At 38.4% G+C, this 72,089-nt stretch overlaps 2 protein-coding genes across 8 annotated transcripts; both read right to left on the bottom strand.

The window, feature by feature from the left end:
- Window positions 1-25,320: 25,320 nt before the first annotated feature.
- On the bottom strand, window positions 25,321-29,038 carry LOC103931124. Of its 7 annotated transcripts, none has more exons than XR_007255481.1 (5): window positions 28,898-29,027; window positions 28,063-28,202; window positions 27,639-27,971; window positions 26,966-27,145; window positions 25,321-26,099 (listed from the first exon to the last, which is right to left on the bottom strand). XR_007255481.1 is itself a non-coding variant. In XM_048576842.1 (5 exons), the coding sequence occupies exons 1-4, from the start codon at window positions 29,025-29,027 to the stop codon at window positions 26,761-26,763; spliced, it is 570 nt and encodes a 189-aa protein (XP_048432799.1). In that variant the 5' UTR covers window positions 29,028-29,038; the 3' UTR covers window positions 25,321-26,099; window positions 26,741-26,760. The 7 variants fall into 7 exon arrangements, 5 of the variants coding, with proteins under 5 accessions (XP_048432799.1, XP_048432801.1, XP_048432803.1 ...); XM_048576842.1 differs by lacking the exon at window positions 28,063-28,202 and adding an exon at window positions 26,741-26,838 and having other exon boundaries at window positions 27,639-27,820; window positions 28,898-29,038; XM_048576844.1 differs by adding an exon at window positions 26,741-26,838 and having other exon boundaries at window positions 27,639-28,202; window positions 28,898-29,028.
- Window positions 29,039-40,985: 11,947 nt separating this feature from the next.
- LOC103931133 lies at window positions 40,986-42,029 on the bottom strand. Its single transcript, XM_009340543.2, has one exon. The coding sequence runs from the start codon at window positions 41,717-41,719 to the stop codon at window positions 41,123-41,125; it is 597 nt and encodes a 198-aa protein (XP_009338818.2). The 5' UTR covers window positions 41,720-42,029; the 3' UTR covers window positions 40,986-41,122.
- Between the last annotated feature and the right edge of the window lie 30,060 nt (window positions 42,030-72,089).

The raw sequence follows: 72,089 nt of genomic DNA, 5'->3' as shown, positions 1-72,089 counted from the left end.
TGAATGGTCTCAATTATAGGAAAATTTCAAGCAAAATAAAGGCTTAATGTTGCAATTATAAGTAATTTAAAAGGAAATAAAGGCTGAGTGAAGTAGTTATAGGTATTTAAAATGATATAAAGCAATAATTATGGGAATTTGAGGAAAATAAAGGGTTGAGTGGAGTATTTATAGGGTATTTAAAATGAAATAAATGGGTGGAGTATTTATAAGGTATTTAAAATGAAATAAATGACGAAAATAAAGAGTTGGGTGGAGTATTTATAGGGTATTTAAAGACAAAAATTAAAAAACAAACCCACATTTCACAAAAATTAAAGTTTTATTCTTCCATAGGAGCAGATGCCCTCTGCAAATCTGATATCTACATGGTGGTGCTGGTATCTTCGAGATTTTTCACTTGTGCAAAGTTAGTCTCTGCTTTTGCACGACGCGAATGATACTTGACAATCGCCTTAATGGAAGCTCACAAGATGTGTGACCAATGTTCTCTTGATACATAATGATAATACATATGATATTCAGTAGAATCTGGATTAATGGTAGCTTTGACATTATTCTTGAAGTTAGAAGCCTTAAGAGCGAGGGAATTACACGTTGGTGCCGAAATTCTTTCCTTGGTTGGGCCTCTGCTCTATTGACCTTGCACACATGGCTGAAGGATTTGTTCTTAACTGCATTCATGACAAAGTCCTCATCTTTTGTGGGTTCGAGAAGTGGTTGCTTGCGATTTAGGCGTAGTGTTCGAGCCAGTGGGTCGAGCTTGGTAATTTTTTTATCAACAGTTGGTTCTACTTTTCAGGGAGAAGTAAACAAAGATCAAATCTAAAACTTTGGTAAACATCTATGCCCGATATTGTTGTTGCAGGATAATATTGGTGGAAGGTCGAATAGGTCTTCTCCAGAAGATTCTGTTCGGTCAAGTCCTTGTTACAGAACTTGAGAAGTGATTGGATTCGACAAACTTCAGAGTTGTATTCATTCACATATGTAAAGTCTCGAAAGCATAAGTGCTGCCAGTTGTGTCTTGCTTTAGGCAAGAATATATCTTTCTGGTGATCGAAGTGCTCTGCCAGAGCGAGCCAAAGTGTATGTGGATCCTCTTCAGCGAGGTACTTGATTTTTAGTACATCATGCATATATCTTCAAATGACATGGCAGAGGTTTTTTCAGCTTCACCAACCAGAATGTCCTTAGCCTCCTTAATGGTGGCTGTGAGACTTTTGGCTGTAAGATGAAGTTTCATGTCTTGAGCCCACTTCAGGTAATTTCTTTCTAATACTTCCAAAGCAGTAAAGTTAAATTTATTCAAGTTCGACATGTTGGTGCAATGGAGGGAATAAAATCATGGTTAGTCTTATGGAAAATCAAAGATCCATAGATATACAATTAGAACATTCGGGTCCTATGGACATGTATTGGTATAATTTAACATGAAAACTTTTAAGTGTCATGGTGTATCTTTTGACTAAAAATTTCGGGTTTTAAAGGCGCTAAATTTGAAACTACAGGTTAGAGTTTAGTGTGAACTTTGAGTTCATAAACAGGGGTACTTGCAAGAACATATGATACAATATACAATCAAAGTACAGTGAATTTGGGGTTGCTTCAAGAACTCAAGTGTTAGTAGCTTTGGGACTACAATAGGATGTCAATGGTTTAAAGAAAAGAAATAAAATATGGAATTGTTAATTCCAAAAAGTGAAATTTGGGCCAATAATTCTGAATTTTTGTCGATTGAATTGATAGCTGAGGACTTAAATTAATTCAATAGCTCAGGACCTTACAGGGTCGATCGTGGAAACAAAAATAATGACACTAATGTCATATTAGTTTTGATTGGCTTTTGCAAAAAATTAAGAAAATATAGCCTAATAGGGCTTGAGTTGAGCACACCGCAAAATAATTGGGTGTGGCTAAGAAGAAACATTGGATCTAAAAGAAGGCCCTACAGCAAAGCTGCCAGTTGGGTTCAGGTCAGGGCTACATAAGCAGTCCATCAGCATACAAGTAAGTTACAGGCTTGCTGTAAGTAAGCGGGCCGAGGAAAAGAAAGGCCCAGCAACAAGGAAAGCTTTTAGTGGGCTCGGGAAATGATGCAGGTGCAGCCCAGCATGAATAGAAAACTGCAGGCTTGCAGCTGGAACACGGGCCGAGAGGAAACGTAGCAAAGCGAAGGCTTAGGGTTGGTTTGGTATTGCTGTGCTTTGAAAAAAAGCAGCTTCTGCTGTGCTGTGAGAATAAGCAGTTGTGAAATAAAGCAGCAAAGTGTTTGGTAAACTTTTTTGTAAAAGTGCTTTTGAAAAAAAAAAAACAGTATTATAGTGTTTGGTAAACTATTATGTAAAACAGATGTAAAAAAAACCAGTTTTTCAAAGCTAAGTTTTGCAGTTTCTTGTTTTTGGCTTTTTCCACCCAAAACTGTGAAAAAAAGCTGAAGCTGAATGCTTACCAAACACAAAAACAACTCCTAGCTTTTTTTTATAGCAGCTTTTTTAGAATCATCTCAGTACCAAACCAAGCCTTAATGGTATGAGGGTTGAGGGTTACTTGCCCATTAAAAAGAAACCCAGGTGGATGCTTGGCCTTCACGCGGATACAGCAAAGCCAAGAGGGCTGTTACCTTTGTCTAACGTGAAAACGACGTCGTCCAAGGCTCAGGCCTGAGTTCCAGGCTCAGCTTGGTTTAGCGGTTTGACTGTAATTTTTTCCATTTTTTGGTTTTAAGTTTTCAGAACAAAAAATTTCATGCTTTTATTTTATTTCTGTTTCTTTGACTCATAAAATTCCACATAAAAACTATCAATTGTGTATGCATGAATATATATATATATATATATATATATATATATATATATATATTATAAAAAATAGTTTGAGGTTCATGCATCATAGTAAATTTATAGAAGAACCTCACCCACGAACCTTCAATTCCTTAGCAGCAAGAGCTTGCTAATAACATCTTGTTGGCTTATTTAACTGAAGAATTATAATGAGAGAGGTGCGGCAAGGAAGAGAGAGAATTTGGTGAATTTCAAGGTGTGTATTATCTCACCCTATTGTGCCCTTAAATCCTTACCCAATAGAGAATTTGGTGAACTTCAATTCCTAACAAGTCTCTTGCCATACTAAACATAAATAAAAATTACAAATAAATAATAAAGAATAAAGTGTAAAAGAGCAAATTGAGAGTGTGGCAAGAGGCTCGTTATTATTAAGGGGAGGGAAAAATGCTTGAAACTATTACAATAATTTAGGGGGAAATGAAAGTTTCAAATTTAGAAAGTATAGGTTGAAACTCAACACTCTATCCACTAGAATATTGGAGTGACTAGTCAATTTTAAGTCGTTGGTTTAATTAGTATATGTAAAGCTTGCAAATTAATGCTTCTTCTACCAAGTCCTAAGATGAGCGTGTATTCTGCGAGAGGAGAGGCCACTATATATACACACATATAATATTTGCCAATCAGATTAAAATCCCCATAGGAAACTAAACCTATAGCCGGTCCCTAAAGCTTCTCTATCTGATAGTTATAACAAGTAATGCTAGGGAGATCAAATTTTTTAAACCAAATTTGCAAACTAAATGATGTGGTTGTAGATGATTGGATTATTAATTAAGTGTCGATTAACATGCTTGTTTCTTATTGATGACACATAATTTGGTATCCATAACATTACTCAATGTTCCCACATTCTCCCACTTAAGTTTGAGAACAGTTTTAAGCACACAACCTATTCAACTCCAAACAGGTTTTTTTTTTTTTTCCGAATTTGAAGTGATTAAATGCATAATTAGTAATTAAACCAGTGGAGAATCGGAGATGATTCACGGCATATAGTTTATAAATGTGTATCCACCAGCTCAAAATTAAATTAAATTGAAACTGAAATTAATATTATTATATGTAAAGAAGCATGCTCAACATTCACGCGATGATAGTAAAGGCTACATGGAGGAGGATACTCATCCCTCCTAATCTCTCTCTTCTTTCCTCTCTTCCTATGAACGGTTATGATTAAGTTACGTCAACATTATATATTGATTTTTTATAGAGACAAATAGATAAAAAAAAAAATGTGAAAAGAGGGAAGAAAAGGAATGGGAATAGGAGGTAACCTAAGCTAGGTGGTTTGTACATACGTGGTCTTCACAAATCTACATATTGACTGCTATGCATGTCCTTGTTCGGGCACTTGAAGGAACATATGCATGATAAATTTATAAATGACATTCCAAATAAGAGTTTACAAGTTTTTTTACATATTTTTGTAATGCTCATAGAGAGCATTTATGACACACTCCGACCGAGATCGGAGCGTGCTGGCCGTCACACGAAAGTGACGTAGCCATGTGCACGTGCGGAAGCTAATAAAGTAGTAATAAAAGTACGAATAAATAAAAACTAGCATACAAAGTCCTAGAACAAGTGCTAGCGAAGTGACACAATTTAGAGCAGGTCTACAGCAGACCAAAAGAAAAGTTGCGACATAAGTACACCCGAAGGTGACCCTACAATGGTGAGTGTCTGTCAGAAACGACGGAAAAGCCCTCTGGGGAAACCACCAAGACTGCTAAGCAACTAGAACCTGGAGGGGCGCAAAACAAAAGCGTGAGTGGGCAAAAACAAAGCTCTTTGAAAACCATTTAGCAAAATACATTCTAACCCCTCGCCGTAAAACCTGTATACTTCCCAGAAAATAAACATATATACGTATGTATAAATATGCCAAACATGCTCAAGGGTATGCCAATCATGCTCAAGATATGCCATGTCGAAACCTCATGATGAAATGCAAGTGCTCAGGTATATCTCATAACGATAACATAAAATCTGGCAGCCGGAGTCACCTAACGTGACCTATACGGCTGCATATAGAGCTCAAATCTCACAATCAATAACTGAACCTGCCCACGAGTCGGAACCACCTAAAGTGGTCTGTACGACAGGCTTGGGTGTAATACATATATACGCTCTAGTGCTACGATCACATGAAGACTGTGCGAATAATCGCGGGTCACCTACGAGTCGGAACCACCTAAAGTGGTCTGTACGACAGGACTGTGCACCTAACTTGGATCCAAGCTGAGCATGTGGTGCGGGAGGTGAACATCACGTGAAGGACTGTGCCCTACTCTGGGCGGGAGCACTAACACCGGGGGTGCAGGTTATGAGCTCTCTAAGCATCTCAAACCACTACTGAAATGTAAACATGTATACTACTTACCTGGCACTTACCTGTGCGTCCACAGCACCAAATATGCATATGTATATGTGTACCACTACTAATGTATGCAATGATGCATAAACGATAATATTATGGTGCATGGCATAAAACACTTAACCCTTTTTAACAATTTCTGGGAAAATAAATGTATATAGGTATATACGGAAAACAAAAGCCCACTCACTGGTAAGTGGAAGGGTCGTAGCCCCCCTACCTCGAGTGCGCACGCTTGTCCTCGGGGTACGTGTCACCTATATGCGAAATAACTATAAAAACGTTAACTTTAAAACACATAACCAACTTCTCGTAATAACTTCTCATACATTGCTCAAAATGGACAAATGGATATACTAACGTGCTCTACACAACCTCAGGATCACAACCATAATTTTAGAAAAATTTTCCTCCGCCACACGCGCCCCCACGCGCCGGCCAAGGCACGGCCACGCGCAGGCACGTGCGGCGCACACGGACGGCGTCAACTGACGCCGTGAGGAATATTCCGTTAGTTCTAACAGATTCCGTCAACGGCGTCAGGAATATTCCGTCTCTTTCTCCGGCGAGCCTCTGGCGCCGTCGCCGGCGCCGGAAAACTGGGAAATTTTCTAACTTCGTTTTCTCACTCGTTTCTCAACCGTTTTCCATGATTCAAACGCCAAAATGAAGCTTAGACCTAGGAGAATCACGATAGACTACTTTTAAAGCCTAAAAATCACGGAATCATACTTGTCACCAAACCCAAAAACCGGCCAAGTTAGAACAGGGCGATCCCGACGTCCAAATTCGTCCAACGAAGCACTCCTAGGATCCCTGGGACCTCACCAAGTCAACTATGAACTTCAAAATCCCAAAAACGTAGTGAAATAAGTTTGCATGAACAGTACTCAAATCGGAGCTTAAGAAATCGACGTGAAAACAACTGGTTTCTCACCTGAAAATGGTACGGCTGCACTCCCACGAGCTTCACGAGCTCGAATATGGCCTTAGTTTCTTCGATCAGTGATGATTTGGTATAGTTGTGTGTGTGTCCGTACGTTGAAGGAAGAAGAAGAAGAATAGAGGACTCGGGGGAGAGAGAGAGAGACAGGGAAAATGACAGAGGGAGAGGGAGAGTGAGACAGTGTGTGTGTGTGTGGCCCAGCACCTGCCAACACCACACCCAGCAACCAAAAACATATCAAAAACAAACTAGGGGTAGAATTGTAATTTCACACGTACGTTTTAATAATCCCGGGACGGGATGTCACAATTTAACTTTTTTATCCTTGAACACTTAATCTTATAAAACTTGAAAATCCCTTTAACATTTATGGAAACCAAAACTACATGTCAAGCTCGCTCCACCACTCAATATTTATAAGGAGAGTAATGTTAGAGAGACCAAAAATTTTAAACCAAAATTGTAAACCAAATGATGTGCTGATTGATTATTAGATTATTACTTAAATATTGATTAATGTGCTTATTTCCTATTAGTGACACATCATTTTGTTTGTAAGTTTGGTTTAAAATTTTGATCTTCCTAGTATTATCTTTATCAGAAAAATCATTAGTACCTGATATTTTGTAGGCCCTAAATACTATTGCAGACTAAGCTGCTACTGTGCTTATATTTGGACTTATGCCATTTTCTCGTCTCTAACGAATCACAGTTTGATTTGCCTCTTTAATGATCTTTGTTATCATGTAGGCACTCAAAATAATAAAAAAAGGCTAAATTAAACTCATGTGTGAGAGAGGGAGAAAGAGATTCCATGCGTGCTATTACTTCGATACGCATTTTTTTTATGAGAGGAGTACCTTTTTGGCCATAGGGTTTGGTCATTTGAAAACTGCAGTTGAAGGAAAAAGAAGCATTAAGAATTTGAGAGGCATTAGAAAACACTTGGGTGGTGGTCATCAACCCTAATATATGTTAGAATTTGTAGCTAGATGCTCTGTGATGTGTGTATAAAAGAAGAACAAATTGAAATGCACAAAATTGGAAGAACCAAATCTGGAAAATTCTTCACTCAGAGATTGTTACTTTGGTGATGCTTCATTGATGATTCACACAATGAGCTTGTAAGCTTACAATAGTCCAAGCATGTTATCGTTAGAGGAGAGAGAGAGAGCAACACATCTCAATCAATCTCAGCCCTCTATTCAATCTAGTTTATGAGCTAATTACATATGTCATTCCTCTAGCTTATAAGCTACTTAACCAACACTCTCCAATAACAATATTACATCTGGAAATTCAACATAAATCAGTGAACACATTTACATTTTAACAATCCCCTTTAAATTGTGCATTGATTTCACTCCAAGCATACTTCTCAGATAGTTGAACCTTTCCCCTGATAGAGACTTTGTAAAGATGTCAGCTACTTGTTCATTTGTAGGACAATACTTCAAATCAAATTTTCCTTGTTGCAGTGCATCCTTGATAAAATCGTACCCTTTATCAATGTGCTTTGTTCTTTGGTGGAAAATAGGGTTCTTAGTGATTGCAATAGCAAAAATATTGTCACACCACAATGGTGTTGTTTCTATTTGCATTTCACCAAAATCTTCCAAAACAAAACGAAGCCAAATAGCTTGAGTGGTTGCCTTTGAAGCACTGATATATTCAGCTTCTGCTGTAGATAGTGCAACACAGCTTTGCTTCACTGAGGCCCAAGAAAACATTCCTTTCCAAATGAGAAAGCATAGTCTGATGTGCTTCTCATGTCATCTTTTGAACCACTCCAATCACTATCACATTACCTTATTACGACTGCCCCTTTTCCCTTTTCATACTCTAGACCATACTCCAAAGTTCCTTGCACATATCTTAAGACTCTTCTTACTGCACTAAGATGTTTGTTGGAAGGAGAATGCATGAATCTTGCTAATAAACTAGTTGCATACATCAAATCCGGCCTAGTTGTTGTGAGATACAATAAGCTTCCAACAATTTGCCTGTATTTTGACTCATCTGCAAGTCCACTCCCATCCTCATTTTCAACTTCTCATTTGGAACCAATGGTGTACTCACAGTTTTGCAATCCTGCAACCCAAACTTACTGAGCAAGGAAGCATCATACTTCTTTTGGTGAATGAATATGCTAGTATTTGATACCCCACATCAATTAAATACGTTGATACCGCACTTCTAAGGTAACTGTATTCCGATCCGCCTTACTCCGACCCTAGAAAATCATGGATCCACAATTGCCCCTAACTATGTATATGAAAGGAATTTGTTCCCCTTGAGGATGGATAGTTATCCAAAGACCGTGACTTTTGGAGTAAGTTGGAATATGTATCGTTTATTCTTCTTTCTTCACATGACGATTTGGGTTTGTGGAGTAGTCAAGATGCTCCGGATTCAAATGTGTTGTCTCGAGTATTGTGCCGTAAAAGTTGTAATGATGAAGAGCGATTTGCACGCACATTTTGCAATAGGTGGCCATTTGTGTCTTTGAGTAGCTTCATTCTTAGTAAACACAAAACTCAAGAAGAAACACTTCAAATTCAACAGTGAGATTTATTGGTATCTCGCCTTTAAATAGATCATTCACAATAGTGTTTTTCAGATCAACCCCCCTTCTAGCCGTCAGCCTATACTATGAAATCTCTTTTCTTGCATCATGACCTTCCTTTCAAACCCAATTCTCTCTTTAAGCCTTCGATGATTAGGATTTTTCAATCAAGAAACCTATTTTAACCATTTGTCTTTGTCAAGGAAGATTAGGCAAGACAAATGTATAATCCACCTCAAAGAAACCTAGTGATTTGAGCAGTTCACTTGCTTTGGCACAACCATTTAGGACACTTAGGTCAAACAATGATGCAACGATGCATCTCCTTACCCATAGTACATGACCCTTTTTTATATCAGTGGATTGAAGGGAATAATTTTGGACTTATATAACCAAAAAGTGGACCATATAAATACTTCTGGTTTTGGTTGATGTATCGACAAATTGGTCACACGTTTGTCTACACACATTGTTGCTAAACCTCATGGCTGATTTTAAGGGATCACCACCCTAATTAGACCTGGCAATTTCTTACATGACCCGTTAACACGACACATAAATGACAAGAAAATAACAGGTTTTGGGTCAACACGATAACTAATCGAGTCATTATCGAGTCACACAATAAGAACTCATTAATAACATGTCCTTAACAGGTTTACACAAAGGTGACACGCAAGTAACTTGTTTCGACACGTTAAGAAAAAAAGTTATTTTGTTGATTTTAACTTTTTAAACTACTAAAAACCTACTATAAAATACAATAGTCATAGTGTATATGTATATTGTATATTAAATATGTATTATTGTATTATTATTCTATATAAATTTAAAAAAAAAAATTTATTAATTTATTTTTATAGTATACTATAGGCAAACAAGTGAGATTGAAAAATTATAAAACACATTAACAATAAAAGTATCAAGTAATTTAAAAATACTAAACACATTAAAAAAATTATAATAATTAATTTACAAGTGCAAAAAATGTGAAGAAATATGCAAAGGCACGTGATCGCAACCTCTACGCTTGTAGTACATCGTCGTTTGAATTTTTAAAACCATACAAACCCTCATGAATAGTATTTTTAAGGGAGTTCAAAATAAATCAAATTCATAATCATTAATGTACAAGTTTAAAAAATGTGAAAGCATATATAAACGTGCAAGGTTCCTCAACCTTGAAACACAACTCTCTTCATTTTGCATATCCTTGAACATTTGGTATTTTATAGTAATATACTAATGTTTTTTCCTTATGCTCTTATTTTGGAGTATGTAATACTTGAAAGACAAATGTTTCTTTTTTTATGTTTTGAAGTAATATTTATGTGACAATGTGATATAATATAGTAATTTAGTATTATGTTTTGTATTCTTTTTTTAGTCAAATTATGTTTTTCATTTTCATTATTCATTGATTTAAAATATTTTTTCTTTAACCGGTAACGGGTCGGGTCATATTACTCGATAATATTAACGGGTCGATTTCGGGTTGGGTTATATTACCCATTTACTTTAAGGGGTGTTACATGACACAACCTGTTAAGATATTAGGTATGACACGAACACGAAAAACACGACACAAATGTCAAGTTTGACCCTGATTATCCCATAAAATCTGGAAGATTGGATCATGCCGGGAAGTTTATATTGAAGTTTTTTTTATATATATAATTATTGCATGTCTTTTGGGTTTGTAATTGAACATCGAATTCCCCATGTTCACCCCAAAACAACCTCGTAAAGCGATCATAAACCACAATTTAATTGATCACATGAGCCTTGTGAACACACCAAGCTTTCTGTTTATGCCTAGGGCTATGCAATCTTATATGCAGTTATGTTGGTCTGCCTTGAGGTCCATTGCCACCCAACCTATTTTTGGTGTTACAGTTGGTTACTGGGTACGAACCTGATGTTTTCGTACTTACGCGTTTTGGGTGTGCATTCTCTATGCCATTGCGTCGCCACAACGTAGCAATATGGGTCCTTAGAGAAAGTTGTGAATCTTTGTCAATTACAATTCTCCTTTGAACTAGCTCTTTACAACTCTTGTAAGCGATCTCTTTATCGCTCATTTTGCAGATTGTCAATTTAACGAGACAGTCTTTTTCGCTGTTAGGGGGAGTTAAGAACGTCAATGTTCTTGTAGAATGTCGCTAATTTGCGTGGACGTTTGTCACTATATCTCATTTTGATCCTCATACCGCACAAATGTGATAAGCAAGTGTCATGTATTCTAGCTTTCAAAATGTTTTTCCAAACGTATTCCTCTGATCTAGCTAAAGTGACAAGACCATAAACTAGCTGCAAACATGCCTACGAGGATAAACGTAGTTAACGAACGTCGAGTTAACATCCCCGATGGATGTGCTACCCCTAAAGGACGGTTTGGCTGCCCCAATTAGATGGTCTGATACACCGATGAATAGCCAATCAATCTGTCTTGGCTTGAAGCACAACAGATTATTCGGTTCATATGATTCACTTCCCTAGAAGAAGAATAAGGCACAAAATGAATCCATGCTCAATCACTGGCTCAATCATTTCCATCTCATGAGATTAATCTGGATTACTCCTGAGACTTGAAGTTCTTGATACATCATCCTACTTTAGATGAGATATAGATTTGGAATGATTCTTGATGATGTTTTCACTTATATGGTAGTTGCCGACATAAATGAAAAACGACGATATTGAACTGTGTTCTGTTGATTAGTGACAACGTAGAGCTGATTGGACAACCGAAATCACAATCCAAATTAAATTCCTTACCAAAGTGTGTTTGGATCTGGCGTTCCTACACTGTCCAAAGTAATGCATGGTTTACGGCACAAGGTTTTTCTCAAATGCCTTGTCATTTATTGCAACATTATGAATGCGATTAGTGTTTCTCCATGGGAATATTAATACGGAGATTTGCATGTAAGTTCCTGAAGAATTACAAGGATTAGTTTAAAAAATTCCAAACCACGGAACATCCTATCAACTTGTTAAGGCGTTCACCTTACATATTGAAGTAATCCGACGGATGTGGCATACCTATTTAAGTGATTATTTGATCAATCAATGATATGAATTATGCCTTTGAGTGTTAAACTATAAAGTCATATTCTAAATCGCTAGAGTTGTAGTTTATGTTCATGACATCAATCTCACTAAGACTCAGGAAGAGCTTGCGAAAACTGTCTCGCACTTGAAGACGAATTTGAGATGAATAATCTTAGGAAACTAGTTTATGCCTTAACCTGAAGTTCAAACGTTGTTCTGACAGTATTTTGGTCCACCAATCGAACTACCCTCCGACGGTATCATCATTGAGTATATCTATGATCTTCCATATGCTATATTCAAATAAGACCCCTTGAAGAGGTTATGAAATCTGAAGTTCCATATATAAGTTCAACTTTGCACTTTGTTATACTTAGCTCATTGCATTAGATAAGACATCTTCTTCGTTGTTGATCTTTTAGTAAAGATGCAACATCAGGCCTACATGCAATCATTGAATTGATATTAAAGACAATTTTCCGCTATCTTGAAGGTACTACGAAATTAGGCTTATCCCAACGCATCCCAAGTGGATCTAACCTCTATGATCCTTTGAATGATGCTTGCCTTGTTTGTTATGCTGACGCTAGTTACTTATCAAACCCGCACAAGGCATTTTCCCAAAATGGTTATGTCTTTACCCTTAGGGATATCACAATATTTTGGAGGTCCATGATATAACCTTAGTTGCAAAATATTCAAATCATTCCATGACACGGTTGAGAGCTCATGTTGAGCATATTTGAAGTACATGTTGTTTTCATCCATTATTGAGTCTCGACAACGATCTATGAAGACTATGCCGCGTGTATCAACTAGACCAAAGCATGATACATCAATGAAGTCAACGGCAAGACATATCGTGTCTATATCTACATCAGCAAAGCTACAAGAGATTAAAGTCATGCAACTTGATCCTAAACAACCTTGCTGACCTCTTTATGATGTCACTGCAAGAGTTTACCTTCCAAGAGCTTGTTCGAAGAATTGATATGCGTAATTATTCATAATGCAATGCTTGTAGTTCTTATTTGGAAGTTTTGTCAAACTCAAGGGAAGTATCTAGAAGTATATTCACTTGATCTTAATGTATTTTTTTTCCTACGATTAGAAGCACTTTTCCCACTGGATTTTTACTACCTAACTAGGTTTTAACGAGCCACTCATCCTGAGCTGGTCATACCCTTGTAAGATTGCTATTTGCGTCCAAAAGAAGTATAGTTTTAACTTAATGCAACTTGTCCCGTTTCTCCTTAGTCCACCTTGAGTTTTAGCATAGCGAAGTTTTGTGATTTTTACCTTTTATGCATTCTGCTGTTAATTTGAGATTCACATTCGCTTATTGTGCCTACGAGTTCTTCAACTGAACTTACATCGTCGCTGGAGACCTGATGCGATATTTACCTGAGTATTTACACACTCAAAGAGAAATGTTGCAGTCCTAGTTTAGGAGTGTGATCGTATAAATCCTATATTACCTTGGATATCCTTGTGGGATTCTATCATATCTTATCTTTAGATATTATTCTATTAGAGTTGTAATCTTATTGGGGTAAGAAATGAACCTTCCATACTACTATAAATAAAGACATAGTAGAGGTGAGAAAACATACCTAAGAATTCACCCAATTCTCTCTATGATTGCCACATCCTCTCTCTCAATCTCTCTATAATTCTTCAGTCAAATATATATATTTTTTAAATATGGCTTAAATAGACAATCTCCCTAATATTACCTTCTTTTTTTTTTAATACAATGATATATTATTACACTAAGGGGAGGAAGAGTTCGGCTAAACCACAAACTGGACAACCTAATTTGGTATCGAATCCGTCATCCACGAGATTCGAACTTAAGACCTCTCAAATAAATACCACTAGACCGTAGTACTGAGTGACCCCTAACATTACCTTGTAAATAAAAATCAAACACTGTCTGAACACGATATGCTTCTCAATGTTTTGAAAGATTCTGTTCTTTTCTCAAATTTCCCCAAGACAGTAACACACACACACTCTCTCTCTCTGTATGTGTAAATGCAAACAGAAATAGCAGTCATTTACTTAAATAATTAACCTCTATAATCTGCATATTCACCCAAACAAAACCGTTTCCCTCAACAGAATTTGGAAATTAAGGCAGAATGTTATACCCTTTAAGGGTAGGAATTATATTTCCAATTGGACACCAAATGCAATTTGTCTAACTTAATCGGATGTTTTCATAAAAAATATTTAATGGAAATATTCACGTGAGTAAAAATAAAAATAAATAAAAAAAAGGTGAAATTATAATGTGATGGTGGGAATTGGGATATTTAATAACTTATTTACAACGTATAAAATCCAAAAAAAAAAAAAAAAGAAAGTATAAAATCCAAAAAACGTATTTAGAATTCCCATCATATCAAAGAAAACAATATATATCTGGAATCCAAATTAACAAGGGAAAAAAAACTATTGTAGATCAGACAACAACGCGATAAAGCAATAGAAATTACCGTTGTTTGTATACCGATAGAATTAAATGGGCAAAGATCTATCAATATTCCGTACATATATTTATTAACTTTTTGGTTTCAACAAACAAACTCCGATATTACATTTTTTTCAAACGATAGGATAATCTACTCTGTATAGAAATTCACTGCCATTAGCGATAAGAGGATGAATTAATTAAAAGCAACAAGTATTCAGTGGAAGTGGCCAACCTGTGACGAGATCTGATGAAAGTGCAAGATCCACGAAACCGCCTTCACCGCGGTCTCGGATTCAGTTGATGCAAGGCGGGACCCGTTTTGCCCCGTGGCCGATTACATCGAGCCACCTAGCTCATAGGCCCAGACACGGCAAAGCAGGGTAAAGCGGTTCCCGACCTGCACCAAGCGAATTAGAGACCGCCAGTAACTGAATCAACGCCCAAACACACAGGCCTACGCCTCTATGCCTCCCACGGCAAAAGCACGTCCGTCTGTTGGTTTTGATAGATAGAGGGGCTTTTAATGTAACCCTATGAAACCTGTGACGGCAGCTCGGACGTGAGGTACTTATACCCGACACAAACGAACAAGATTGCGCCACGTGGTCTGGCACCGGCTCGGATGGGCTCACGCTACAGGCAACCTTTATTTCGAAACAGCGGGCCCTCGCTCACGAGGAAATTGAGTTTGAGTTTGTGCGTATGGTGTGATCGGTGTGGGAATGGACCACGGTGTTTGGGTTATTTACGTATGTACCATCCGGTTTGAGCTCAGCCAAACAGCCTAACAGTGCATGCACGTGCGCGTGTGGTGCCACAGCAACGTGTTGCGGGAGGTGCTGCCACTGCCAGTCTCGCCGATTTCGGATTTAGTGGCAGATTTTTCTCCACTGTGGTTTCTGGTCGCGTAGCCACATCGACAAAACCTTGTGGAAATTCAGATGTGTATTTTTTGTTCAATACGCCCTTGTACTTTCCATTGTAATAGTTTTTAGGTTACTTTTCGATACGTATAGAATCAAAATGTTTAAGATTTGTTATGTTAAACATTATATAAACGGAAGGATACAAATATATATGGAATAATTGAAGATGTTCGATTAGCTTCTTACTCGTAATAGAATCCAAAATAAAACTTTGGATTTATAAATTGTATTAGGATGAAAACAAAAAATCAATACATTGATTGTTATAATGGTTACATATCCAGTTTTTTTTTTATCATTTATGTATCAAGATGTGTGAGGGCTTATACATTATGCACTCTGCTTTTATCAGTGAGGTTGGGAGATGGGCTTCTAATTTTACTACTTCTATTGGCTACTCTAGTTCATTTCTTGACTGATTGCATAATATGGTTTCTAAGCCTCGTCCAACATTTGACACATCAATATGACTTTCAAAACCAAATAAGTCACGAGTTTATTTATACATTGCAACTTTACATGTTAGGTTTAGAGGTGTGTTCATAACTTTCCAATGCACATTGACTACTTAGACTCCTTCCTCAAATGGTGGTGTAGTTTGACTTGTGCACACCTTTCATCATCTAACAAGTGGATAGTAACATTTGTGAATAATATTGTCCAATTGGGGATGAATCTCAAGATCACTGGTGGTTATATGACATTTACATATCTATATACTTATCCTTTTCAATCATAATCAAGAAGTGTGAGTGGATTATACATTACATAATATTCATTTACCAGTGAGGTATGGAGGTGTACTTCTAGTTGTCCTGCTTCTATTGGCTACTCTAGTTCATTTATTGATTGGTTGCATATTATGATTTGTGAACATCATCCAGCATCTGGCACGTGGATAGGACTTTCAGAACACAATGAATATTATTGTCTGGTTGCATATTATGATTTGTGAACCTCATCCAGCATCAGTTTAGAGGTGTGTTCCTAACCTTCCAATGACCATTGGTCAGTCAACACCTTCCTTAATTGACGGTATAGTTTGACTTGTTCACATCTTCCATCACCGGACCAGTGGATAGTAACGTTTGTAAATATTACATCTAAATGGGGATGAATCTCAAAATCACTGATGGTTATGACAGTTACATATCTATGTTTCTTGTCTTTTTCAGTAATTATCAAGATGTGTGAGCAAACTATACGTTATGTAATGTGCTTTTATCCATGAAGTTTTGAGGTGCTCTTCTAATTGTCATGCTTTTATTGGCTTATTTTGTTCATTTATTGTCTGGTTGCATATTATAGTTTGTTAACCTCGTCCAATATCTAGCACATGGATAGGACTTTCAGAACATGGTGAATCATGAGTTTATTTATGCATTGCAGCTTTAACTGTTAAGTTTAGAGGTGTGTTCATTACTTTCCAATGCACATTGGCTACTCGGGCACCTTCCTTAATTGGTGGTATAGTTTGACTTGTTCACATCTTTCATCATTAGACAAATGGATAGTAACATTTGAGAATATATTGTCCAAATGGGATGAATCTCAAGATTATTCATGGTTACAACAATTACGTATCTAGGTTTCTTGTCTTTTTCAGTCATAATCAAGATGTGTAAGCGGATTATACATTATGCAATCCGCTTTTATCTGTGAGATTTGGAGTGTGCTTTTATTGGCTACATTAGTTCATTGTTTGACTGGTTGCATAATATGGTTTGTGAACCTCATCTAACATATGACTCGTGAATAGAACTTTTAGAACGGGATGAATCTCGAGTTTATGCATAGCATTTTTATCTGTTAGGTTTAGAGGTGTTTCATAACTTTCGAATGCCCATTGGCTACTCAAGCATCATCCTTAATAGGCGGTATAGTTTGGCTTGTGCGCATCTTTCATCATAACAAGTGGATGGTAACATTTATGATTAGTGTTGTCCAAATGGGATGAATCTGAAGATCGCCTATTTGATGTAAAGCACCTTTTTCCCATGAGTTTGGAGATGCACTTTTACTCTTAACTCTTTCCCTGATTGGTCATTGTTGGAACTAAATTCGCACATACCGCACAAGGTGGACATGCACAAATCCAAGTTAGATGCAAAAGAATAAATAATCGTAAACAAGTCAAAGTCCCAAAGTGTTGAAAGAGTCTTCAGTGGTCAAGGTTCTAGTTGCATCTGCAGCATCAGTTATATCCAACATCAGTCATATGCAGTATCAGTTTCAGGGTACAAGTTGTATATGCAACTTCATCTACTCACATGTGAGTTGCAGCTGCCACTGTGCATTCCTGTGTCATTTGGTTAATGAGATAAAGCTGCATCTGTAGCTCCATACCTCTCATACTGTGTTGCAGTTGTTCCATGCATCTTTCTCCATAGTTTTGGTTTTCATATTTTACCTAGAAACTTGTATCTAGTTTAGTTGGTTTAACTAGTGGCTCATCTCAGTGGCTTGCAGTTGTCTTTTGTCTTTAGCTGCTAGTCTTGCTTAATCTCTCTATATAGGGGCTTCTCTTGTAATTGTTACAATATGAATGAATACAAACAATCACTTTGAACTAGAAATCAACATGGTATCAGAGCAGGAACCATAATTGGCATGCCTCTGATTTATTCTCTACTGTTTTTTTTTTCCTCTCTTCTGTTCATCCCACGAAAAATGGCATAAGACAACCCTTTGGTTTTAGAGGCTACGAGTTCCTCTACTTCAACTTCCAGCATCATTCATGGAGAGTTCAATCCTAATAAAAGGTCGTGCTCCGTGTTGTTAAATGAATTCAACTATCTACCTTGGTCTCATGCTATCACGCTCGCCCTAGGAGGAAGATCCAAGATAGGGTACATTAATGGCAACATTAAACCTCCTGAAACTACCTCTACGTCTTATGATACATGGTTGTGTAATGACCAACTGGTTATGTCATGGATGCTCAACTCCATGGAGCCTAAGCTGTCTGAGCTTTTTAGTTACTCAGAATCCTCATTTATTCTTTGGGAAGTAGTTAAGGAGATGTACGGGAGTCAAAACAACGCTGCTTGTGTGTTCTAACTCAAAAAGAACCTTGCTAGTTTAAAGCAAGGTGATCAAGCGTTTGTTCAACACCTTGAAAGCTTGAAGAACATATGGAACAAACTAGATTTGTATCGCCTACACACCACTGATTCCGCTGTGCTTCTGAAAAGGGTTGATGAAGACAAGGTTTTCCAAATCTTGGCTAGTTTAGGATCAGAGTATGAAGATCTCAGGAGCCACCTTTTGATGACTCTTGAGCTTCCATCTTTTGCAAGTGTGTGTGTCAAGCTGTGCAAAGAGAAGAAACCTACAGGAAAGTGATGAGTGTCGAAATCAAGACTAACCTTGAAGCTAGAGCATTCAATGTCAATTACAAATCAGCTGGGGACAGGCAGTTCAAAGGAAGGAGGTCAGATTAGAAGTGCACTTACTACAATGATGGTGGTCATTTGAGGGAGAAGTGTTGGATCTTACATCCTGAATAGGTTTGAAAACAGGTCTTTCAGAGATGTAAGAAGTTCACTCAACCACTCACAAATTCATGCTCCAAAGGCCTATCATGCAGCAAACACATCTACTGATGAACTAGTAAATTTCACCTTCAATCCGGTTAATTTAATAAATGAGTTTGCTGCCTATATACAAAGGAAGAATGGAAGCACTAAGAGTGAGGATCAAGCCACTGGAAATCCCATTCCCTTACTTGGGAAATTTGCTGGATTCTTGGCTGATTCAGAATATGTACCACAAAGAGACATCTCAGGTATAACAAGTGCACTTTCCACTGCTTTAAAAATAGGTATTTCACATGATGTTTGGATTATAGACTCAGGCGCCACTGACCATAAGACAAACAAAGTATCCAGTTTACATAAGTATACTCAGTTACATAAACCTAGCCATGTATCTGTGGCAAGTGGTAAAGGAAAACTTATTCGAGGTAAAGGGAAGATAAACTTGCTGAGTGATAGGGACGAGTCACCTGCACTTTATGTTCCTTCTTTTCCTTTCCAACTGTTGTCTGTTGGAAAGATTACAAAAACCTTAGATTGTCTTGCCATGTTCTCCCCTCACAATGTTTTTTTTCAAGACCGAGTCACCAAGAGGAAGATTGGTGAATAAGTCAATCTAAATGGTCTGTACTACCTGTCAAGGGATATCAACATTGTCCAAAAAAATTTTGCCTGTTTAAGTCTTGATCAAGAACACCAGCTTTGGCACCAAAGATTAGCTCACCCTTCTGAACAAGTGATGTCTGTTGTGTTTCCTAAGTTTTGTAAAGATTCACATGAATGTGAGACATGTCAACTCTCAAAAGCTACTAGACTTCCTTTTTGTTTCATCCAAGTCTAGAACCAATAGTCTTTTTTAAATTGTTCACTCCGATGTTTGGGGTCCCTCGAGGGTAGAATCATTTGATGGGTATATATACTATGTTACCTTTGTAGATGATTACTCTAGAACTACTTGGTTGTACCTATTGAAGTTCAAAAGTGAAGTGTTTGATGCCTTTAAAGCGTTTCACAATCTTGTTAAAACTTATTTTTCCTCCAAGATACATATACTTAGGTCTGACAATGGCACTGAGTATACATCTAACATCATGTCAACCTATTTAAGCACTCATGGAATTATGCATCAAACAAGTTGTGTGGGTACACCACAACAAAATGGTGTTGCCGAGAGAAAAAATAGGGATTTGTTGGAAAAAAACCAAGTCCTTGATGTTTCAAATGAATGTTCCCAAGATGTTTTGGTCCCAAGGCATTCTTACTGCCATTTACATCATTAACAGGTTGCCTAGTCTAATACTTAGTTCTAAATCACCCTATGAAATCCTTAAAGGAAGAACCATGGATGTATCTCACCTTAGAACTTTTGGGTGCATTTGCTTTGTCCACATTCAAGCTGCTCAACGTGACAAATTGGGACCAAGAGCTACTAAATGTGTATTCATGGGTTATTCAAGTTCTCAGAGGGTTACAAGTGCTATAATCCAAGCACTCAAAAAATTATAGTGTCCAGAGATGTGAGATTTGATGAATTCACTCCCTATTTTTCAAAAAAACTCTGAGTCTATTTCACAAGGAAAGAGTTTCTTGGATTCCTTTCCACTTCCCACTCCAGCTAAAGTGCCTGAATGTAGCTCCCAATTGCTCTCTATTAATCATACCGATGTTCATGAGAGTTGTGAAAATTTCACTGATCTTTCTCAAACTCAAGATTAACTCCAAGAAGCTGTGATTGCTCCAAGGAGAAACCCTACCATAGATAGGCAACCACCTGCAAGGTTTCAAGAGTATGTGGCTTATATTGCAAGGCATCCTATCTCTCAAGCTGTTACTTATAAAAATTTGTCTTCATCTCATGCATCTTTCCTTAGTCTATTGTCTAATGAAACTAAACCTAAAAGTTTTCAAGAAGCTAGTGTCAATCCAGTCTGGCAAGAAGCAATGCACAAAGAACTCAAGGCCTTGAATGATAATCATACATGGAGTGTTGTCAAGCTTCCCAAAGGGAAGAAAGCTGTGGAAAGTAGGTGGATTTACAAGACTAAATTTCACTCTGATGGTGAAATTGAAAGGCACAAAGCCAGACTAGCAGCTAGAGGATTTACTCAAACATATGGTATTGATTACAAGGAGACATTTGCTCCAGTTGCCAAGATGAACACTGTGAGAGTACTACTATCTGCGGCTGTTAATCATGAATGGCCCTTGTTCCAAATGGATGTGAAGAATGCCTTTCTTCATGGTGACCTCGAAGAAGAAGTATACATGAGATTACCACCCAGACATCCTCAAGAAAATGGAACTGATATGGTATGCAAACTTCACAAAGCCATATATGGACTCAAGCAATCTCCTCGTGCATGGTACTCCAAACTGAGCTCAATTTTGGAAGCTGCAAGATTCAAAAGAAGCCATGTTGATTCTTCCTTATTTGTTCGAATTGGTTCAACTGGTAAACTCATAGTACTTATATATGTTAATGATTTAATCATTACAGGAAACAATATTGATGAACTTAATGCTCTCAAGCAATCCCTTCACCACAAATTTGCAATCAAAGATTTGGGAGTTCTTAAATATTTTCTTGGGATTGAGATGGCTACTTCTAATAAGGGTCTGTTCTTAAATCAAAGAAAATATGTGTTGGATCTTCTTGATGAGGCAAAAATGATGGACTCCAAACCTGCTCGTACTCCTTTGGTTAGCAAGCTCAAGTTAGATGTTGAAGGAGAACCTTTAACTGATCTCAGCACCTATCAAAGATTAGTTGGGAAACTCATTTATCTTACTATTATAAGACCAAACTTTGCTTATATAGGGAGTCTTATTAGTTAGTTCATGCATTCTCCTACCTCAATTCACTGGGAAATGGTCAAAAGACTTCTCAGGTACCTCAAAGGCTCAGTGGGAAGGGGTATTCTCATGAAGAAAAATGGTTCAACTCACATTATGGGCTACACCGATGCTGACTGGGCAGGTAATGCCCTTGATCGTAAATCTAGCACAGGTTTTTGTACCTTTGTTGGAGGCAACCTTGTTACATGGAAGTGCAAGAAGCAAGCTGTGATAGCTAGGTCAAGTGCTGAAGCTGCGTACCGTGCGATGACATCCACTGCTTGTGAGCTTATTTGGTTAAAAAGTCTCCTTACAGACTTAGGTTTTTCAAGCTCTCAACCGATGTATTTGCACTGTGATAACCAAGCTGCCATGCACATCGCATCGAATCCGGTGTTTCACGAAAAAACAAAACACATTGAAGTGGATTGTCACTACATCTGTGCCCAAGTTCAAGCCAAAGTGATCGAAACCGTCTTCACTTGAAGTCATGATCAACTGGCAGACATTTTCACAAAAACCCTAGACTCTACTCGGTTTCAAAGGTTGCTTTGCAAGCTTGGATCAATCAACCCCTTTGATCCAGCTTGAGGGGGCGTGTTGAAAGAAGTCTTCAGTGGTCAAGGTTCTAGTTGCATTTGCACCATCAGTTATATGTAGCTCAGTCATATGCAGCATCAGTTTCAGGGTACAAGTTGCATCTGCAACTTCATCTACTCATGTGAGTTGCAGTCGCCACTGTGCATTCCTATGTCATTTGGTGAATGAGATAAAGCTGCATCTGTAGCTCCATACTTCCCATACTGTGCTGCAGCAGTTCCATGCATCTTTCTCCATAATTTTGGTTTTCATATTTTACCTAGAAACTTGTATCTAGTTTAGTTGGTTTAACTAGTGGCCAATCTCAATGGCTTGCGGCTGTCTTTTGTCTTTAGCTGCTAATCTTGCTCGGTCTCTCTATATAGAGCCCTCTCTTGTAATTGTTACAATATGAATGAATACAAACAATCACTTTGAACTAGAAATCAACACAGAGGGGTGGGATGGGTATGCTGGTGAAAGGCTCTCCGACAGCCAAGTTAGTAAGAATATCAAGACTCAAGTAGTGAGTAAGAGGATAAGTGTGTAGAGATTGCGTTACCAGAGATGAACCTTAGAATGGTGTATTTATACCAGTTGAGGAGAGGAACTTTTATGATAGTAGAATCATTGTTAAACCGAAAGAATCCCAGAGATCTAGGAAATAAATATAGCATCCCTTGAGGAGTGTGATTACTTACGGCCACGCCAATCCTTAGATGGTAAGGACTTCAACTTCCATATCTCCATCGACTAAATTCGGTTGTCCGTTGTCGAACTAGAATTCAGGATGAAGAAGAATCACCATGCTAATCTCCATATTGTCCATAATTGAAGGGCCCATGGTGTCCCTTTGATCCTCATTGGCCGATATTTCCTCCTCACTGGGCTCCACGTTTTCATCCTCGTCGTCTGGAGCTTGAGGTTGGAGACCGAGTGTGGATACATCTGAGATATCTCCTAGAACTGAAGATCCAGTACCTGATTCCTTCATGGCCGATTCTGACACAATCTTTTAGTAACTTTTAATAAGATAAACTATTCAAACATATGCGATGGAACTGAGTTGTATTTTGTGATACCGTAAGGAAAATATGATATATATGAATTTTTACTCTTCAACTTAATGCATAGATTAATTATTTAATCTGTTCTCTTACTCCATTATTTGGTTCCTTACTGTATTTCTTCTTTTATTCTTTTGTAACCTCTTTGAACATGGTTCGCGCATGCAAGGATCTTTTCTTTCAGCATTTTACATGCAACTTAATTATGTATTATTTTCTTTTATTTGCAATTGTACGTTGAATTTTAATTTTAGAATGCAGTATGAGGAAAAAAATAATTAACACAACACATCTTTAAGGATGCAAGTGCCAATGACTAAAACAAGAAGTTTCGCATGCGCATGAGCGCATGCCGAGAGATTAGTATCCACAACATGCAGAAACTAAGGTTTTATTGGTGTGGTGCCAACATATATAAAAATACAAAAAGGTCCAATCTTTTTTTTTTCAATCAACCTTAAATATGTACGGCAAAAAAAAAGGTATAAAACAGTTATATTTAATCAAGTACTAAAATGAATGAGGGTTCTCTTTTGATCCTCTTTGTGAGGATTCTGAAGATTCTCAAATCGTGTCCGTTTATCGTACATCGTGCGGCCGGTTTTCATTAAGTACTGTTCATGTTTAATACTTTTATTTAAAATTAAACATTTTAAATACTTTTATTTAAAATTAAACATGAACAATATTTGACGAAAACTGATCGCACGATGTATGATAAACAAACACAATTTGAGAATTCCCGAGATCCTCACAAAAAGGATCTAGAGAGGATTCTCATTCTACTAAAATGAGAATTCAACCTCAAACCACACATAATTTTTTAGTGAAAATAAAAAAAATTCATAGACAATTTAATTTGAAAAATGCTAAAGAGACTCTTTAGAAAATGGAAACTCTTCATGGATTCTCTAGCACCTCATGTTTTGGCACAATATTTAATAATATAAGCATGAAATTAATATTAAACTGTGAGGTGATAGAAAATTCATGAAAATTCTCATTTTGAAAAAGTCTCCTTAGCATTTCTTATTTAATTTGATTCTAGCATTTTATGTTGTTATTTATATTGGTTGGGCCAACAAACCCATTTATTTTGAAAATATCTCGTAAAAGATTAGTGTCATTTTTAACACTACAATTAACTACAGATGACGCTTTACCATAATGGTGAAAAGCAAGTATGCATTTGCATCTTAGTGCATTTTCGATTCTTTTTTTTTTACCAACTAACAATTTAACTTACTTGTATTATCATTGTCAAAAATAAAAAAATAAAAAAAAACATAAGAAAATAAAAAAATAAAAACTACGATCTAGTGATATTCATATCCACTTATAAGTGAGAAGTTTTATGTTCAAGTCTCTTTGATTATTATAGTTTTACTATTGTGTGGTTTCACTCAAATCTCACACCTCTTCTTGTACATATATAATTCAAAGAGGCCTTAATTTGGATATAATTTGGAAGCTAGAAATGGTTTGTGACCTTTTACTTTCAAGAGTAAAATGCGCTTTGCCATTGCCAATTCTGTGAAACCAAGGAATAACTAAGTACTGACAAGTCGACGAGTCCTCTTCCTAGATTTAATAGCACAGATTGATGTGGGGAGTTGCAAGGTAAAATACCATCTCCTCTGCTCCTTTTCAGACGCCAATTATACAGTTAACTGACTGAGATTGGGAGTCAAAGCCAGACACGTCACTAGCTGAAGGAGAACGAATACAAACTCATCATCAAAACATAATGTTGAAATATCCCACTTGACCGTATCTCTAAAAAAAGAGAAGTTTAAATATCCTAACTCTATCCAAACTAATACTGAGATCTTTTGTGATAAAACCCCACACACGACGGATTATACAAGTGGTAATTACCGAGTTGGGTATAATATCGATGTTGTTGGAAGTAAACTTTTGACCCGTTTCTCTGATAATTTCATACACAACACAAAGACTTTAATCCAATCACTTAATCGTGTGCATCATTCCTTTAATTGCGTTACTTATCAACTGCATTTGGCCCCCCGCGTTGTTATCTAGATCACTATCTGGTTTCATTGCTTCTGTTTCGAGGGAACTTAACAAAACAATGCATGCTCAAGATAAAATCAAATAGTGTAGGGCACCTTTACCATACAAGCTCTCTAAACGATGTATATACAAAGAACCGTTTCGTATTCCAGGGTCTATATATAGTACACGTCCGTATATGAAAATGAAGAGACAGACTTAAGCTAGGAAAAATGAGAAACCAAGCCAGCTCAACGCTCGGTCGACAAAATTTAATGCCACAGGAACCACCGTATGCACTACCTTCGGTAATGTCGGGTACGTAAGTGTTCCCAGTATGAACCAGTTGAAGCTTAAGAGAGCAACCGCATCGGAAGCAGGTTTATTCTTTATGGTAGAGAAAAACTGAACCACACTCTTCAATGACATACCAACCACAGAGAAGAGAGCCACGATAAGGGGGCATGCAAGGGTCTTCAGCTTGCCAAACAATCATTCCAACCACATGTGATAACGCTGCACTGAAAAGAGTCTGTTTGACTGCAATACCCCTTCGATGGTCGATAACTTCACTCATATCTAAACTTCTGAGGCTGATTTCAGGCATAACAGGATGTATAGGTCCAGTGGATATTGGTTCATTTCTCAAGATTTTGAGCAACTCCATTTTAGTTTTGCATTCATCCCCCGAGTATCTTTGTGCATCGGAAGGTCTTGAAGGATGAATCCACTTCCATCATAACAGGATTTCAGTGATGGGATCCCAATGGCTGTACTCTGGGCATTGCCTGTTTGATCTCGACCTTTGTTGTTCCAGTATCCTACCCCTGAATTTCTTTTAGCCGCAGATTTTCAGTTCTCAGATCGTGTAACTGCCGAATCACATACAAGGGTCAAGTATTCAGTTAAGTATAATTGAAATGGGACATAATAATGCAAATGTATAGAAAGACAGATCTAAATTTGCATTGCAAGCAACTTGAGTGAACACGCCTCTTGTTGTGTCTCGTTTAAGAACTGAGGGATAATACACTTATCTGTTTGATGGTCTCACTAAACTCAGAAGCAACATTTTTTTAACCCTAGTGCAGTGTACTTAGCATTACTTGTTTTACATTTTCAAAAGTAATAGCGCACTAAGTTTTTTAATCTGTATGTGGTTAATCATTGAACTTACAAGTATAAGAAGAAAAGCGACCCAACTTTTCAAAAGTTAACACCGCATAATATTTGACAATGTTTATGGCAAACAGTGAGATACTCGCGATAATAATCAAAGGATCAAACAGTTTTCGACTTTTTCTGATTTTTTCACGGATAACTGTTAAATGGGATCTAAGAATTAGATGGTCCAGGGTAACCACAAGAATAATAATTCTTTTGGTTCTAATCAAAATGAACTTTCTTAAGAAGGGGGATCTTAGTATCAATTTTTAAATTTAATCATTACAAGAAATAGACATTCAAATCAACAATGATGTTACCGTTTCATCATAAAAGGGCACAGGCTCACTCATTCATATTGGCATGTCCTTATTCTGGATTGCTAGATATTGGCATGCCAAACACCAGAGCCAGAGGACACAAGAAACTCTTGTTCCGCAAACCATACTAGAGAAGTTATAAATTAGAAGTATTTAGCATAGTAAGAAATACATACATAAAGTGCAGCCAGAGTAGTGGAATGCAGTTTTGGCCACTAGCTCAAGGCATGCATGGGGATGATAAAAGTCATTACCTCGCTCACTAGTAGTTCAACTTTGGCAATGGCCTTGTCATGTTCCCCTTCAAGTTCTGCTAATATCAACTCCATCATTCTTCGTTCGTTAATGGCTGTATGTAGATGCTCCTGAAGCTCTTTTCTATCCAATGCTAGATTCTCCACCTCAATTTGCATATCGAGTAAATGTTTTTCCAGCTGTTTACATAACAACATTTTTCTAGCCAAGACATTCTCAGAGAATATGAAATTTAGGAGCTATAATACAATGAGGAAAACAACCATCCAGCAGATGAAGCGTAAACAGATGAAAAAGAACTAACAGCCCAACAGCTGGAAATAAACATCATCAAAAGCTAGATCAGACGTAGTAAACAAACAAAAGCTATTATCCTAGTCTCCAGCTAGAACACAAATCATAACCACCCATCATCCTTGACATCCTTAATTCAAATAGCAGGACCTTACCAAACACACGAGCAACAAAACAACATACAAATAAACAAACAAAAATATATAGTAAACCGTTCATAAACTAAACCAAAACAAAAACACAATGGGGGAGAATGGGATGTTACTACATATAATTACACGTCAACATGCCAGTCTACTTTCCTTTGTAAATGACATGCTCAATATATGTGTTTCCTTAATAGGAGAGTAAAATTCACTGAAAGCAGATAAAGTCAACCTGCCTCTCCCTCTGTAAGGTAGTCAAAACTCGCCCCGGCAGAGATATAAGTGCCAATGTCCATATCATGATTCTCAAGAAAATGTTCACTTGGAAGCAGACTGCTGCCCTCACCAACTCCATCCATGCATGAATGACAATAAAAGCAGTCTTTATGCCAAACAAGCATAAGAGCTTCAAAACTGAGAAAGGCCAAGTCACCAAGATCATTGTGTTAGTTATTAACTCAGAAATTAATGCCATCACATCCACCGGTATTAGTGCCTTTTCTAATCAACTAGTTTGTCACAAGTTGCAAGACATGCTGTATCTTATTCTCGAGTTCCTGATATCCTGCATAATCAATGGATCCTTCAAAAGGCCAAAACAAAAGAAAAAGCAGAAAACAAAACTAAATAAATTATCAAAAGGCCCTCAGAAATACAGAATTTGGATACCACGCGTTATCCGAATTTCAGTTCCATTGATGAGAGAGACTCAAGCATTTATCGACTACACGTCTCATGAAATTTGCGAACTTTAAATGACCACGGTTCTCAACAGTGCCAACTTCCATTGTAACTCCTAAAAAATGAGACTTTTAGTCATTACTCCCCCACCCCAAAAAAAAAAAAAAAAAAAAAACTCCACTCTCTAATACAAAATAATGGTGAAACAAAGAAGATGGGTGAACAAAATATTCTCAACCATCACAACAAATATTAACAGTGCATGTGGTGGATTGCCGCTTTCTATTCAACCCACTGCATTCCGAGTTCAAACCCTCCCACTCCCCTTCGTGTAATTTAGAGTTAGAGTAACAATATCACTTGTAATCAAAACAAATATTATCAATACAACTAACGCAATACAATAGAAAACTGAGCCAAGCTAAAGAATGCTTCAACCTCGATCGATTCGAATCAAACTACTTCGGATTATATTAACTAAAATGAATGCAGAAAACAAACCCAAAAATTTAAAAATAAAATAAAACGCGTTAAATCATACCCAAAACTGTAAACCAAAAAAGTGGCAACAGACCACAAAAAATTCCCTCTGTGGAACAAACATGCGAGAAAACCCAGCCATCTGTGCTCCCTTAAACCCTAAAATGCCACAAAAGCAGGCCGAGGAACCAGCAAAAGCAAATTTAATTCGAAATTCTTACGAGAAAAAACCAATAAGAAACTCCAACCGATCATACGGAGGTAAAACGCCCCACAAAGCAGAAAAAGATAGCAACATTATTAGTTACAGAAGAGAAAAAGAACACTTACGCAGCAGGAGGACACAGAGACTACGAGTTGAGCTTGAAGAGACAGAGTGGATATGTGCAGCGCTTGTGCACATCAAAAGCAGTTGCGGAAGTGCACAGGTGGCAGCAGGACCATGGCCAATGATAGACATTTAATACGGTGTACTGCTATTCATTTTTAGGTTTTGGGTTCGATTTTAGCAAGAGTCAAATTTGAATCACACTAAGCCCACCCCTTCCCCCTTAGGCCAACTCCAACCCATGGCCTAAAACCTATTTTTCCCCTTCTATTCCCCCCAATCCATATCCATTCCAACCCGAATTCTAATTTGGATCTAAAACCTAAAACCTTAAAAAAAGCCAGAAACCGGCCCAGATTTAGCCCAGAAAATGGTGTGAGCCCACCATTACGAGTGAAACCCGACGCTTGAGCGCCAACTCCCCTAGGAGACGGGCCCCATGCGGGCGACGCGCCAAGACTGAGACCGGCATGGCCCCACCCACGCGGGCATGTTGCCCATTTGCACCAGAGAGCCAACAACTCTTTTTAATCCAACGGCATACATAAACAGGCCGTTGATTAATCCAGGCCTACATTCAAATTTTTTTTTTTATATTTATATATTTATTGAATCCAACTGCTGAGATCGAATATAATCAAATCTAATGGTATTTATATTTATATATTTATTGAATCCAACTGCTGAGATCGAATATAATCAAATCTAATGGTAAATATATATATATATATATATATATATATAATTGCCCAAATTTAAATCCAACGGCTAAAATAATTATAAAAAAAAGTTATTTAACTCAAAATTCACCCAAAAACTCTATAAATACCTATGTACTTGTTCAAACATCTACACAAAACTCACTTTTCTCCTACAATTCTTCCAATTTTTCTTTCTACCATTTCTTCCCATTTCCTAATTTTTCAAGATGGCAAAAGAGCATATTAGAGGTCGTAATTGGACCTTTGAGGAAGATATTGTTTTATGCTTGGAATGGGTTTCTATTAGTGAAGATGGTGTCGTTGGCACGAATCAAAATAAAAAGGTTGTGGGGTAAAATCGTTGATAAGTTCAATGAAAACTCCAATGCCGACTGAAGGGAAGTAGTGGTGTTTACGATCGGTGGAAGGTTACGAACAAAGTGTGCACTTAATGGAAAAAAGCTTGCAGAGAGTCGTGGTTGACATGGCTAGTGAAAGGAGCGCCACAGAAGTTGTGAGTTTGTTTGTTGATATTTTATTTGTCATGTACATAATATTATTTTGCAACTAATTATGTTTCTGTATTTCTTGCATAGGGTGACAAAGCAATGGAAATTTACAAGACCAGAACTACACCAAAAAATCAAGCTTTTAAGTTGCATCAACGTCCTCAAGGATTGTTCGAGGTGGGGAACCGATGCGGACCAACAATAGGGAAGATTATTTCATAATGAAGCCACACATACAAATGATGTCAATGAAGGTGTTGATGAATTGACCCCAACTTCTTCTTTTGCAAGGCCCTTGGGAAGAGATAAGCAAAAGGAAGCAAAGAGAAAAGGGAAGTCCCAAGATCTGATTAGTGCACAAATTGCTACCGTTTTTGCAAGATTGACTGAAAGCCATAGCTCTCAGGAGGAAGAAGCGACCCAAATGTGTTTGGCCATTACGCACGAAGGGGATAAGGAGCAAGAAATGTTCAAATGTAATTTCATGATGGAGGACCTCAACAAATACACTCCAGAGAGGAAGCAGTTCTTACATGATAAGCAAAAGGAAATTTTGCGAAGGCATGCCACAAGAAGTATATTTCAAGATGATGATTCATCTCAAGGCTATATCCCAAGTCCACCACCAAGTCCAAATGGTGGATATCATTATTAAGTTTATGTAGTTTATGAATTATCAATTGTATTAAGTTTATGTGGTTTATTAATTGTCATTTGTATTAAGTTTATGACTTATTAATTATCGTGTGTATTAAATTTATGGCTTATTAATTATTGTTTCTATTAATCTAGATGCCTTCAATAATTATTGTACTTGTTGTTGCACACTTTGATGTACAATAGATGCCTTCAATTTAACACAAGAATACATTAATACACCAACACATTAATACACTTAAGATTATCCATCATCAACGTTCTTCTTCTCGATGCCATATATGCTCAACCAAATTCTTGCGGAGTGTGTCATGACCTTGAGGAGCTTGAATTCTATTTAAACGTCTCATATACTCACTCAGTGTGACCCTATCATTTCGGGTCTCGTATGTAATTGCAACAAGATATTCAACATCTCTTGCCATAGCTCTCGCATATGTTGGTTGGTCATCATCCACATCTTCGTTAGTTACTTCTTCAATTTCTACATACTCATCTTCCACAATCATGTTATGCAAAATTATGCACGTCATCATGATTGAATGGAGGTCTTGACACCCTCAACCCCAATATTCTCCAAACATCGGGGTATGCACGTGCTAGCTGACATCCAAAGGTGACGAAGCCATATTAGGATGCATGAGAACTAAAACAATTAGTCGACATAAATAAAACTTGTAAATTTGACTATAGTGAATATGCAATTGAGGAACGTGTTCAGAGCATACAACTAAACCGAGACACTAGAAAGGAAATAATATAAAATCGAATGAACAAAGGAATGGGTCTTACACTGAGAGGACTCGAAGATGCCAATGTGGAAGTGCCTTGACGCCTGGATTGTATGCCTCGATTCTAAGTCTTGAGGGGGCACAAAACAAAACATGAGTGGACCAAGTTGATATATAAGTAATACTAAAACAATTATTCATCAACGTACTAACCCCTAAAGTTTTAGAAAACTCGTATAGCATAATAAGTAATAGGTTTTCTGAAAACCCTAGCATGCCATAAAACCTTTAATAAAACATACATCGTATATAAAGTGATAAATAATTGTATCAGTATTGCCCGAAGGCAGGTCATTCGCCCATAGGCAAATCATACGCTCATAGGCAGATCATTCGCCCATAGGCAGAACATACGCTCGCAGGCATAGTATACGCTCGTAAGCAGAACATAGTTGCGACTAGATAAGCACAAAAATCATTGAACATAATCTTTCAAGAATATAAGTATATATACATCTCAACGAAGCTCAGCAGCTCAAACATCATATCTTAAATCATCTTCATAGTATATAGTCATTCATCATATATACTACAAAGAAAGTAAATTCGATAAAGCATGAAATATCATAAGGCATAAAACCAATTTACTCATAAATGTTTCATAAAACATAGCCATTAAATCATGCTTTCATGTATGCATTTTTAATAGTAAAATATGCATTTTGGAAGGGGTCCACTCACAGATACTCTGTCGTTGAAGAGCCATGCGAAATAGGAAGAATGGAAAAGCCGCTAACAAACTCACCTAAGCACATAAAGGGTCCAATTAACAAAACTCTAACTTAACAATTGAATTTTGAGAAATGGACGTCATAAACGGATTCAGGACATCGAAAAAGTCACCTAAGCACATAAAGGGTCTAATTAATAAAACTCTCCCACACAAAGCCACACGCGCCTTCACGAGCCGTCATGAGGTGGCGGCCCCAGCTGCCATGCGCCGCCACTCGCCATTTAGGTCACCAGAAAGGTTGGGCCTGGGCAACTAGACCTGGGCCTGGTTCTCAGTTAGGCTTGGGTTTAGTTTTGGGTTGGCCCAAGGGTTTTTGGGCTAGGTTTAGCAAATAGGTTTGGACCTGGGTTCATTGAGCCGAAGGCCTGGGTTTGCACTACCCAAAGGCTTGGGTTTATTTGGTTACCAGGTCTGGTCGACCTGGTTTTAAACTGGTATCGACGAAAAAGGAGGTCGGAGCCTCCCAAGCTCCGTACAACTCTGATTCTCCACCCTAGCATGCTATCTGCCTACCAAAATGAAGACCACTAAAAGTAGATTAGGATTTTACCAATTTCAGGTCCAGCCGTGGCTGGGAATAAGCTCGAAGCCGTCGAACCTCATCGGAAAGGTGGGTGTACTGGGTTCCAAATATGTTTCTGTGCTTCACAGAGGATGAGGGAGAGGGAGGAAACCCATCATAGTGGTGGTGGTGTCGTCGTTCGTCGTGGTCCTTTGGGTGGGTGTGTGTGTGTGTGTGTGTGTTGGTCCTCAGGGAATGGAGGATGCAGCGAGGGGGGAGAGAAAGAGAAGAGAGAAAGTGAAGGAAAGAAGGAGAGTGAAGCACGGGGAGGGAAAAGGAGAAATGAAAGTGGGCCAGAGGACAACCCAAAAGTAAGTGGCCCTACAGGGCACACAAAATAAGGCCCAAAAGAAATCCTATTTCAAAATATCCCATTTTTTGTGAAATTACAAAAATGTCGTTTTGTTTCGAAAAGCTCCGGGATGGGTTGTTACATGTCTTCCACATTTCATAATCCTCCAGCCCCTCTAACAATGGCCCATCGAGCATGTAGGATCCCGAACGCTCTCTCCACATCCTTCCTGTAAGACTCTTGTTTCTGCAAAAATAATTTCTTTTTCACACTACCGAGATGAGAATAACTTTTCACAAAGGTAAACCAACTAGGATAAATACCATCACTTAAGTAGTAACCTAGCTCATGCCCATTACCATTTACCTTGTACCTCTATTTCGATGCCCATCCATTTACAACATCATTGAACAAAGGAGAAGACCAAAGAATATTGATATCTTTGTTTAATACGGGAGCACTGAATAATGCATGCCAAATCCATATGTCGTAAGACGCCACAGCCTCGAGCATGATGGTTGGCTTGTTGTGACGGTCCTTGAATTGGCCAACCCAAGCAGTAGGACAATTCTTCCACTCTTAATGCATACAATCGAGACAGATTTCTCATCGAGTTCAGATCCTGAATGTTATACCTTGCTGAAGGCGATTCATGAGAGAACAACGCATAGTTCTGCTTGACCGAGATGTGGAAAAGATACTCAATCTTTCTAGAGTCATGATTACGTTGCCTAATCCCCAAATATTCTAACATGACTTTAATTAGGGTTTCTTTACTTAGGAAACAAGTAATACTTTTAATATGCTTTAAGCCTAGGATGCCGGATTATGCTTAATAGGTTGTGTATATTCCAATTATTTTTACCACAAATCATGAACCAAAAAAATCATGATCCCATAGTCTAAGTCATAGTTAAAATGGTTAAAGGCACATCTTGGCCTTGGTCATTAGTATGAGCTCAAAGAAACTCCAACAGACCTCCAAACAAAAAGCCAAGAAAAGACAATCACAAAAAGAAAAATAAAACTAGAAAATGTGCCTTCTTTAGGACAATTCTTCCACTCCCGATGCATAAAATCGAGACTTCCTATCATGCTAGGGAAGCCTCTTTTGTTTGCCTTGCGTAGAAGCCTCTTCAAGTCTTCATGATTTGGCTTACGGAGGTATGTGGCTCCATATATGGCTTCAATTGCTTTACAAAAGTGCTTGAGGTTCTCAATAGCAATACTCTCCGCAAGTCAACAATATTCGTTAGTTGAGTCTGTAGAGCACCCATTAGCTGGAATCCAAAATCAGTTGTGAGCTTCTGATAAGGTGATAGACTTTGTCGGCCTACGACATCTATCTTCCTTGCAAAGTAATGATCATGATGGACAACTGCGTTTAATATGCTTTCAATGTGTAGCTTTGATACCTTATGAGGAGGGAGCATACATTTGGCACTTGGCTTAAAAGGTGTGCCAAAAGAAAGTCGCTAGCCCCAAAGAATTTTGGCCCTGCTGCTTTTGGAGGAAATTTAAGGGACATATATGATGAGTTTCTTGGTGATTTTTGTCAAGGTATTGGTCAGAACAAATTCTTTATTTTTTCTAGAATTATTAGTAATTATTATTGCTGTTAATTTTGCTTATGCGAGATTGATGTACACTTTGGTTGGAAATTGATTATTCTAGTGTTCTTGCTTCTCTATGACGGATGACTTTATCCCTTCTTCGCTTTGTCTACAATGATTTAATTGTTTCACTCGCATCCAAAAGGTGACTTTTACTGCCCTCACATTTATCAAGAAGTGAACGTTGTTACTGTGGAGGAAAAAATAATCACAAAAATCTTGGAGGCGACATGTGGATTTTATCCCGAAGAAGACAAGTTTGTCCTCATTAAATGGACAAGGCATACAAATACTCCCACAGGCAGCTCAACATCCCTCGAAGTTTAAACAATTGTTTATGACTGCTCAAAGTTCTCCTGCTTGTGGCATGGAAAAGTCATAGGTATTAAAGATAAGGATTAATAACTAAATCTTATCTTTAATACATCCCCAATTAAAGATCAACTTCATCAAGTAATCCATATCACAATCAATCAAGGATACTTCCACCATTATCCACATATATTTTCTCCTAATTAATATCTTGGAAATATCCTTTCCTTATTCATCTAACGGATGACACACATTAGCCAATAGGATGCTGGCACGTGTTAGGCGACTACTTAACACTATGTCTGACCACCTCTTCCTATAAACCTTCATCTCCACCAAATTTTGGTAAGCTTTTGCTATGCATACGTCCCTAAACACTTACTGTTTCGAGAGATACTGACTTAGGCATCGAAGATTCACTGGCCAAACCACCCCCTTGTGGCCGTATGAGGCTTTGATCTTTGATCAAATGTGTTGATTGTTTTGTAAGTACAAATTCATCAAGACTAAAGACGGCAAATTTTTACTACCATAGCTACAAATAACTTCGCTAAAATGGGCTTGCCTTCCGAAATCTTGGTGGCATGACTCACTAGTTGGATTTTGAATACAAATAAAAGAGCCACAATACCACATCGATCAAAACTGGTTTTGTTAGACTTTATAAGCTCTTACTAGAATAAGGATTGGAGTGGTGGCATGGACCTTGGGCTTATTTATATAGTCAAGGATCCGAGCACCTGGGTGGATGTGATATTAGGCTGACGTCAGCCATGTTCTACCACGTTCTAAAAAAATTTGCATCAGGCACGTGGGGGCGCATCTCCGATAGCAATTCAGATGGTGGGGCCTGCATGGCAGCCCACTCAGTTACCGTTGCTAGGAGCAACATGACTTTTTCCAGGCCGTTAGATCTTCAATGTTACAGTTAGGCTATGCATCAAAATCTAGACTGTTGGATTTCAATCTTTTTGTAATCCAATAGTCCAGATTAATTAAGTTAATAAAAAACTTAAAAATTAATTTAAAATCAGAAAAAATTCAAAATTATAATTTTGTTTTCTATAAATATGTAATTTCTATCTTCTTCTATGAATATATAATTTTAAAATTTTAAGTTAATAACACCATTGGGTACTTTATGTAATTTGTATTTATTTAATATAGTACTTTATATAATTTCGTATTTATTTAATTTGTACTTTATGTAATTTCATATTTATTTAATTTGGTATTTTATTTAAATTAAAATCCTATCTGAATTAAAAAAAAATATTATTTTATAAAATAAAAAATATTAATATTTTAATGCGAATTTGTGACATCCCGTCCCGACATTATCGAACGTACGTGCGAAATTACGTTTTTGCCCCTAGTTTGTTTCGTCATGTTCTTGGTCATTTGGTGTGGTGTTGGCATGTGTTGGGCCACACACACACACATACACTGTCCCTATCTCTCTCTCTCTGTCTTTCTCCCTGTCTCCTCCCCGTGCTCCCTTCCTTTCCCTTAAACCTGTACGGACACACACATAACCACACCAAAGCTTGCAGATCGAGGGAACCAATCATACCTTTGAACTCGTGAGGTTGAGAGGAGCACGATCGTACCATTTTCAGGTAAGGTTACCACTGTTTTCACGTCGGTTCGAGGTATTCCGATTTGTGCACTATTCATGCAAACTTATTGTAGCATGTTTTTGGTATTTCTAAGTTCATAGGTAGCTTGGTGGTGTCCCAAGGAACCTCGGAGTACTTAGTTGGATGGAAGTGGACGTCGGGATCGCCCTGTTCTAACTTGGCCGGTTTTTGAGTTTGGGGACAGGTATGATTCTGTTATTTTTAGGCTTTAAAAGTAGTCTATCGTGATTCTCCTAGGTCTAAGCTTCATTTTGGCGTTTGAATCATGGAAAATGGTTGAGAAATGAGTGAGAAAACGAAGTTAGAAAATTTCCCAGTTTTCCGGCGCCGGCGACGACGCCGGAGCCTCACCGGAGGTTCGCCGGAGAAGGTGACGGAATATTCCGTCAAGTCTGACGGAATATTCCTGACGCCGTTAACGGAATCTGTCAAAACTGACGGAATATTCCTAACGGCGTCAGTTGACGCCGTCCGTGTGCACCGCACGTGCCTGCGCGTGGCCGGCGCGTGTGGCCGTGCCTTGGCCGGCGCGTGGGGGCGCGTGCGGCGGAGGAAAATTATTCTAAAAATATGGTTGTGATCCTGAGGTTGTGTAGAGCACGTTGGTATATTCATTTGTCCATTTTGAGCAATGTATGAGAAGTTATTACGAGAAGTTGGTTATGTGCTTTAAAGTTAACGTTTTTATAGCTATATACTATATTTTCCCAGAACTTGAATAAATGTATTCATTATGCCATGCATTACATTATCGTTTTTCGTGCATCGTTGGGTATGATAGGATTTTTACCACCTGCGTAAAAGGGTTAAAAACACCTAAAATACTTGCAAGAGAAACAAGGTTATTGTAGTATAATTGACTCAAGCAAGGTCGTTCTCCACAAGGATTAATTTAAAGAGATCAAAGCAAAATCAATTCTCAACTAATTAATTAAAACAAAGTTTTTCTTTTGAAAGAGGTGATTTAATGACCTAAACTAAGAAAAACGAATTTAATTAAAAAGATTACTTAAAAATCACAACTTTAAAGAAAGATAAGGGGAACAATTTTTAGGATTCAAAGAGAGAAAGTACTAGGGTTCCGCCGTCACACTAACAATCCTATGTAGCTTTTCTAAATTACTTATGAACCATACATGTATGTTTTGAAAGTTAGGTTTTCCTAGAGTATATCTTACTTGGAACCTCCAACATAGAACGTATATCTAACATGCAACCCGTCCGTGGTGTTCAGATCGAATGTGAACATGCAAGACTCATTAAGTTTTATGAAAACCTTTTTAAAAAAACTATATAACCCTTAAAACGTGTCGTCCATCCTAAGAGGTTACACATATTAACCACAAGAAGCTTTAGTCAATTTTAGGGACAATCCTCCGCCAAAATTGCATCAAGTAACTTTTCCAAATATCCTGATGGTCGCGAATCACTAAGACAAATAGATAGTTTAAAGCACAGTGATTAACATTCCAAAACCTGCATGCATAAATTCATAAGCAAAGTAAAAAGAGACTACATATTCTTGCTAAGGATCATGGCCTCGCCCTAGCAAAAAGAATTAGTTACGCATATTCATACTAAAAATCATAGTCTTTATTGAAAATAGAAAAAGAATGAAAACACCTTGTAGAATAAAATCTGAAAATCTCTAAACTTTGCCCAAAATCTTCTCTCCAAAAGTTGCATAAAAGAAAAAGCCTCTTCAATGAGAACGGCCAAACCCTTTTTATATCTCCCTCAAAGCTAAAACACAAACCCTAACCCTAAAGTATTTTATTCCCACTAAGAAATAAAATAATAATAAAATAAAATAGAAAGTAAATTCCTAATTAACCCAGGAAAAACTGTACAGAAACTGTTCAGCCACGTTTTAGACTCAAATCTCCTCCAAATCCGGCCCAAGATAGCTTGTTTTAAAGATAAGAACATTCGGAACACATCTCCAGAAGGTCACAAACCCATCTGAGGTCATCTTGGGCTCCAAAAACGCAATTCAAGCCCAACACGTCACTATTCCAGCACTGCGCATGGCTCCTTTATTTTATTACCAGAAAATCATCGCTTGGTAGAAAAAACTGATATTTTGATACGATCAAGCTAAGTGACTCACGAAAGTCCTCCAATTGGAATTACTCCAAAATTCGTCCATTTGGCCATGTTTTGCTCCAGAGGAAGTCGAAAATCCTATATTGGAAATATAATTCAAAGTATCAAAATTCTTCCAAATTATTAACCAAAATATACTAAGAATAGGGTAAAATATATAATATAAAATATACTCATCAGGGTACGTTATTAGTTGCATATATTTATACATATGCATATTGGGTGCTGTGGACGCACAGGTAAGTGCCAAGTAAGCGTTATTCACGTTTATGTTTCAGTAGTGGTTTGAGATAGTTAGAGAGCTCATAACCTGCACCCCCGGTGTTAGTGCTCCCGCCCGTGGCCAGGGCACAGTCCTTCACGTGATGTTCACCTCCCGCACCTTATACTCACCTTGGATTCAAGGTAGGTGCACAGCGCTGTCGTACAGACCACTTTAGGTGGTTCCGACTTGTAGGTGACCCGCGATTCTTCGCCCAGTCTTCACGTGATCGTATCACTTATTAACACTCAGGCCTGTCGTACAGACCACTTTAGGTGGTTCCCACTCGTGGGCAGGTTTAGATATTGAGATTGAGATTTGAGCTCTAGATGCAGCCGTACAGGTCACGTTAGGTGACTCCGGCTGCCAGATTACATGATATTGATATGTTTATACCTGGGCACTTGCATATCATTATGAGATTTCGGCATGGCATATTATTTGAGCATGTTTGGCATATGTGTATTGCGTATATATATTTTCTGGGAAGTATACAGGTTTTACGGCGTGGGGTTAGAAAGTATTTTATAAATGGTTTTAGAAAGATTTGTTTTGCACCCCTCCAGGTTCTAGTTGAGTAGCAGTTTCGGTGGTCTCCCAGAGGATTTTTCCAGCTTTTCTGACAGATACTCACCAGCGTAGGGTCACCTTCGGGTGTACTTTTGTCGCAACTTTTCTTTTGGACTGCTATAATCTCGCTCTGAATTTGTATCTCGCTAGCACCTGTTCTAGGACTTTGTATGCTAGTTTTTATTTATTCGTACTTTTATATTACTGTTCTATTAGCTTCCGCACGTGCACATGGCTACGTCACCTTCGTGTGACGGCCAGCACTCCCTGATCTCGGTCGGGGTGTGTCAGAATTGCTTTGGCTATTCAGTTTAGGGGTGGAGATGCAATAGACAATTACAATTCATTAAATGCGATTACTATTTCTTGAGGTGATTGAATTGCCTATTGCCAAATGAAACCTTTACACACTGAAAGTGCTCTTAGTTGCTTCTAGGTAGCTTTACCTTGTTCTTTTGCTTAATTTGCACAATTGTAATGGCTTGTCAATTTGCACGATTGTCATGGCTTGTCATTTGATCACTGAATACTAAAAGCTTCATTTGTTTTTTTCTTCAATTCTTATTGCCCAAGGTCATCCTCAGAGTATATATTGGCCAGTAAGGGCTATATCCTCGTTAGCAAACAAGGTCAGTTACAAGTAGCTTTCAGGTCGACTACCTGTAATTTTCGAGCTAACTACATTTAGTCATATGGATGAGGATTCTCTCCGGATCCTCTTTGTAGGGATCCTAGGAATCTTCACATTATGGCCGTTCATCGTATATCATGTGGTTAGTTTTCGTTAGGTACTATTTATGTTTAATTTTAAATAAAAAAATTCAAAATAATTTATGGTCGCATGATGTATGATAAATGGTTAAAATATGAGAATCGCTAGGATTCCCACAATTTGAATCCGAATAGGATCCAAATCCTAGTCATATGACAAAAGCTTTTGGTGGAGCCCGTGTGGAATTTCTATATCCTTCTCTCTCTTTATTATCGCTTCCAATACAACAAACTATTATAGTCCTATGAAAACTACGTAACCAAAACTAGACACTAAAAATAATGTTTTAGGGAGCTAAAACATAATCGTGAACACTCTTAGCCCTCCACGGTTGATAAGGGACTAAAGCTTCTCAATAAACGTTCCGAAATACTAGCGTTAACATATTTAAGAGCTACATTAGCAAAGCCATCATTTGATTTCAGAAAGCTTCGTATAAGTGTTTTTTATTGGTTGCGTAAAGGAGCTTCCAGGTAGGTTTTGAAATTACAACGAACCCTTTCTTCTTCCTTCGTGAAAGAGAAAATTTTAGAAAGGAATACAAAGAAGGGAAAAGCAAAAGAGAGAGACTACATCACCGATTAATTGTTTTTCAATATTTCTAATCCTGAAAATTGAAATGAAGCCTATTATTTTAATGGAGGAAAGGAGAAGAACTCAATTTGCGTACGTAAAAATTGAAAGATGACAATAGATCTATGTTTTGACTATTTTGCCCTTGAGCTGCAAGGTGAGCGTATGTAAGTTCCATTTGAAGGATGAAACTTGAGCTGACAATTCAAATGACCCCAGAACTTAACTGAACCAAGCAACCCTACTCTCCACCTTGCCCTCAAATTCCCCTTCAAGTTAAAAACAATTCTGTCCCGCTTCAACGAAATGTCCACTTGATCCATCAGCTCCGGACTCAGCGGAATTGACGATGATTGCACCAAGTAATGGAAATCAACCGAGCTATTTTTATTGACTTCGAACGGATACGCCACCAGCCTCGCAACGTTCAGCCCTTGGAAGCTCAGCATGAAGCTTGTATCCGAAAAGCTTGCATGCGCTTTGGTGTTGTCGTTCTCTGCCCTTACAACAATGGTGATCTCCGTTTCAAGAAGACCAGCCTCGGTGTTTTGAAAGTTGTCGAGATGACCAGAGGTGACGGTGATGAAAGGCACCCTCGGATGGACGATCATGTAGCCGGAAAACACCACGATGCTCACAATGATCATAGCTATGGCTACAATGGTGCAGATTATGGCTGCAAACCAAACCAAAGGGTGCGTGGCTGATCCTTGGGTTAATTTTCTTGTCATTGAGGGCTAACCCGAAGAGCGACAACATATATAGGGCAAAAGTGTTTTCGGGGTATTACGGGCAGTTTTATGTTGTGGATCAGGGTGGTGGTGGTGGTGGTGGTGGTAATTCTAGGGTTGAGTGGCTTCCCCCAAGACATGGAATTAAGTTGAGGTTGTTCCTGGTTCTTATTGGTAAGGAAGGTTTTGGTATCTTCTTTTCTTTATTTGAAAGCATTTGTGAATGTATGTATGTGTGTTTGTGTGTATATATAGGTGTTGTATGTTGTAGGTACCCCTTCCATCTAGGTATCTTGCTCACTACTTTTTTTTTCTTGTAAAGCGAAATATACCAAACTTGCATTGCTGCGTACCACTTATTGCCTTTCCCCTGTTTGCAGATGTGCAAAACATAAGACTAACATGTACTATGTAACGTAATATGACCAAGAATCATACAAAAAATGTATTCAATACATCCACTTTTTAACGGTTCGACAGGATGGTTTTCACCTTTTGCACTTTAAAATAAAGAAAAACTAATGAAAATGGCTTGAAAATTTTGAATTTTAATGATAAATACATAATAAAGGGTAAAGTGAATAGTACCAGAATTGACTTTTTAGTGTAAAAATGTGGTTTTTCGTTAAAGTGAACTGTACCGTGAGTTTTTCGTTAAAACTCCCAAATAATAATCACAGTTGGATTTGCAATGTACGTTATGCAACAATATTTGTAGAAGGACACGTACGATGTAAGAAAACTAATATTTTTCTTTTTCTTTTCAAAATATGAAAAAGAATAGATGCACATACATAAGTTGTCTCCATTTTTATGTGCCTCTTTGAGGAAAGAAACAAAGAGCATTTCTCTCATGTGGACGATCTGTGCAGACGAAGATCCAATGGCTATGATTAGCCAAGTCTATCAATAGAACTGGGTCCTAAAGACTAGATCTAGCATTCGTGACATGTTTTCTATGTTTGTGTTATTTTCGTGTCATACCCGATATCTTAACGGTTGGTGTCGTGTAACACCAGTTAAAATAAACGGGTAAAATGACCAGACCCAAAATCGACCAAACCCTTCAATTTTCTTCAATCACCATGGAAAACAGTATTGGAACTTTGGCTTGATATATTGTCTTCAAGAGTTATATTGATGATGTTTTCAGTGAGGCTTTCCACATTAGCACTCTCTTCTGCATAAACTAAACATAGAAAAATCAAATATTCTAAACCATTCAAATTATGGGTACTAAAAATAATTATGAAAAGAAATAAAAAATAGTTCTATACTATATAAATGATATACTACCTCCTTTTCCAAAAAGTCAATCTTGTGTACACAACAAAGCTTGAACCGTGTCTAGCAACAACGAAGTACGATATCGATCTAGCACTTTACCCCCAATATTAAAAGCAGATTCTGACGCAACAGTTGAAATAGGAATTGTTAACAAATCTCGTGCTAACTGAGAAAGTATTGAATAATGAAAACGTTCCATTTGCCACCAAGAAAGAACATCTATATCTTGTCTTCTATCTAATCTTTTATCATCCAAATACTTCTGTAATTCACTTTTTTCAACTAAATTTGGACCATTGTAATTATTATCAAAATCCTACATCATAAAAAAATAAAAAAGCAGAAAGATAATAAAAATTATGCATAACCCAATTTCAAATATAAAATTAATAGTTTTAAAGTACTATGTATAAAAAGGAAAATACAAACTTTATGTTACCTTAAAGAGAGCATCTCACAATATTATTACCACGACTTTATGCATAATAGGAACAACTTTATAATCATCAGTCTATCAGAAATTAACTCTTCTACAGTAGCAAGTTTAACATTATAATAAATTGAAAATATCAACTTTATGGTAAAGATATAAAACACTTACTGGCTTGCTCAAAGAAAAAGCTTTGAAAAGCTTGTCAACGTCCTCTAAGGTAGTGATCTGAAAGGAGTTTAAAATTTAGTAACCTCATGAAGTAAAAGCACTTCATCCTCCGTCCTCAGAGAACATTTAGTGAAATAAACGATGCAAGAGACTCACAAAAATAAAAATAAAAAACTTACAGTGCTAGAGTCTACTACTCTCAAATTTAATCCAAGCTTGTTAGCAGCATCCGAAATTGCATGTGCATCAGTAACCTTAACCTTCATAGTGTCGAAGAAGGGAAGTCCTTGAACTTCCACGATTCCAAGTTTCTTCAATCCAACTGTAAATGCCTGCCACGAAACAATTAATATGAATAAATGTTGACAGAAATTCATAGTAACTTAATATCCCCAAAAAAGTAATGAGAAAGTATGAAAATCAACCCCAAGGTGATGCACAATCAGAGATTCAAAAAAGCTAGACAGATTGATAGCAACAAATTTAAAAGATTAAAAAGAAGACAACCAACCAACCTCTGAACAAAAAACACACGGACATAAAACATAAAATTAATAACAAATTGGGAAAAATGAAGAACTTAAAAAGATGGAGAAAGGAGATGCAAAGATTTAGAGACAAAATCGAACTTGGAGTGGAATCTGGAGAATGGAGATGCAGAGATGCAAAGATGTAGAGATGACTAGAGATGACAAGGATGATTCCATCCACTGCACAAGGGAGAAGAAAAGTGAGACTGAGAGAGGCTACCGGAAGAATTGAGCATACTGTGGGAGAGAAGGGCTAGGAAAAACATACGACCGGATCAGGAGAGAGGGTTATAGGAGTGGGGAGAGAGAAAGGGATTAGGGCTTTTGTTTTTGATCAAATGGTAAAATTAAAAAACAATGGAATAGAGAAGGGTTTTTTTCGTCAAAAAAAGTTCTAATAATATAAGTGAATAGAATCCAACGGTACAGATTTACTCTCATTTATCTTACGGCTGTTATTTAAGTAAAGTCTTTAATAGTTTTTTTAATTAATGTAGAAGTGTAAAAAATATAGAAAAAATATATAAACGCTTGTAATGACAAGCTTTATAATTTTCGTGAAGAGCTTAACTTCAAAATTCACCACTATAATCATATAAATCATAGATCAAAATTTAACCATTGATTGTTGTTTACATTTACGCTTCATTTTTCTCATCAAATTTTATTTTTTCGGATTTTCTTTTTTGAAAACATGATCTATTAGAGGATGCAAGAAGATGAAAGGTTTGGATCGTTGATATTATGTTCAGAGTTTTACGGTTGGTGAAAATATTGCTTGATGTTTATAAAGTTTCTACAAACTATATGACATCGACTCATATTTCAGTTAACCATAAATATTGAAACATGATATCAAAGATTTGAACCGTTCATCTTCTTACATCCGCCAGATGATCATGTTTTCAAAAAAGAAAATTTTAAAAATGAAATTAAGTAAGAAGAATAAAGCGTAAATGACAATTGATGGTTAAATATAAATTTAAGGTTTATGGATTATGGATTATAGTGTTGGATTTTGAAGCTTAGCCCTTCATGAAAGTTGTAAAGCTTGTCACTATGAGTGATTGTATATTTTTTTTTTTTTTACATTTTTTTATACTTTTACAATAATTATTATTAATTTTGCCCTCAAATAAAAAAAAAACATTATTCATGAGGGTTTGGAGGATTTTAAAAATCTAAACGATAATGTAAGTGTAACCATTATCTACTCGTGGAGGAAAAATGATGAATCACGAGTGTTTATATATTCCTTCACATTTTTCATACTTGTATGTATCTCTTCTTAGTTCTTGCCTATACAAATACTATACTAGTTTATTTTAATTTTGGACCATATGTTAAGCAAAATTTATCCTAGTAATCGTAATAAGGAACTCTCATAATAAAAATAAATAATGACTAAAACTTTTTTTATTTTAACTTATATAGAATAATAATACAAAACTATATATTTAATATAGAATATATTGTATATATTAATATGGCTATTGCATTTTATAATAAATCTTTTAGTAATTAAACTTTAAAATTATCAAAATAATTTTTTTCTTAATGGGTTGAAACGAGTTACTCACGTGTATACCCGTTAAGAACCTGTTATTAACGGGTCACTCAATAATGATCCGATTAGTTATCATGTTGACCCGAAACCCATTATCTTCGTGTCGTTTTAGTGTCGTGTCAGAAACTGTCGGTAATTCACGAGTTTGGTTCCACTTCACAGACATCCTATCAAGTTTTGGTAGTGATGTACATCTTCATCTGCTCAAATAATTTTGGTTCTTCCAAATCACCAACACCTATCAAAATTCACAGTGAAGGAGCCCAGACCCTTGTCCAGAAACCTTTGTCGTCGTCGTCGTCATCGCTATTGTTGTCCAGATGTGGAGCATGGTGGTTCGTGGTGATGCATTGCTTCAGGTTTTAGCATCAACCTCTATTCTTTCTTTCTCTCTTTGAGATTTATTTCAAAGTTCTGGGTTGTGAAATTCGATTTCGTGTAAGTTTCTATGCTATTTTTGGTTTCGTGAAATCTAATCAATCATGCTAGTTGTTATAACTTGGGTCATTTGGTTCGAAACTGATATTTTATGTAAATATTGGTGAAACTCGTGTTGGATTGTGATAAACTAGGTTATATTTGTGTGACTTTGAAGCAACAAGTTATTGATTTGGATTTCGGTGGGGGATAACAAAGAAGTAAATGAAAATATAGAGGAACTTGAGTATTTAGATGCACGAGATGAAATTGGTGCAGCGAGGGCTAAATTTGTGGTAACAAATATAGGAGATAAGTTGAAACTGAAAGTGAATATGGAGTTTGATTCGTTTGATGAAGGCTATGTTTTTACAATATTTATACAATAGTAGTTGAGGGTGGTATTCGGGAACTTAGTGATAAAAAGGGCAGTGGTGGTGAGGGGTTGGTAAGGAAGGAATTTTTTTTGTTGCAAACAAGGCAAAAGGAAGGTGGATGTTAATCCCAAACTCAATTGGAAAGGTAAAAGAGTAGATAGTAGAACTGACTGCTAAGGAAAAGTTGCGTTGTTGAACCTAAATGTTCATGATAAGTTTGTAGTAACAGTTTTCAAAGAGCAACATAAGGCAAAGGAGGTGATTATTGATTACTATTCAAAGTTGATATATTTCCACAAGTATACAAGTGGGTTTATTGGAGGTGCAAAGTAGAGGAATCAGAAATACTGGTTGTATCCCCAATGATATGTATAATGCTGAAAGTGACTTATGAGCTCATCTAATCATGACTGTTCATGATATGTTTGTAGTAACAGTTTTCAAAGAGCAACACAAGGCAAAGAAGGTGATGATTGATTACTGTTCAGAGTTGATATATGTCCACAAGTACACAAGTGGGTTTATTGGAGGTGCAAAGTGGAGGAATCACAAATACTGGTTGTATCCCCAATGATATGTATAATGCCGAAAGGGACTTACGAGCTCATATAATCATGAATGATGCGAAAATGCCTAAAAAGCATTTTGAGGGTGATGAAAAGAAAAATGAGTCATTCTAATTCAAGATGGAGATTGAAGAAACTGGAATACTTGCCAATTTCTTTTGGATGGATGCTAAGTCAAGACATGCTTATGCATGTTTTGGTGATGTGATTGTGTTTGGTACTACTTTCAGCACCAATGTCTACGGGATGTTGTTTGCTTCTTTGCAAGAAGTCAATAATCATGGTCAAACCACAATATTGGGTTGTAGATTCATCAAAATTGAAAAGACTTAAAACTTTGAGTGGTTGCTTGAATAATTCCTTAAAGCTATGCCAAGTGAACAGTTCAAAATGATCCTCACGGATCAGGATCCGGCCATTGCAAAGGCGATTGGCAGCAACTATCGACAACTTCTTATATGGTACTGCATATGGTATATTATTAATAAATTCAAGAATAAGGGTTGGATTGAGATCATTTTTAAGAATTTGCATGATTGCATATGGGATCTCTCGATCACATAAAAACTTCATATTATCTTACCTCATAATTTTCACTATTCCTACACCATTTCTCACATAATTTTCACTATTCCATACTATCTTACCTCATTTTATTTTAATTCTTCAGATTCTATTCTCTAACCTCTTCCAATAATCTTTCCTTCAATTTTTTCAATAATTTTCAAATGGCCACATCTGCAATGAAAGACAGGGCTTGGACCCGAAAAGAAGATGAAGCTCTTTGTAGGGCTTATAGATGGGTCTCAAAAGATAGTGTGAAGGGGAGTTCTCAAACAAGTGAAAGTGTTTGGACTCGTACGTCCAAATAATACAATGAGTTCTACGAAGGCACCACTCCACCGAATTTCGGAAACCACAAGAGTTGTTCTTCAAGATGGAAAAAACATCTTCATCCAAATTTGAATAAATGGCATCAAGCAGTGTTAAAGGCTGGAAGCAAACATGAAAGCGGAGCCAATTACTACAACAAAGTAAGTGGTTTCACAAGTTATTTCAAATATTTAATTATATTATATTTAATTTCATAAATTAATTTCCTTTAATTTTTGTAATTATATTTTATAGGTACGCCAAGCGGAGGAATTGTATATGGAAGACAACTCGAAACCCTTTAGTCATCACAGTTGTTTGTAAATTTGTAAAAGGTGGGTGTTATTTGAAGATCCACCTCAAGAAACATTTGGTCCTATGCCGAGTGTTTGGAAATGTTTCTTCAAATACAGTTAGGGATGAACATGGATCTCCTACCATTCAAGAAACAAGGCTAGAAAATCCGTCTCCCGGTGAAGCTTCCACACCTAGGGCTACGGGACAAGACAAGGCTCGAAAATTGAAGGAAAAGGGCAAGGCAAAGGATGATTACGCCTTTCAACATGAAATGGCGTCCTCATTGAGATTAATGGTGGACCAAAATGCCTTTGCTGCGGAAGAAGGGAACCGTAGGCACGAAGAATGGGCAAAACAAATACAAGAAGAGATGGATGATAGGAACATGCAAAGGAACACTTCGGATTACACTCCAATGAGTTTGATAGGAAAAAGAGGGAAATTATGGCCCAACGGGAGTTGTTTACATCCGACTATACTCCTACAATGGCGGATGAAGATGATGATTATAGTCTTTAAATTGAAGTTGCAGTCTTTAATATTTAAGTTGTAGTTTTTAATTTAAGTTGTTGTGGTCTTTAAATTTAAGTTGTAGTCTTTAAATTTAAGGTGTAGTTTTAAAATGAAATAGTTGAATCTTTAAATTGAAGTTATTGTAGTTTTTAATGTCCAAAAACCTTATTTTAATAAGATAGTTTAATTTAAGTAACCATGTTAATTCAATTAAAATAATAAATTATGTTTGGCCTATGGCCCTTTGGCCCCCTCGATTGGAGATGGTATGAAATATGGCCTAGTACTATTCATTAAAAAATAATTTCTTGGAGGGTTATAGGGCTAAAGGGAGCTCTCTGGCCCTCCTTCACTTGGAGATGGCCTCAGGTTTCAAATCAAAACCCAGTGAAGAAGCTGGCATAAGAAAGAGACAGAGACAGAGGACCAATATAATAAATAAATAAATATTTGGAATTAATTAGTTATTTGGAAGAAGAAAAGAACCATAAGGGAATTAGAAGAAGAAAGTATAATCAGAAGAGAAGAAGAAGAATCAGAAGGCAAGAAGATGGGGATTTTTAGAGGGCGAGAAGAGGAGGGGAGGGCCTATTGAATCTCGTTGTTTTTAATTGAAGGCGTTCATAGAATTGGTATACGGTGGGGTATTTTTATATGGTAATAAAGGCTTTTTTAGGATAAACTAGAAAATAAGCTCGCGCCATGGTGCGGGAAGTCAATGTATTAATCATAACTAGATGAATAAGAAACATTTACCTGAATAAATTCAACATAATAATGAATGAACAAAGGGATATATAAGTGAATGAGGTTGATAAGATAAGTAACTTGTTTTTATATAGATTTAACCAAGCTAATATGTAAAGGAATTGAACGTTTTTTATTTCAAAGATGTGATCACAAAAAATGCTTTGTTTCTATTATAAATAGAAGAAACATAAGCAAAATGCAGTTTACACATCTTTTGCCCTTGTTTAAGTAGCTTTGTTTCTGTTATTTCAAAGATGATAGAAAGTGCTTTGTACTTGTTTAAGTAGCTAATTTTTCAAGGCAAAACATTTAAAGCAACAAATATGGAGAATGGCTATTTCTATAAGCCATAGAAGAAACATAAGCAACATGCAGTTCACACATCATTTGTCCCTGTAGTAAAGGCGGCAAAATGTCCTACAGGTGAGGCATCTGTTTGAGCACTTAACAGAAAACATAAAAAGTGTTGTGTTGTTGTTCTAGCAGCGAAGTTTTTCAAGCATAAGTGTTCAAACCAAAAAACATGCAGAACATTTTGTACCACTGTTTGGGCCAAAGTGTTATTGGGCCAAGCGTAGGTTTGGCCCAAAGCTTTTCCGAGTGTATTATGTGGGCTGCTTGGTAGTCCCGGTCCGTTCAGCGAAGGTGGTTGAGTCCTGTCGCAAGAAGGAATAGTTCAGATAATCGGAGGGGTCGAAGGAGTCCCGATATGATAAGGAAGCCTAGTGCAAAACGGATTCTCGACCAGCAATGAATACGGCCTCGAAAGAGGGGTAGGTTCAAAGTCCTAATAGGAGTAGGATTGGTCGAGGTAGAATTGGAGCATAATAAGAAGTCCTAATTCAGATATGGTTTCAACTCAATCTGAAGGAGGATATGCTGCTATAAATAGAGAGCAGAGTGCATCATTCAGGGGACCGCCAATTCAACACACAACTGCTCTGCGCAAACCTCTCAAATAACTTGAGATTTTTCGTTTTTCTTTCTCCGCCAACACACCTTCAGTTTGGATAAATAGCACTGTGGAGGCAACTGACGAACATCTTTAGTTTGGATAAACAGCATTATCGCCATAGAATCAATCGACCAAGGAGCACCTTCAGTTTGGATAAACAACACTGCGTTGAGGCCGATTGGTTACCTATCCAAGTCTCGATCGATAAGGGTTTCCGAATCCTTATTGGCAGAGGTCATCTTATTAGCTTTCTCGGCGAAGTAAGGTGTTACGAGTTTCGACATTCGGCACATTGAACGCCGAGTGATTTTATGATTGGATACTCACAAGTGAGTTTCAAAGTTCGGCATTTTGACGGTCGAAACACGTTTACCATCAAGACATACATCACCTTTGAGTACTTGTGTCCATATAGTCTTGTGTCAATTCGACGTGCTTATACTTTCACGAATATAATCACTGTGACCGAATCCGGCACCGACAATTTGTGAACTTCGCAGAATTAGCAGCCTTGTCTTCAGGCTCGAGAATCCAAAGGCCGAGACTTGTTCCTTCATCAGCCACAGTCACAAGATCAAGAAGTGAGCAACGCACTCAATGCAACATCAACAAATTTTACTCCTCGGCCGACGAGTTGGCACGCCCCGCAGTCAACCGAATGACGTAGTTAGCTTATTAGTTACTCGGCTTGCGCACCACGTAGGTTTTGTAATTTTTAGAGTCAACATTTTGGCACGCCTAGTTAGACCTTGTGCTAGACCTTCGGAGTTCATAACCATTGAGACACGGTCCATAAAGAAGAAAACAATCATGGGAAAGTCAACAACCGACTTACCAGTACAAGGCCCTGGACAAGATTTGTCTCAGGTACAAAATTCTCTACCCGAGGCTAAAAGTGCGACACGTCGAGAGAAGGAAATTTGTCTCGGCGGACGGCCTCGCAACCCAAAAATTCCCAACCAAATGGCAGGCATTTTCGTTGAATGGATAGTAGAATATTGCGACGAAGATGGTGGAGAAGGTTCTGATCCGCCAACTAGGTTGTTTCTTTGAAGACAATTTGATGAACAATCTCGACAGGTCGAGCAATCGATTGGCCAGAAAATGAATGATTTGCTTTATGCAATACGAACCAATAGTGATACACAGACCAGGATACTTGAACTATTGGTCAGTAAAGCCTTCAAAGATGGTCACGTCAGCCAACTTCGACAGCCTGCCCTTAAGAATGTTCCATTACAAGTCAAGAAAGGATTCGCTTGGCTCCAACCAATTGACTTGGAAAAAAAAGGCGGATCAAGTAGTAGATCTGATGGGCCTGACCAGGGAATAGAAGCAGCATCCATCAATATGACTGAGGACCAAAGAATGATCGACTTGGCTTTAAAAAAAGGGTCGAAGTTCCCAAAGTTCATCCATCCGTACCCAACTTATATGGAAAAGTTTGAATACCCAAGATCCCCGACTTCAGTCTTTTCACTGGAGAATCATCCTTGTCTTCATTAGAACATGTAGCTCGGTTTACTACGCAATGTGGAAACATTAATAGCGACTTCCATACACTACGGCTATTCAACTTTTCATTAACAGGTTCAGCCTTTGCTTAGTACATCAATCTTCCACCGAACTCTGTCTAGGGTTGGGAGGAATTAGTCGAGAAATTCCATGAACAATTCTATCGACCAGGGATGGAAATGTCTATTTCATCGTTGCCTGGGATGGCTCAAGCTTTAGACGAATCGCCAATGCAATACTTAACAAGGTTCAAGTCGACCAGAAATTGGTGTCGAGTACCTCTCCCAAAAGTTGAATTCTACATAATTGCTCTAAACGGCCTGGACGTGGAATACAAAAGGAAATTCCTAGGGGTAAATATCCGAGATATGTACGAGCTTGCTCAGCATGTTGAGCAGTATGATTATTTTCTCCGAGAGGAAAAAATATCAAAGTCCCCATCCTGGGGAACGATATACAAGAATCCCACGATCAGCTACGCATTGGCCGAAAGCGAGGATCCCCAATACGTCAGTGTAGACGCAGTTGAAATAGTGATAGATAAACCATACATTTGCAAGGCATTAGCTCAAATCAGTCCCAAAGATGCCAAAACCCGCTCGGTCTCTGAAGAGATGATTAAAACATCAAAAGTTTACACCTTCGATATCACCAAGGTTGATGCAATTTTCAACCAATTGTTGGTAGCAAAGATCATAAAGCTTCGGCCAGGACACAACATTCTTAAGGCAGAAGAATTGAAAGGGAAAACATACTGCAAGTACCATAATTCAAACAAGCATGCTACCAATAATTGCGTCGTGTTTCGTGATGCGATTCAAAGTTGGATTGAGAAGGGAAAGTTAAAATTTCCTGAGAAACAGATGGCGGTTGACATCAATCCCTTCCCCTCAACGACAATTAGTATGGTGGATGCTCAATCTTCCTAAAAACAAAGGAAAAGGGAAGGCCAAATTCGTCCTAGTACAACATGTCCATAAGCAGGGTGGTCAGCCGAAACTCAAGATTGATTTATTTTCAAATGCACCACCCACAAAGTCTTCAGGGCCGGCCATCGTTGAACCTATGTCGGGTTCTACTTCAGAAGAAACTGATGAATCAATGGTTTTGTGCGGCCGTTGTAAAAAATGAATTGAACCTAAAGGAAGAACACCTTCGGCTCCAATGTCATGTCCACTGTCCACGGCCGTAGCAAAACCGCTGAGGGAACTCGAAACCGGCCAACGACGACAAGTGTTTGAGAGACTCGGCCCACAGGTATAAGCAAAAGACCCAATCCCAGTCAGACAACGTCTTAACTTTGATGCGCCATTCTATAATGAGGATTATTACTCGCGTAACTCCAGCAATTCGAGTTCATCGGTGGGTCAAAAAACCTTTTGCCACCTAAGCCACGCGATCAACGTTGGTATAGTTACAATTCTCCGACCGGTATGTATATGGCGTTATCCAAGTCTCAAAAACATCGTCGGCAGCAGATAGACTGCATGGCCCGACGACAAGAAGCACATGCTAATTCGACTACCCGGTGGCAGCCAAAAGAGGTTGTAGAAAGTGGCAACGACCGACCTACCCTGACCATTATGGTCGAATTATTTCAAGAGAAAAGGCCAGTTGATCGTGACTTTGAAACCACCATTGAAGAGTCCAAAAAACGCATCAAGCTCATTCTTCGGCCCGTAAAGATGAAAGCTTGTCTTGAGCATTTCTGACAAGAAGCCGAAAGTAAGCTTCCCCCATTACCACTGCAGGAACCGTTGATAAAAGTATGGCGCAATCTACACCCTCCATTCCTCGGTGAATGCTTGGAGTACATGTGAGAATTTCATAAGAAATATTCCGCCAATGACTTGTACGGACTGCCCAAGGCATGTCAGGAAGCCCTCGACCTAGCATTAACTTGCCCTGATGCTGAACAGATTATTCAAAAAACCACCGATCTGGCAATAAAAGCTAGGTTCCATCATATACGTGAGGCTCCAATCCTCGGCTTTGAAGTCGACCCATACACAGATATGGACACTGCCGAGCTACCTTTTTCACTGGAAGACCTTCAGCACCTGCGATATCATTTCGAAGTTTTCTCGGCCGTGTCTCTTTTCGGCCTTACTGCTGATGAGGAAAATCAAACGGCACTTTTAGATGCATACCTGGACACAAGGAACGCCTGAATCACAAGCCCGTAAAGCACTACAAGAACAAAATCACTCTTCTACAATAAACCAGCTCGAGGAAGATGACCAGGTACATATCGAGGCAATGAATAATCCGGTTGAAGACACTCCAAAGACTGATACCACATTTACTGATCTAGAAGTCGACAACCAAGACCCGATGCGTCATTCGGTCCTCAAGCACATGGAAATCAGCATGGTCCATGTCCTATCGGCTAAGTTTCAACCGAGAACCCACCAGTCAAATTTTTTGGATGGGGACGTGGTTGCCGAAGAAGCAACACAAGTGGATTTTATCGTTACTGAGGAAGATGGGGAAATCAGTAAAGGTGACAAACTTAAGGCAGCCCTGGCCGAATTGTTTCCCCGCTCTTCTTTTGTTAATCTCCAACATCTAAAGCCGTTATATGTCATGCCTCATATTGAAGGCTATCCCATTTCCAAGGTGTTTGTCGACTGTGGAGCCACAGTCAACATCATGCTGATTTCCATCATGAAGGCATTATGCCGCTCCAATGACGAGCTCATACCATCAGGAATTACGATGAGCAGCTTCATCGGTGACAAGTCTCAAACTAAATGAGCGTTCCAGTTGGAAGTCAGCGTTACAGGTCGCAATCACATGATTGCATTCTTTATCATCGACTCAAAGACCGACTATAATGCATTGCTCGGCCGTGATTGGATCCATCAAACAAGTTGCATCCCTTCATCATTATACCAAGTTCTCATCTTTTGGGATGCCAAATCGGTCGTAGTCCATCCAGCCGACAATCAGCCGTTTGAAACTAACATGATTCAGGCTCGCTATTACGACGATCATGTCGGCTACATGACCCTACAGGGTTTTAATGAAGACGAACGGTCGATTATAATTTCAGTTCAGAAAGCCATCGAGGTAGGCGCCAAGACTGTACAATAGGATTCGGCGAGATTCGGCTTGGCAAATTTAATTCCCAACGCCGATTACTGATGCCGCCAAACAAGAAAAGCGTCGGGCTGCGGTTTCATCCACCATGGAATGTCTGCTGGCTCATTGGTATGCCATCGCCAAGCAACCACACTCGAGCATAAACTTAATCGAATTTTTGGCCGAAGCGGTTAACGGCCCAGTTTTATCACTAGACAAAGTTCATGCCGCACTGGCCGAACTCGAAGACAATCGGCCCCAAGTCAAAGACCCATTAGAATACATAAATGTTGGCACAGCCGATGAGCCTCGACTGCTGTTTATTAGTGCGTTGTTGCAGCCTTCCATGAAGTTCGAGCTTAGTAAATTACTCAACGAGTTTAAAGATTTTTCGCGTGGAATTATCATGAGATACCAGGCCTCGACCAAAACCTTGTCGAGCATGAGTTACACATCAAAGTTGGTTGTACGCCTGTCCGACAACCACTCCGTCGATTATCGACCGAAGTACAGCTCGGCATAAAGGACAAATTAGTTCAGCTTTTGAAAGCCGGGTTTATTCGGACCACTCGGTACATCTAATGGTTGGCCAATATTGTCCCGGTGCTAAAAAAAAATGAGGCCCTACGCATCTGCATCGATTTCCATAATTTGAATCTGGAAACTCTCAAGGGTGAATACACAATGCTGATCTCGGATTTATTGATTGATGCCGCAGCCAATCATGAAATGTTGTCCTTCATGGGCGGCCATGCCAACTACAACCAGATCTTTATCGCTGAGGCTGATGTTCACAAAATCGCCTTCCATTGCCCTGGGGCACTCGGCACATACAAATGGGTTGTCATGCCATTCGGCCTTAAGAACGCCGGCGCCATATACCAACGAGCTATGAATACGATATTCTATGATTTGATCAGAATGGTCGTAGAAGTCTATATCGATGATATGGTTGTAAAATTGAAAAGCCACCGAACGCATCTAGATGATCTTCAGCAAACATTCCTTCGTATGCGTCAGCATAATCTAAAAATGAACCCAGCCAAATGCGCTTTCGGTGTAGTGGCCGGTAATTTCTTGGGTTTTCTTGTGCACCATCATGGCATCGAGGTCGACGAAAATAAAGCCCGCGTAATTATTAGTGCTTCACCCTTAATGACCAAGAAACAACTCCAGTCATTACTTGGGAAGATAAATTTTCTCCGCCGTTTCATAGCTAATTCGGCAGGCAAAATGAAAGTATTCTCTACACTCTTGAAACTTAAGGACTTCGATAAGTTTGAGTGGCGTGAAGAACATCAAGCGGCTTTCACGCAAATCAAGGTCTCCCTTACCACGCTACCAGTACTAGTACCGCCTTGCTGCGGTAGGCCTCTCAAATTGTACATTTCGACAGTCGACGAGTCCATCGATTGCCTCCTCGCACAAGATAACGATGCTAGGCGTGAACAAGCTATCTTTTATCCCAGCCGAAATCTGAATTCGTCTGAGGTCAATTATTCACCCGTTGAGAAACTTTGCTTAGCTTTGTTTTTTGCCCCATCAAAACTTCGGCACTACATGCTCCTATCAGTTACACAGGTCATTGCCCAAACAGATGTTATTCGTTACATGCTTATCGGCCTATCGTAAAAGGTCGAATTGGGAAATGGACAATGGCATTATCGGAGTTCAGTTTGTAGTACGTACCCCAAAAGGCCGTCAAATGACAAGCCTTAGCCGATTTTTTGGCCCAACATCCCTCTCCTTATGGATTTTGGGGCAGCGAAGTCGATATCGGTTTAGTCCAAATACGAGACAACTACTGGACGATGCATTTTGATGGTTCTAGTACCTCCACCTCGGCTAGTGTTGGCATCATCATTCAATCTCTCGACCACTACCGTTGGTATTTCTCTCTCAAGTTAGACTTCAACTGTACAAATAATCAGGCCGAATATGAAGCTTTCGTTATCGACCTTCACGTCCTCCATGACTTATGAGCAACCTGTTTTCTTGTCCTTGGTGATTCCGAACTCGTGACTAACCAACTAATTGGCATTTTCGTTGCATGAGTTGTACTTTGGCTCCCTATCATATGGTTGCCACCTATTTGGCCGAGTCATTTGAGCGGATTACATTTGAGCACATTTCGCATGTTCGAAACATTGATGTAGACGAACTCACCCAAATAGCCTCTGGAGCACAACTCACAGGGGGCAAGTTAGGCCGTGTAACACCCACAAAACTACGATCTTACCCAGCCTTGGTCAATCAGCAAGTCTTCCAGCATAATCACGTCATACGCACGAAAGTGATGTCTTTACCATCGTTACTAGAGTGAGGAGACCCCGTAGAAGTATGTGCTATCGAGACACTACCGGACGATCCAAGAAAGGCGATTTTACGATATCTCGACAACCCAATGATAAACATGACCGGAGGAAAAGGGTCCACACCACGAATTACTTGTCATACCATAATGAATTATATCGAAAGGGTGAGGATATGTTACTATTATTGTGCCTCGGCCCACAGGAGGTTGCCCAAGCAATGGCCGAGGTGTATGAAGGGATCGATGGAGCTCACCAAGCCGGGCATAAAATGCTTTGGCTGCTTCGTTGACACGGCTATTTCTGGCCGAGTATATTGAAGGATTGCATCGAATACACCCGAGGATGCATAGAGTGTCAAATTCATGGGCCTACAATAAAAGTCTCAACCAAATTACTCCATTCAGTTACCAAACCATGGCCGTTCAGAGGATGGGCAATGGACGTAATTGGCAAAATCATACCATCTTCTAGAGCAACAAAACACGCATGGATATTAGTGGCAACCGATTACTTCACAAAGTGGGTCGAAGCAAGATTATACGCCGAATCAACGTCCAAAGAAGTCTGCAGTTTCGTAGAAGAAAATATTGTGACTCGATTCAGCATACCAAAAATGATCATAACTGACAATGGCACAATCTTTACGGTCAACAAGTTTAAAGAGTATACGGCAAACCTAAAAATTCGACTCAAGCAATCTATACTGTATTATCCGCAGGCGAATGGGCAGGCCGAAACAAGTAATAAAGTTTTGATTGGTATTCTTGAAAAAATGGTAAGAGAGAGGCCGGGGATGTGGCATTTGAAGCTAAATGAAGCATTATGGGCCTATTGAACTTCACTCCAATCAGCGACCAGAACAACTCCATATGCCTTAACCTATGGACACGACACAATATTACCGGTTGAGCTTAGTGTAAATTCGTTGCGAGTAATTGAACAGAGTAGTTTGATCAGTGCCGAATACAGTCAAGCCATGAGGCAGGAGTTAGAAGATTTGGAGGAGGCGCGACTTGACGCTTATAACTTCTTAGTCGCGCAGAAAAAGATTACCGAACAGGCTTATAATCAACGGGTTAGACAGAAAACGTTCGGCGAGGGAGAATTAGTTTGGCAAATTGTGCTGCCCATATAAATTAAAGACCCCAGGTTCGGTAAATGATCGCCGAATTGGGAAAGGCCGGTTTAATTCACAAATTACCAATCAATGGAAATTTTTTAAAGAAATACTATCCAGTCACATGGGAAATGCATGAATAGAAGTTCATTTTATTAAGATCATAAAAGAGTATACAAATTGAATTCGTCGACCAGTTTACATCCAAATGAATCTAGGGCAATGAAGGAAGAAGAGTTTTAAGAACAGCCTTCAACTCCAACCACCTCGCTTCGCCCATTATGATTTTAGCTTGCCGGTTTCTCCTATCCATCTTTAGCTGCTCGATCCACTTCACGTTTGCCGCGTATTTGGCTAAGCAAGATTTGCCGCTCAATTCAAAGTCCTTTGAAAGTTCAGAAGCAACTACCGACCTTCAATGTTGGTGTTCAGCAGTTTGACGGTCAAGGTCAGCTAATGTTGCTTTCTTTGCTTTCAAAGCTTCGACCTTCGGATGAAAAGCTTCTCAAGTGACTGTTGCAGCTTTGAGGTCATTTTCAATTTGAAGAGCTCTCTAAAAAATATCGAAATATTCTCGAGTTCTTTCCAGGGTGGAAGATGCTTGAGTGACAGCTTCGGCGGTCAATTGACCCTCAACGACAAGCTCGTTCAAGCATTTTCCCACTGAGTCGAGGCCGTTGCATTTGGGGACTCGTGAAGTTGAAAGAGACAAGAGTTCCTGTAGTTTGACCAGGACGTTCGACTCGGCAGTAGGTATAGAGGGCCCGGTTGTAGCAGCCGAAGGACCTGCTGCTCCTGAAGTGTTCAAAAGGAGAGCATCAAGCTCGGCCTTCCACGAAGGCTGCACAGAAAAGAAAATTTGTAAGCAAAAGGAAAATTATATGGAATGCATAACAGAGAGCTTAAACCTAGAGAGCTTAATGGCCGAGCCCAGTGTCTAAGATTGCTTCTCAATTCGCGTGACTGATGGAGTTTATCTACGTTTGATGGCCACTAAGGTGGCCAAGAAATGTAGATAACACCCTTCGGCGCATAGAATTATCGATGAAATGAACGATCGGGCACCTGACATTTAATATTTTCCTGGGTTCAGATGCGTTATAGTAAGTTCTTGTGGAGGAATGTCGATGTTTTGATCTTGGGGATGAAGCCACGTTTCTGTCGTTGCTTCAGGCTCGACCAGGGGTCTTTTCCCACGATAGGCCACAAGAGGATCTGGTTGACCATAGGGGGAAGATTGGCGGAAGGAAGTTTGGTTGGTCAAGGGCGACTCGCCAGCTGGATCTCGTTACCCTCGTTACTCTCATCATCCTGAAATAAAAAGCTGCTAAGACTTTTAAATCTGATAAAATGAAGAAGATCACTAGAGACATAATCATACCTCTTCCAAGATGATCGTCGACTGTTTTTTTAGGAGATTCGTCTCAATGGATGAGGCTATTTTCTCCAAGGCAGGCGCAGCCGTTGGACCTAGGACTACAGGTCTCTTGACCAGCGGAGCAGTCCCTAGATTAGCCATGACCCCGGGGACGGCCTGGGCTGCATGGCAAGATGTTGTTGGTTGTTCTTCCGTTAGGGCTTGCACAACCAGGGCAAGGGGAGAATTGCTAGGTGCGGTTGTTCTAGTGGTGTAGCTGGAGATCACGTGGATCTCCCGTTCCCCATTCTTCGCCAATTTCTTGACGAGTTTCGAGGGTCGTGGAGCTTCGTCGGTTGTCTCAGTTTCCAGACAAGGTCGTTTTCCTTGCGAAGACTGCGCGACGTTTTTGCTTCTCTTAGAGAGAGCAGATTTCTTCTTGGCCACCGCGGCGGCAATCACGTCTGCTTTCTTCAACGCTCGACCATCTAAGAAAGTGAATTAAATTAGCAAGGTTAAGCGATAATGGAAAAGAGAAATAGAAGGAAGAGAGGCCGTATACCTTGGGTCGGCTCTTTGGATTGGGGGGCAGCGGTTTTCCTGGGCCGATCGTCGAAGATTTTGTTAACAACGTCTTCGACCAGAACCCCAAAAAGGGTTTGGGTATACTATTCCTACCAGTCGCCAAAAGTGTCAATGCTAAGAGATTCGGGAAGAGTCGGTCGGAGGCGAAATGTTTTGCACCGATCCTGAAACTCTTTCATGGACTCTCTGCACTCTCTCTCTAATGAGCCAGAAAGGCGTTCTCAGCTGAGGAGGGAACGGGAAGAAAGCAGAGGTACCGACAACCTTAGAGGTATCCGAGCTGCCAGGCAGTGAAGTGGGGGTGGTAGACTTCCCAACTCGCTCGGCGAGAGTCACAACCGAGGGGAAAGTCGCGTTTTAACACGATCGACCCCTAATTCTAACGAATGGCAGCCTCTTCACTTTCACTCCATGCTGATGATGGAAGCTTAAGGAAGCAATGGTGCTCTTGACGACGACATACTAAAAATTCGTCGTCAAAAATGACATCTATGCCAAAGAGATATTTGAAGACCTCTTCGGCATGATGAGGAAGAGCCGGCCGAGATGCCAATTGAAGACCGAGCGAAATAGTGGATTGGAAGTTTGAGATTTCTGGCCGGAGTATGGCGAAATAAACCTGCAACCAGAGTTGGAAGACCCAAAGGGGACCATTCTGATTTGGGTCAATTTTGCCAATTGTCGCCTCGGCCAAGTAGCGAAGAAGATTGGCAAGAACGGCCGAGCTGAGCGCCAGGGTATAACCACTAGCCAGGGCTTCGACCACTAGCATATTCTCGACCAAGCATTTGTTTGACCAACTACAACAAACAACAAATAAATTTGTTGTACCAGTAGAATAGGAAGGCTTTGTGTTCTCCCTTCCGAAGACTTGCTTCTCCTCGGCCAGCAAAGTGGAGGATGAGGGTGTTATAGTTGAAGAAATTCTTGTGTAATTTCTGGACCTCTTCCTTTGAAGGCTCTTGACCATCTCGACTTAGCGTCTCGAAGGTTCGATCATCAAAAAATGCCCTGAGGTCGAGATTCGACGAGCATCCAGAGAGGGCAGCATCGATCGAGATGCCAAAAGGAGAAGTCCCAAGAATAGCCAAGATGTCGAGGATGGTGGGGCCGAGAGGGCCAACAAGAATGACCATGGTGTCGGTGGCCGAGCACCAGAGACTCAGCGCTGACATGAGAAGTTCCTTATCCATGACTAACTCCATGGTCGAGAGTCTAATGGCATCATAGCTGCTAAGAGCTTTCCACTCTTGACCAAATAAGTTTTCCATTCGAACGACCCAGGCTACCCAGTTGGCGTTAGTCGTAGGCCAAGCTCCTTGGGGCCTCGTTAGGTCTCACTTTGACCAGTTGAACCCTTACAGTAGGGGTGTTAGGCAGTGAGCCTTGAGGAGTGTGGTGATGGATAAAGGTACTGCATCCTTGAAGAGTGGCCCCAGGATTTGATGAGTAGTGCTCAGGTCACTCCCGAAGCGCAGAGTTTTGATAGTGCTCCGATCGATGAAGCTTTTGCATTTGCTGCATTCATCGTTAAGCTTGGAAATAAAGGCGTTGGAAGTCATTTTGGAAAGCTTCGAATAGTTTCGGAGGAATTCTTGGAAGGGTATCTGGGATAAAAGTTTATTTTTCTGGGATTCCGAAAGCAAATGGCAGAAAGATTTTTCAAAAGTTTCTGGAAGCGTGAAATGCAGGTAAAAGAGATTTAGATATTTATAGGCATTTCGAGAGAAAGGTCAAACGTTTGATGATTCGTGGCGTTTTGATTTTCAAATTTGAGGGAAAATCGACCGGGAAATGGCCAATCATTTCAGATATCTCAGGAATCTCCAAAGATAGGATTAAGGTTCTCGAGGTTTTAGGACGCACGATTGCGTACAGCGACGGATTTAATGCATTGATGAGGAAAAGACGCTTCGGCGGACGCACGTTATCGAGGACCATGATTAAGGGCTGGTAGGTTTATCGAATAATCAACATGTGGCAGGACATTGGGAAAACAGAGATCGTGTAATCATATTTCATAAATGCACATGGTGGTGGTTATCGACACGGTTAAGTCTAATGGCAAAAGATGTTTTCGCTTCTTCAAGTTCGAGACTCAATCGAGGATTAGCGGTCGACGACCTCAAAAGCGAGGGGGCAATGTTTGGGCCCAAAGTGTTATTAGGCCAAGCGTAGGTTTAGCCCAAAGCTTTTCCGAGTGTATTATGTGGGCCGCCTGGTAGTCCCGGGCCGTTCAGCGAAGGTGGTCGAATCCTATCGTAAGAAGGAATAGTTCAGACAAGCGGAGGGGTCGAAGGAGTCCCCATATGATAAGGAAGCCTAGTGCAAAACGGATTCTCGACCGGCAATGAATACGGCCTCGAAAAAGGGGTAGGTTCAAAGTCCTAATAGGAGTAGGATTGGTCGAGGTAGAATTGGAGCAGAATAAGAAGTCCTAATTCAGATATGGTTTCAACTCAATTTGAATGAGGATTTGTTGCTATAAATAGAGAGCGGAGTGCATCATTCAGGGGACCGCCAATTCAACACACAACTGCCATGCGCAAACCTCTCAAACAACTTGAGATTTTTCATTTTTCTTTCTCCGCCAACACATATTCAGTTTGGATAAATAGCATTATGGAGGCAACCGGTGAACATCTTCAATTTGGATAAACAGCACCGTCGCCGTAGAATCAATCGACCAAGGAGCACCTTCAGTTTGGATAAACAGCACTGCGTCGAAGCCAACTGGTTACTTATCCAAGTCTCAGTCGAGAAAGGTTTCTGAATCCTTATTGGCATATGTCATCTTATTAGCCTTCTCGACGAAGTGAGGTGTTACGAGTTACGACATTCGACACATTGAACGTTGAGTGATTTTATGATTGGATACTCACAAGTGAGTTTCAGAGTTCGGCATTCTGACGACCGAACCACGTTTACCATCAAGACATACATCACCTTTGAGTACTTGTGTCCATATAGTCTGGTGTCGATTCGACGTGCTTATACTCTCATGAATATAATCACTGTGACCGAATCCGGTGCCCACAATTCGTGAACTTCACAGAATAACCAGCCTTGTCTTCAGGCTCGAAAATCCAAAGGCCGAGACTTGTTCCTTCCTCGGCCGCAGTCGCAAGATCAAGAAGTGAGCAGCGCACTCAACGCATCATCTACAAATTTTACTCCTCGGTCGACGAGTTAGCACGCCTCGCAATCAACCGAATGACGTAGTTAGCTTATTAGTTACTCGACTAGCGTGCCACGTAGATTTTGTAATTTTTAGAGTCAACAACCACTCGATGATGGAAATTGTGGTTGTTTATTTTTTCTGAGAGCAGACATCTTCCAAACTATAGCAAAAAAAGAAACAATATTTTAGGAAACGTTGTTACCATGGAAACTATTTAGGTGTGTGGGCAGAAAAAAATTGGAGTTTACCTTTCTTTTGATTTTTTTTTTACCTGAGATTTTGTCCTAAGTGTGGCAATCAGCACTTTGTCGATGGGTTCAATTTTGGGGACAACCAGATTATAGAATTTGCCAGCAATTCTAACTAAATTGGTTGTGTCTGTTTGCTCGTTGCAAGGTTTCGTGATATGAATTAAGGGAAAATATATGAGGTTAGAGAGAAATGTGATAGTTATGGAGTGAAACAGTGGTGCAAAGAGATTGGCCGATAGTTTTTTATGGGCGGCAAAATATACAACCAAGAAAAGCAAGTATAATTATTAAGATATACATAGGAGAACATCAATCTTCTTTACCTACCAGATTTATGTTAAAACCAATCAAATGTCAAGTATATAATATACAACAATTGCATAGTTTATTTCGAATGGAAATTTCACAAGGATACAATATATCTCACAATATAAACAATTAATAAAATTGAATAATAAATCAAAAAACACTGACTTGGTTAGGAAGATAGAGGCTTGCAGTAGCAATCTCCTAAGATAGAAATTCACCCCTACACCAATACAGTAGTTCAACGGACGTCTATCTTGCAGGATACAACTATCTAATCCAAGTTCTTGCACTCGAACTTAGATTCTTGGCAAATTGGTTATGGTGTTTCTCTGTGAAGTATGAAAAAAGAAGCGATGAAATTGTTCTTCGGTTTCTGATCTTACAGCCATGTTTATATTGGCGTAATGAAGCAGTTAAAGCCGTTCATGTTTATCTTCAAGAACGGTTGTAACTGTTCACGTGAACAGTTTTATCCTTTCGAAAAAAACTGAATGCAAAAATCAAAAACGTAAAAATGATACTTGTGCTTTTCGTCCATCCGAGCCCAAGAGCCCCAAGGCCCAAGGCCAATCTTTGACATTTAATATATACACCCAAACCCTCCAAGTCTAAGGCCCAAGGTTCATGGCTTTGGCCCAATTTCTTTCATACTATAAGTGTGGGAACACACTTATCAAGTGGATCTTCAAAAGAGGAATGGGTGATGTGGGACTAATGATCCCACAAGTTCCAACAATACCCCACATTTTCTATTCAAACTCTAGCAATACCCCACATTTGAATAGAAAATAAGATATTAACAAAATTAGTAACGGTTTTCCAGAGAACTTAGATATGATACGCATCGGGATAGGTGTCTTTTGGACTTGAACCTTCTCTAGTGAGTACTTATCGGAGTTACCTAATGAAGCAGTGAATTTAATATCTTGAACTGATCATGCTTAGTAGTAAATCGAAACAATAACTATCACACATATCACATCTTCACACACGTCAACTGATACGGTTGTGTTCATTTTGGTCCTGAACAGATCCTGATTTCATGAGACCTTTAGAGAATTGTAGCCATACCAATTCTCAAAGATGCGACCCCACATCAATCTCATATAGGTAATGCTAATAAAGAATATAATGTTCTATTCATCTTAAACATAAGATATTAGCATTACTAAGAATAGTTATTCACAATCTTCGTCTTACAGGCAACACACTGTTTTCCATCATAGGAATGAGTAAAGATTGTGTGTTTCTTACTTTGAGTTTTCCTCAACTAGTTTTCCTTTTGAACCTAGACCATGGGATCTCCAATTAGCTAGGTTAGGTTTCCGTCAAGTTATAACTCATTGAGTTGGCTTTAAACCTATTCCCCTCAATGTAAATGCCACTTGATCCTTGGATAGGCCTTTTGTCAAAGGATCGGCAATATTCTCCTTAGATTTAATATAATCAATGGAAATAGTTCCATTCTTAAGTAGCTATCTAATGGTCTTATGTCGTCACCTTATATGTCTCGACTTCCCATTATATTCAGCATTTTTGGCTCGACCTTGTGCAGCCATGCTATCACAATGTATATATATTACAGTCACAGGCTTGGGCCATAATGGAATATCTTCCAGAAAATGCTTAAGCCATTCAGCTTCATCAGCAGCTGTATCTAAGGCTATAAACTCTGATTCCATTGTCGAACGTGCTATACACGTTTTCTTGGACGATTTCCATGACACAGCTGCTCCACCAAGTGTAAATACATATCCACTTGTGGATTTACTGTATGTGCTCCCTGAAATCCAATTTGCATCAGTATATCCTTCTAATACTGGGGGATATTGAGTGAAATGCAAACCATAGTTCATTGTATGTTTTAAGTATCTTAAAACCCTTATTAAAGCATTCCAATAATCTCTTCCAAGATTACTTGAATACCTACTTAGTCGGCTTATTGAATAAGCAAGATCAGGTCTTGTACAATTCATAATGTACATCAAGCAACCTATAATTTGGGTATACTCTAATTGAGATACGCTCTCTTCTTTATTTTTTGTAAGTTTATGAATGGGATCAAAAGCAGTTACTACAGGTTTACAATCATAATGTCCAAACCTTTTTAGAACTTTTTAAACATAATGTGATTGAGTTAGGACGTATCTATCTGAATTCCTTAGGATTCGAACTCCAAGAATCACATCAGATATCCCTATATCTTTCATATCAAAACTAGAATTTAGCATTTTCTTTGTGGAGTTAATCATATCTTTGTTTGTTCCCATTATAAGCATGTCATCAACACATAGACATACAATAACACAAGCATTTTTCGTTTGCTTAACATAAATGCATTTATCACTTTCATTGATTACAAAACCATTCATAATCATATTATGATCGAATTTTTCATGCCATTGCTTAGGAGCTTATTTAAGTCCATATAATGACTTAATCAATTTGCAAACTTTCTTTTCTTGACCTTTGACAATGAAACCTTCAGGTTGTTCCATATATATTTCTTCGTCTAATTCACCATTTAGAAATGTGGTCTTGACATCCATTTGATGTATCTCGAGATTGTATACAGACGCTATAGCTATTAATAACCTTATCGATGTTATTCTAGCTACTAGTGAATAAGTGTCAAAGTAGTCAAGTCCTTCTTTTTGAAAACCATTTGTCAAAGTAGACCCTTTGGCTACTAAACGAGCTTTATACTTGTCTATGGTACCATCCGGTCTCAATTTCCTCTTGAAAACCATTTGTGTCCTATTGGTTTATGATGCGAAATATATAAGCACACAAATTAAAACCCTCTTTTGACAATTGTAGTATATGTATAAGTAGGGATCGTTCTAAACCGAGGATTAGAAGGGATTGCTAAATCACTTGAAAACTGACTCAAAAACGTAAAACAAAGGTTAAAACACTAAACTAGACTCAAAGAATGCAAAACTAAACACTAAAACACTAAAACAAACCAAAAGACTCAAAACAGCAACAAAACACTCAAAACTGCCTTAAAAACACAATCTGGGCAGTTTTGAACACCTACACTAATTTGGACGAATTTGGGTTATAACTTGAATCAAAACACTTAGAAACACAAACTAAGACACTTTCTAACTAAATTGAAACACTAAAGTAAAGGGGGATTTAGTTTTGACGAAATTAAAACAAAGAAAACAGATTGTAATAAAAACAAATTGTAAAAACGAATTTGATGAAAATATGGATGGAATACTAGCTAGAAGGTTCTTCTCCACACATGTCACACTTGCATACAAGATGATTTTCAGTTGGTCTTTCGATGAATCATGAAACTCAACACCCCGGGTTAATTAGGTTCGCTTAAATTAACCTTCAAGTTCTCCTTAAGTTAATGAATTGGATGGGACAGCGCATACAACAATTCAAAACATTCTCCAAAAGTCCTTTACGTGAAAAGCACAATAAAGATACAATCAAAGATCATTAAACAACAAGAAAACTATAAGTGTTGACGAGGCATTCGTTACTATGATGAGCATGAAACTAGTGCCAAGAATTCATTTAACGCGATCGTTTATAAGCGACCTCCACTACTTGTGAATATAAGTTTGTAACTATTAGGTGAAACTCCCTCATATTCTAGCATCATATTCATGCATGAAAACTAAGCGTGCACTCTCAATAAACATACACGAATAAGTTATCAATCAAGCAGTTAAACAAATTGAATCCACAACTCATGAAATTCCAACTGAAGGTCATCAATTTATATTGCAAGCATATACATGGTTTTGAATCACCCCCTAGCTAACTAGGGGTTTAGCCTCTCATATTCATAACAAAGCAAAGGAAAAGAGAATTAAACATTGAAAATAAAAGATAGATTACACCTAAAAACGTTCCAACACTCCAACTTGAATGCATAAACATCCAAGGCTTCGTCTTCCTTCTCCTTCTCCTTGCTAAGTCACGACACAAACTGCTAGGGTGGTTTAGTGGATGATTTTCTGGGTTTTAGATGGGTTTATGGAGGTATGGTGGTGCGGCAAGGTTTAGTGGTGGTGTAGGGAGGTTTGGATGGAGGTTTTGAAGTAGCGGAATGGTGGCTGGAATGGATGGAAGGTTGCGGCAGAGATGTAGAAGGATGATGGTGGCTGCGGCAAAGAGGTGGAATGATCAATGAATGATCTAGGGTTCGGCTAAAGTCCAAATATATAAAGGGTTTTCAAAAATTAAAACCCTAGCTTATTTTGGTTAACTAAAATTAAGTCAAAGGCTTCTAGAATTAGGAAATCAAATCAGAAATTAAAAGGAAATTGGCTAAAATATGCGGCTAGGGTTTTTATTTGAAAGGGGAATGTGTTTAAGTGCAGAAAACTAAGAAGTGAGGACCCCGCTTGCACGGCAAGGGATGGGGAGAAAGGGAAAGGTGCGGCAAAGGTCCCTAAGGGGTCTAGGGCCTTTGTTTTGTGTCCTAACGTGCATACAAGGCCTTCAAAGTGGCTGGAAAATAAGGACCTTTAAGATTAGGAAAGGTTACCAAAATGGGAAACCTTGGCTTAACTTTCCTACTTCAAGTAGGAATCCTTGTTGGAGTAGGAATCCATGTTCTTCTAGGAATCCTCATGTGAGTAGGAATCCATCTTCAATTAGGAATTCATATTTCTTCAAGTCTTCAACTCATTCATTCCTCTTTTGCTCCAAAAGACTCCAATTTGCATCTTCTTGCACACTTTGGCTTTATAATCTGAAAACACACAAAAGTGACTTTAAACACTAAAATAACTAAGGAAACACAACATAAATGCACGAGAACAAGCCAATTAAGTCGCATAAATATGCTCCTATCAAATTCCCCCACACTTAGCTTTTGCCAGTCCTCGAGCAAAACAAAACAACTAAAGAAAACAAGACGAAACAAAACAAACAAAACATAACCTAAACCTTCCAACGTTTGCCTCAGGGATTTCCAATGAAACATGACATGTCAAAGATCATTACTCACATAGCTTTTAGTCTTCCTTCCCCTCGAGCACATACTTAATCATAGTCACCATTCACTAGCTCGCATTTAATCAATTAAAACAACATTTTGAATGTAGTAACATGCCTTAGAGAATTCCCTCAATTCCTCACTAGTTATGCACTCAATTTTCACTCAGATTTTCTGACTACACACCCAACACTAGTTATATGTGAGAAGATTGATGTAAACATGAAAGACTAGTACTCACATATGTTATAACAAAGAAAGCAATTTCTGGAGTAATTAAACATGTTTAGATATGATCTCATGAATGGAATGCTACTACTTAGATGCGAGAACCAGTGACACCATATGCTCATACCAAATTCAAACTCCACAAATTGAAATGCACAACACTCAAGATAGAAGTCAAGGGTTGTAACGGGGCTTGGGTATTGGCTAACAAGGAAAGATAGGGATAAACAAAAATTCTTTAAGCCATAGCAAGCACAATAATGAAATTAAGACTTAGAATTCACTTAGAATGCAGAAATCAACTTTTAGACATACAGGGAAGATTCAAACAACTCTTAGGGCCTAATTCATTGTTTTGGACCCTTACTTCAACAACCAATACTTTGGAACTCTTTTCACCTCTTTTCAACTTCTTTTCAACTCTTTTTCACTTTTTTTTTTTTCACAACTTTCTTTTTTTTTTTTTTTAAATTTTAGTTAACCAAAATAAGCTAGGGTTTTTATTTGAAAGGGTAATGTGTTTAAGTGCAGAAAACTAGGAAGTGAGGACCCCCCTTGCACGGCAAGGGATGGGGAGAAAGGGAAAGGTGCGGCAAAGGTCCCTAAGGGGTCTAGGGCCTTTGTTTGGTGTCCTAAAGTGCATACAAGGCCTTCAAAGTGGCTGGAAAATAAGGATCTTTAAGATTAGGAAAGGTTACCAAAATGGGAAACCTTGGCTTAACTTTCCTACTTCAAGTAGGAATCCTTGTTGGAGTAGGAATCCATGTTCTTCTAGGAATCCTCATGTGAGTAGGAATCCATCTTCAATTAGGAATTCATATTTCTTCAAGTCTTCAACTCATTCATTCCTCTTTTGCTCCAAAAGACTCCAATTTGCATCTTCTTGCACACTTTGGCTTTATAATCTGAAAACACACAAAAGTGACTTTAAACACTAAAATAACTAAGGAAACACAACATAAATGCACGAGATCAAGCCAATTAAGTCGCATAAATATGCTCCTATCAGTTTATTTCCAGGAGACAAATTAATCAATTCTCATGTATTATTTTGTATGATGGATTCCATTTCACTTTGAATAGCTTCTTTCCAATGAGGTGCTTCAGATGATTCTAATGCAGCCTTATAAGTTTGAGGCTCTTCTTTGGTTACAAAAGTGAGGAAATCAGGACCCAAATTCTTTGCAATTTTTGCTCTTTTACTCTTCCGTGGTTCCAAATCTTGACTTTGAACTCTAGAAGTTGAAGCATGATTATTGTCATCATTTCTTGTAGTATCATCATGTACTCTTTTGTTCAAAACATATGACCTATCTTTATAAGGAAAATTTTCCTCAAAGAACTCAGCTTTGGCAGATTCAAATATTGTATTTACAAGAATGTCTGCAATTTCAGATTTGTGAACCAAAAATCTATATGCCGAACTATTATTGGCGTGACCAATAAATATACAATCCACAGTTTTTGGTCCAAGTTTTTGTCTCTTCGAAAAAGGCACTTGAACTTTTGCAAGACAACCCCACACTTTCAAGGTTTTATATGTAGGTAACCTACCTTTCCAGATTTCATAAGGAGATTGATTAGTCTTCTTATGTGGAATTCGGTTCAAAATCGTGTTTGTAGCAAGGAGTGCCTCACCCCATAAATTATATGGTGCACCAGAACTGTTCAACATGGAATTAATCATATCCTTCAATGTATGATTTTTCCGTTCAGCCGCTTCATTTTGTTGAGGAGTATATGGTGCTGTTGTTTGATGTATTATCCCATGTGTCGAACAAAATTTTGCAAAGTCATTAGATTTGTATTCACCACCTCTATCCGATCTTAAGACTTTTATTCTTTTGTCTAGTTGATTTTCGACTTCAGCTTTAAATGTCTTAAACATGTTTAAAGCTTCATCTTTACTATGAATCAAATAGACATAACAATACTTGCTGCAATCATCAATGAAAGAAATATAAAAGTTATTTCCTCCACGAGTTGGTGTGGATTTGAAATCACAAAGATCACTATGGATTAAACCAAGTATTTCGTTGGATTTTTCCACTTATTTATATGAGTGTCTTGCATATTTAGATAGTGTGCATATCTCCCATTTTAGATACTTTGTTCATGGAACATTTGGGCAATAGGCCTAAGCTAACCATTCTTTGAAGAGAACGAAAATTAACATGACCTAATCTTGCATGCCATAATGTAGAGGACTCAATCAAGTAAGTAGAAGAAGCACTAGGCTTGTTATTATTATTAATAGCATCAGCAGGAAGTACATTCAGTTTGAAGAGCCCCTTAGCCAGGTAGCCATTTCCCACATACACCCCACCCTTGGTGATTACAAACTTATCATATTCAAACACTATTTTGAAACCTTTGTTACTCAGAAGCAATCTAGAAATCAGGTTCTTGAGAATATCAGGAACATGCAGAACATTGGTGAGTGAAAGCTTTTTTTCAGAAGTGAGTTTGAGCATCACTTTTCCCTTCCCTGTAACGGCAGATGCAGTTGCATTTCCCATGTACAAATTTTCTCCACCATCAACAGATTGGTAAGTAACAAATAAATTTCGATCAAAACACATATGCCTTGTTGCTCCTGTATCAACCCACCAATCATTGGAATTAGTTAATAAACTAACTTCAGAAACAACAACAACAAACGTGTCTTCTGCAATGTTTGATTGATTGGAACTCCCAGAATTCTGATCCTTCTTGTGGCGACA

This window comes from the organism of the source record quoted next, unplaced genomic scaffold, assembly GCF_019419815.1.
Source record: "Pyrus x bretschneideri cultivar Hongxiangsu unplaced genomic scaffold, Pyrus_bretschneideri_v1 Contig91, whole genome shotgun sequence".
NCBI classification, from domain to species: domain Eukaryota; kingdom Viridiplantae; phylum Streptophyta; class Magnoliopsida; order Rosales; family Rosaceae; genus Pyrus; species Pyrus x bretschneideri.
This window is presented reverse-complemented; position numbering and strand designations above follow the sequence as displayed.

Bases quoted from the DNA above. Each gene is read 5' to 3' on its own strand.
- LOC103931124 (XM_048576842.1), bottom strand. From the start codon at position 29,027: ATGTCTATCATTGGCCATGGTCCTGCTGCCACCTGTGCACTTCCGCAA. The intron at 27,821-28,897 runs GTAAGTGTTCTT...GGCCTTTCTCAG, and splicing joins TCTCTGTGTCCTCCTGCTGC to TTTTGAAGCTCTTATGCTTG. The intron at 26,839-26,965 runs GTAATGACTTTT...TAACTTCTCTAG, and splicing joins TTGAACTACTAGTGAGCGAG to TATGGTTTGCGGAACAAGAG.
- LOC103931133 (XM_009340543.2), bottom strand. From the start codon at position 41,719: ATGACAAGAAAATTAACCCAAGGATCAGCCACGCACCCTTTGGTTTGG.